This window comes from Ovis aries, chromosome 23 (genome assembly GCF_016772045.2).
Source record: "Ovis aries strain OAR_USU_Benz2616 breed Rambouillet chromosome 23, ARS-UI_Ramb_v3.0, whole genome shotgun sequence".
Classification (NCBI taxonomy): Eukaryota; Metazoa; Chordata; class Mammalia; order Artiodactyla; family Bovidae; genus Ovis; species Ovis aries.
The window spans coordinates 56,148,935-56,221,023 of NC_056076.1; the positions used below are offsets into that span (position 1 = coordinate 56,148,935).

Genomic DNA, 72,089 nt, shown 5'->3' on the forward strand with positions numbered 1-72,089 from the left:
GCTCCTTGGTCTATGGAATTCTCCAGGCAAGAATACTGGAGTGGGTAGTCATTCCCTGCTCCAGGGGATCTTCCCGACCCAGGGATTAAGCTTGGATCTCCTGTCCTGCAGGCAGATTCTTTACTGTCTGAGCCACCACATTCATAGGCATTATATTAACACTTCCTGCTTGATCCTCTTATTTTGAAACTATACTACAGTCCTTTATCACACAGAAACCTTTTCTGAGATGCTCTGGCTCCGTGCCTGTCATCCCTGCATTGTCATTTGTTCAATCAACAAACATTGACGCACGCCAAGCATCAAGTGGAGAACTTAGGACTCGTGTCTGACAGTGTTGGGCCATGAAGTTTGTTCTTTTTCAACAACAACACAAATAGAAGTGATCTCAGTGTGAAGACATTATGGTCTTATTCTTACCCAAGAATTTCATCCCCAGTCCTGGGAAGGGAAACCAGAGTTGTTTTCTCAGCTCCCATGTTGAGAGAAGAATCATCAAGTGCAAAGCGTTCAGCGCAAATGCTAAACGGCAGGAGCATCACATTCCTTGCGCTGGCTACTCTTCCACTGGCTTAAAGGAAAAACAGGGAAGGAGAGAATCACCTTCCTTGTGATCTGGATCTTACGTAATCAGCAGCTCCGTTGGTAGAAAACTAGATCACTAGATTAGACAATTAATTTCTTTAAGCCCAGTAGAGATTCACTGCAAAGACTGAGCTTCTTAAAGGCCCAAAGGGTATTTCTTCCTCATTTTTGCATCCTCAGCACCTAGGATGGTACCCAACACACAGCAGGTACCCAATAAATGTGTATTTGAAAAAAAAAACCTGAAACCGGTATGTATTACAAGGCTTTTGTTACTATCATCATCATCGTTATATCTACCAGGAAAGCCCTTCATTATATCCAGGTAGACTGCACTCTGTACCTTTCATTTGTGATACTGTAAACAAACATGCATTCTCTAATAAAATATGGTATTCCGTTCTAGCTTTTAAGGTCTGAGCCACAAAAGCCTCACAAAATGTTTAAATGAAATCTTATTTTAAAGTTGCATTTTAAAAGCCCTGGAAGGAAAATCTAAGTTGGGATCTCAACCTTGTTGCAGAAGGGATCATTAGGTTCCTTTATGATATCCTCTAAAGTAAGAACATGGACAGGATGAGCCCGCATCGCTAGGTCCTCTTACAACACCCACGGGGAACTATTCCTGAGACAGAAACACCTGACTTTCTGATCAAGCATTGTATTTGTCAGAATAGATGATTGGGGTGGCACTGACAGAAATTTCTCACTTGTAACATTTGTTCATTTCACACTTCAAGCTCTCTCTTGATCGCAGAACTCATTTCATTGGCATTTGTCCTATCTCGGCCATCTTCTTTCCCCACTTTGTAGATGGTGGCTTTTTTAGGCGACTTTTTCTGAGCTGAGGATTTTTTTTTTCCTAGGATGCCAATCCAATCTGGTATTTCAAAATGCCAACACCATTGGCCCTGCTGGAAACCGATTAAACAATTTCTATGCCTAACAGCTCTTTTCAAGTTGCTGAGTTTTTGATTTTCATTTCTTAAGGCTAAATTTTCACACACACAAAAATTGCCCACTCTTTGCATGCAAATGAAGCAGTTTAGAAATGGAAATTCAAGCACAGTGAGCCCTGCATTAATTTACAAATCCATGGCATATTTAAAATATTTTTTCAAATTGCTTCACACGTTTTGGGTGTGTGACACATCGCCATTTAACTTAGTCAAAGTTATTTTGCTGATAAACTTTAGATAACTCTAAAGAAGGCATCTTTGTGAGAACTTTATTATCTATTCCATTTTTTCATTAAAATTAAACAGGATCAAATTGGGTGAATTCTTTGTAAAGGCAGGACTTTCTCACCCAGGTAGGTCTTTTAAAACTTGAGTGACTGGAAGGGTGACATGAATGAATGTCCTTGTGAGTAGAAGTTCCTAAAAGTACAAGTGTGTATGTTATCAACACTTTACGTTTCAGCCACTTGAGTTCTAGTTCCTGTAAGGAGAGAACCCAAATCTATCTTCACACCTCTGTTAAGATAAAAATAGGTAATCACCACTAGTCTTCAGCAAACTATATCCTAGCTTTCTGCTGTGTATTTGCAAAAAATTGTACATTTGCCTCAAATAGGGCTATTGAAGAAAAAGACTTTTTTTATCCTTTGATTTTCTTGCAATATTCAATGCCAGGACATTTTAGAACTGACATTTTTGAGATGTTTGAATTTAAAGGAAGTCTTCTATTTATCTATCAGCTCAGTCCTGGCCAATTCAGATTCCTACTGGATCTGAAAACTCTATGGTGCCCTACCAGACAAGAATGACTATAAACTCAGAGAAAAATAGACAGTGATATCGGTGCAGAGACAGTCTGTGGGACAGAACAAAGATGCACAAAATGACCCACATATACAAGGAAGAGGCGACATCAACAATAAGTGGGAAAGGGGGGATTTTTCAGTAAATGGTGCTGCACCAATGGGTTAGTAATATAGAATAAGGAAAAACAAGAGAGAAACCTAGATCGACTCCTCACGCCATTCACTAAAATCGATTTCAGACAGATCGATAACTTAGGAAGAACATACTCACACTTTTTAGGGAAAAGAAAAACATTTTTGTGACCTCACGATGGAAAGGACTCTGGAGCAAGTCATAAAAAGAACCAACTATAAAGAATAAATTGGGATTGGTTCAACCACATTAACCTCCATGCTTCAGCAGACATCATATAAGAGCAAAAAGATAAGGTACAGATGGAAAGAAGAGATCTTCAGTACGTACAGTTAACAAAGTCTTAATATCCAGGAAACAGCTTCTACATCAACAAGAAAAGACAAACCACCCAAAAAGGCACAAAAAATCCATAGTCAAAAGAGACAAAGAGACATTTCATAGATGAGGCAAGATGAATGCCCATTATGTATGGGAAAATGTTCCTTAATAATCAGGGACATGAATAATAAAACCGAAATGAGATACCATTCACTCCCATCTGGTGGGCAAAAATTTGTGAGTCTAAGAATATCAACTAATAGTAAGATGTGGAATAAAGATGGATTAGTGAACACCCCATACATTGTTAGTAGGACCAACTCCCCACTTTATCTTTCCCTTGGAATACAGCATACCATCGCACAGGAACACAACACGTTGGCCGACCCCACAACCCAGCCACTTCCCTCACAGATGTACAGATGTACGGCCAAGAGAAACTCGTGCACATGTTCACCAGGCAACATGGACAAGAATATTCAAAGCAGCACTGCTCTTCAAAGCAAAGCAACCCAAACATCTATGAAGAGGAGAATACGTGAATGAATTATGACCTAGTCACAAAATAGAACGCAATATCTCTCCATATGAACATGATTGAATCTAGTGTACATTTGTTGTTGAGCAACAAAAAGCAAGTTTTAGAAAAATACATACAATATGATTTTATTTACCTAAATTTCCAAAGCAGGCAAAAAAAAATAATATATTGTTTAGGAATACCTATACATCAGGAAAACCATCCTGAATTTTACGAGTAGTACAATTTGGAGATGTCACATACAAGGCTTCGAAAATATCAGTGCTATTTTTTTTCTTACTGGGTTCGTTTTGTCATTATTTTTTTAACTCTTGTAGTACAGCCATCAGTGCAACTTCTTTTAATTGAAGTATAGTCTGTGTCCAATATTATATAAATTAGAGGTGTACAATATAATGATTCACAATTTTTAAAGGTTATCCTCCATTTATAGTTATTATAAAATATTGGCTATATTCCTTGCATTGTACAGTATATCCTTGCAGCTTATTTCATACCTAATAGTTTGTAACTCTCATGCCCCTACCCTTGTACTGCTCCTCCCAGCTCCCCGTCCCCACTGGTAAAACTACTGGTTTATTCTCCATGTCTGTGAGTCTGCTTCTTTTTGCTATATTCAACAGTTTGTTGTATTTTTTTTAGATTCCACATATAAGTGAGATAAAATAGCATCTGTCCTTGTCTGACATTTCATTTAGTATAATGCCCTCCAAGTCTATCCATGTGCGGCAAATAGCAAAATTTTACTCTTTTTTTATGACTGAGTTCAGCTCAGTTCAGTTCAGTCGCTCAGTCGTGCCCTACTCTTTGCGACCCCATGAATCAGCATGCCAGGCCTCCCTGTCCATCACCAACTCCCGGAGTTCACTCAGACTCACGTCCATTGAGTCGGTGATGCCATCCAGCCATCTCATCCTCTGTTGTCCCCTTCTCCTCCTGCCCCCAATCCCTCCCAGCATCAGAGTCTTTTCCAGTGAGTCAACTCTTTGCATGAGGTGGCCAAAGTACTGGAGTTTCAGGTTAAGCATCATTCCTTCCAAAGAAATCCCAGGGCTGATCTCCTTCAGAATGGACTGGTTGGATCTCCTTGCAGTCCAAGGGACTCTCAAGAGTCTTCTCCAACACCACAGTTCAAAAGCATCAATTTTTTGGCGCTCAGCCTTCTTCACAGTCCAACTCTCACATCCATGCATGACTACTGGAAAAACCATAGCCTTGACTAGACGGACCTTAGTTGGCAAAGTAATGTCTCTGCTTTTCAATATGCTATCTAGGTTGGTCATAACTTTTCTTCCAAGGAGCTGCAGTCACCATCTGCAGTGATTTTGGAGCCCAAGAAGATAAAGTCTGACACTGTTTTCACTGTTTCCCGTCTATTTCCCATGAAGTGATGGGACCAGATATATATATATATATATATATATATATGTATATATATATATATACACCACATCTTCTTTACTTATCTGCTTACGGATACTCAGGTTGATTCCACATCTTGACAATTGTAAATAATGCTGCTATAATCTTGGGGTGCATATATCTTTTTAAATTATTGTTTTTCTTTTTCTTTTCAGATATATACCCAGGAGTAGAATTTCTGGGTGTTATGGTAGTTCTAGTTTTAATTTTTTCAGAAACCTCCATGCTGTTTTCCATAGTAGCCGTACCAATTCACATTGCCGCCGACAGTGTACAAAGGTTCCCTTTTCTCCACATCCTCGCCAACATTGGTTATTTGGTTATTTTTGATGAGAGCCATTCTGACAGGTGTGAGATGATCGCTCACTATGGTTTTGATTTGCATATCCCTGATGATTAGTAACGTTGAGCACCTTTTCAAGTACCTGGTGACCATCATTTAGTCATTATTCTTGAAATTGTACAGAGATGTTAAACACACTCTCTTGTCATTATTATTGTACTTAATATATCTTTTAAGTTTTTAAAAGAACTTTGATGTTCGAGGGCCAAATCAACAGTACAAACACACAGTATCGCCCTTCCACTCCCCCACCAGACTTTGCCTTAGATCGTAAATTACTTCTAAACCTGTTCTCCAAAGCCACGTGGACTCCTCCTCACCGCACTGCTGGGAGGCTAACCAAGCTGGTGCACAACAGCATCCAGAAAACAGGTAGAGCCCCACGGACTGTGTGCTTGTCACCACAGCTGGTGGTCGGACCTTTCTCTTGCCACTGTGATCTGTGTCACTTGTCTTTCTGGTATGTCCTGGGCTGGGAAAGACTGAAGGCGGACGGACAAGATACTGACAGGGGATGAGATGGTTGGATGTCATCACCGATTACAGGCATGAACTTGGGCAAACTCCGGAAGGTGGTGTAGGACAGGGAAGCCTGGCGTGCTGCAGTCCACGGGGTCACGAAGAGTCAGACACGACTTGGTGAATGTACTACAGCTGCTGCTGCTGCTGCTGCTAAGTCACTTCAGTCATGTCCGACTCTGTGCGACCCCATGGACTGCAGCCTACCAGGCTCCTCTGTCCATGGATTTTCCAGGCAAGAGCACTGAACAACAGCAACAGGCTGAAAAACACAGAAAGCTTTTGGCGGTTTCTTGACCTTATCCAGCAGCCCCATTTTAATACCTCCTTTGGTGGAGGACATTTGAAGAAAGACTCAACAAAGAATCTCGTCCTGAACTCTGGGTTGAGCACTTTGTGGAAACAAAGATAGTTTTAGCTGAGAAAGGATCTTTCCTTTGTATGGATTCATTTAGTTTATGCTTGTTAGATCCCAAATTTCCTTACGTGGCCCCCCAGAATGATGATTATGTATTTCCTCGAATCTTCCATGCAGTTTTTGTTATTGTAACATTGCTGAAATCAAGCTGCACTTGCAAACTAGAACACGATGTAGTTTGACAGTATTAGTGCTTTTTTCTTTCTTAGAACACAAAATAATGGATTGTCTTTAGATGGATAATTCCTTGGATTCTCCAACATATAACATCATGTTTCACTGAGAATTCCCATCAGTTGGGGGTGGGGGTGGTCAAAGGTCCCAGAACACAGAGAGATCAAATGTGACCACCCTCCCTAGGTATTAAAAAAACCCACACTTGAGTGTCATTCTTGTAGGTGGGAAAGCTGAAGATAAGCCAGGAAGGAAAAGATGGTTCCATTTGCACCAAAATACTGGTAAATGTTTGCTTCACTGTTTGTGTGTTCAACACATGCACACACACACACACAGAGAACTGCATTAAACCTCGATTATTGAGGATGCTCTGCAAGGACGCTGACATCAGAAAGCACCAAGCATAGCTCAAAAATGTTCAGCCAATCACTACCTCACACTGTACCTTCTCTTAGATGTTTGACTTGAGAATTGCCCAAAACAAATCTAATTTTTCAAAAGCCATTCTTCTGTACTTATCCAGTTAACATGTAAATTATATCTTGCCAAGGGTTGGAAATAAAGTTTTTGATTCTGTCTAGAAGAAAATGTCCAGTCAAGACATTTCTATGCAAACTTGAGGAACCGCACCCAAAAGTGAAGCTGAGCATCCGCTCCGGGACCCACATCTACAGACAGCGGGGACAGTGAGACCAAGAGCACGCCAGCCACTCTGAAGCTCTGAGGGCCAGTGTTTCCCTGCTGAGTGATCCCATTCTTAATTTAAAGACAGAGAATTAACAGCCACTGCTTTGCATTTCTCTTGCCTCTACCTGCATTCTCTCAGCCTCACTGTAAGTAGTTGATGGACTATAATCCAACTTGAACAAAAAAGAATCCAGTGTTCTTCAGCCCCTCGCACTATGTTCATTCAACACATGCCAATCATTTTGCAAACATCAGCACAAGAAAAGCTACTGGGTGCTTGGTTGCCAGAATCAAGGCAGAATAAGGCAACTTTGACTGAGCTTGAACTCAGAAAATAATGAGTAAGGGGCTGTCTTGCCATCCACAGTGTGAGAGCTGAGAAGACCCTCTTGATCAAATCTCTGGTCGCGTGGCCCAGATGGTCTTGAACAAGCGCTCTGATGTCCATAACGGAGTCTGTTTGAATAAACCAGCATCCCTTCATGAATCACCAGGACTTGTAAAATCTCCATGGTGCAAACAAATAAATAAATCTATGGGGCGGAGGGAGGGGAGACTCCCCCCGCACTAGCTAACCCTACCCTGGCTTAACTGTTTTATTTCAGCAACTTGGAATCTGACGTATCACGTTAGATGGCGGACTTACAAAATCAAGTGAGGGTATATTTTTTATACAGGGTTTCTTAAAGAGTTATTCATTTCTACAGATCCCTTGAGTGTTCAAGAGCTACTTGATAGGTTGCTCTTTGGGAACCAGTTGGTGTGGGGCTGGGCAGCAGTCTTTGGGACTTCAGGATGGGATGCTTTCTGTGTCCAGCAGGAATTAGCTAAACTGGGGGCAGAAGCTGTGGCAGCCCTCCATCTGCTTGTGGCAGCACCTCCCTGAATCAGGACTTACAGGAAGCGGGGGTGTTGTTCAATCTCTCAGTCGTGTGTGACTCCTGCGACCCCATGGGCTGCAGCACACCAGGTTTCCCTGTCCCTCACTACTTCCCAGAGCTTGCTCAAACTCATGTCCATTGAGTCAATGATGCCATCCTGCCATCTCATCCTCTGTCGTCCCCTTCTCCCCCTGCCTTCAATCTTCCCCAGCATCAGGGTCTTTTCCAATGAGTCAGCTCTTCACATCAGGTGGCCAAAGTGGTGGGGTGGGGGTGGGGGCTGGCAGGGCCATGCTTATCTGGTTTGTTGTGTTACAGGGAGAGGCAAGGCCCACACCATGAACACAGGGCACGTAGCAAGTACAGACTGCTCAGGGTTTCAGTGGGTTGAACCTGGGCAGAAAGGAAGAACAGAAATCGATCAGCACGTGTCCGACTTATTTTGAGGAAATGCCGTTGATCTGACCTAGCACAGGCCCCATTGATGTAGGCCAGCTTGTTCACACTCAAGGTCTGGGTAGCTGGTACCCCACGTCCCTGAGGGAAATCGGGGTAGAGATTCTGACAGTTCCCCTTACAGGAAAGGAAACAAACAGGGAAAGAACTGATGTAGCTAAAACACCAGGCTGGCAGCTGAGTAACTCCTAGCCACCTGGCCACTATGATACCCTGAGTTCCTGCCACCGTCATGCTTGCTTTCCACTCCATGGAAACAGATCCTCGGTAGCAGTTTGCCTCCACCGCCCTGCTCTGTGACAGTCCTCTACAGGACTTTTATTCCTATTTGGCACTTGAACTTCTAAATGACTCAGTGAGTCAGGCTTCGCTGCTGCACGTGATAATTACCTTGGCAGAGAAGGATGTCTTTGTTCTTGCCCACTCACCTTTTGTGCGGAGTTTCCCACTCCCATTCCCTTATTTATGACTTGTTGACAGTCATCTATATTTAGCAAGTGTTTTGCTAATATCCAAGGAGTCATCAAAGATGCAGCTGCTGCGTCCCTACAGGAAGCCCCACTTTAGGGGGCGAGCGCTACCCTACATGGATCTGTTCCCGAACATTCCTCTGCATGAAGATGAAAAATGCACTTCTTGATTTTTAAATTAGCTGGCTAATGCCTCTATCTCTTCTCCCCTTTTGGAGCTCGATGAACTCATATGTTATTCTTGGTTGGTTGTCAAACGAGCGAGGATGTTTTTCTGATCATCTTTATGTGGAGTTATATTTGGCTGTTTTTTCCTCCCTTTTCAGAGACTCCTTTCTTCATGGTGGGACACGTGACCTTGTTTTTATGCTTTCTGGGTCCCAGGCTAGGAAACTTGTGATAGTCCTTTCCTGTTCCTTCTTGAGTCACTGATTTGTGTTCCCAATGCATGGCTCACTTCCTCCAAGACCTTAGAAAGGGGTTTCTCAAAAACAACCTCTCTGCCATTGCGTGGACACAGCAGCAGAGGCCATGACAAGCTCCAACCTTCTCCAATACCATTGCAATCTGGTTAATGAACAATGTACTCTGATGCTCTGCTTTAAAGGGATCTCATCTTTTGGTGGCTTAGACGGTAAAGAATCTGCCCTCAATGAGGGAGACACCATGATTCAGTCCCTGGGTCAGGAAGACCCCCTGGAGAAGGGAATAGCTACCCACTCCAGTGATCTTGCCTGCAAAATTTCATGGGCAGAGGAGCCTGGCGGGCTACAGTCCGTGGGGTCACAAAGAGTCTGAGCAAAGGAGTCTGAGTCAAGTCAGTTGAGTCTGAGTCAACTGAGCAACTAACACACACACACACACACACACACACACACACACACACACCACACCATAAGACAAGGCCTCTATAAAGTTCTCACCATTCCCTGAGCTCCTCTTTACAGGAAAAGAGGACACCCAACGACAACTCCCCATAAGGCTTCATGGGTCAATCCGCCAACCCATTTCTATTCATCCTTAGAAACAGAAAACATTATTCTCCATTGGTCCAAGCTTTCAAACACCAGGAGAAACAAAAATTACCCTTTTCATAAATCTTAAATAAGTAAAGAAGAGAAGTCTGTAACAGACTTCACAGGTTCTTCTGAAACTGGTACAAATCTATGAAAGGAGGAAAAGTGAATGGAAGAAACTGGAACGGGGAGAGAAAGCAGGGCGTTTGCAATGGGATGGTCTGCTTCACTGTTCCCTTGCCCCTGGCATCCCCTAGCTCTTGTCAGAGAGCCAGAAGAAGGACAGGGAAACAGCATCCCCAGGCAGACTGCTCCACGCAGCACTCCAACACACCTTCTGGAACACCATGCGGCACAGGTGTTGAGAACACAGGCTACAGAGCCGGGTTCGGATCCTGCCTTCCCCTGTCCAAGCTTTCAGCCTTTAGCCAGTTACACTCATCTCTCAGTGCCTCAGTTTCCTCATCTGTAAAATGGGCATCACGATGGTATCTCTCCCACTGAGTTATGAGGAATAAATCGGTTGATATTAAACAGTGCCTGACAGGCAATAACTATAATATAAGCATTTGATGAGCTTAAATATCAACTTAAGTTAAAAAATAAATCCATCTGATCCTCGTAATGCCCTGAGCTAGATATTTGTCACAAATCCCATTGGTTGCTGGCTCAGAAGACACCCTTCCCTGCCCTGTGGGAGGGGCTTACAGGGGCTGCAGAGGCCCTGTGTGGCTTTCCCACACAGCTGAGGAGGGAATGTGAAGCCAAACCCTGGTCAGTGGAGACTGGGGACACGTTGGCTCCTATCTTTCGGAAAGATTTTCCTCCCTACCAAAAAACAGACAATAAGAGGTCCACTCCCAGGGTCCCCGTCTGCTGATACCATTCTATAGCCAGCATCTTGCGATCATGAGGAGGAAGCCCAGAAAAGCCAACCCGGTTTCATGAACCACTCACGAGCCCCCGAGTCAGGGCTGCTTGTCAAGTGCGGTGTCCACTTGACAATAACGGACACTTTATTGGCCACTATAGAATGGTCAGTAATGGCCACATCCCAACAAAGAAATGAAGAATCTCCAAGCCACCTCGGTCCAGCGGTTTCATTTATCTGTAGTCAAAAAGTGAAAGTGAAGTCGCTCAGTCGTGTCCAACTCTTTGCAACCCCATGGACTGTAGCCTACCAGGATCCTCAGTCCATGGATTTTTCCAGGCAAGAGTACTGGAGTGGGTTGCCATTTCCTCCTCCAGGGGATCTTCCCAACCCAGGGATTGAACCCAGGTCTCCCGCGTTGCAGGCAAATGCTTTACCATCTGAGCCACCAAGGAAGCCCATTTGTAGTCAAAAGCATCTGAAATAACACAAGGTTATGCTATATGAGGAAGTTAGAGAGTTAAAAAGGTTAAATGGCCCCACTAGCCAGACAGACAGTAGAAAAATGAAAGTGTTAGTCGTTCAGTCGTGTCCAACCCTTTGGGACCACATGGACTGTAGCCCGCCAGGCTCCTTCATGGAGGAGAATCCATGGAATTCTCCAGGCAAGAATACTGGAGTGAGTTGCCATTTCCTTCTCCAGAGGATCTTCCCTACCCAGGGATCGAACCTGGGTCTCCTGCATTGCAGGCAGAATCTTTATCGTCTGAGCCCCTAGGGAAGCCCACAGGTGGTGGAACTGGAATTCCAACTCAGTCTCGCTCCAGAGCTTAAGCTCACGCTGCTGCATCAGAAGCTGCCACAACCGACAGCGCTCACCGCCTGGATGGTACCAGTCAGGACTCAGAGCACTGAGGGACGGCTGTGGTCAGGGAGGACTGGGCAGAGTGAAAAGCAACAAATGACTCCTAACGCATGATTGCTCTCATTGTGTGTGCATCACTGTCACCTCAAGAAATGTAGAACTGGAAGGGAGCTCACAGGCCTTCTGGTCCACAGAACAAAACTGAGATAACCAAAGTCACACTCATCAGTAACAAAGTCAGCTGACAACTGAAGTCATGACCCCATTTTACAGATGGAAAAACTGAGGCACCAGGAGATATATATATATATCTATCTCATCCAAGATTGCAAAGCTAGTAAGTGGTTAAACTGGAATGTAAACTCGGGTGGCCTGGCTCCAAATTCCTCCATCACTGGGACATACATTCTCAAGCACACTGCTTCTGCATCTTGGCCTTAGCTTATAGAGATGCATGAGTGCTAAGTTGCTTCAGTTGTGTCCAACTCTTTGGGACCCCATGGACCATAACCCACGAGACTCCTCTGTTCATGAGATTCTCCAGGCAAGCATAACAGAGTAAGTTGCCATGTCCTCCTCCGGGGGGATAGGGGATCCTCCCGACCCAGGGATCAAACCTGTGTCTCTTATGTGTCTCCTGCATCGGCAGATGGGTTCTCTAGCACTGGTGACACCTGGGAAGCTTATAGAGATAGGGCTGTTATAATTTGGGTGCTTAGTCACTCAGTCATGTTAGACTCTCTGCGACCACATGGACTGTAACCTGTCAGGCACCTCTGTCCATGGGATTCTCCAGGCAAGAATACTGGAGTGGGTTGCCATGCCCTCCTCCAGGGGATCTTTCCAACCCCAGGATCGAACCCAGGTCTCCTGCATTGCCAGCCGATTCTTTACTGTCTGAGCCACCAGGGAAGCTATAATTTGGAAAAGGATTGTAACAAAAATGCAATCAGTATCCTAAATGCCAAGTGGTCAGCTTAGAGATTTTAAGCCCTTGATCCTGGCTGGCTGGTACCACCATCTGCCTATCACTGCTGACGTGAAGAGCTGGCTTGACCAAAGTTCACACTAACTCATGCAAAGAGCACCAGAGAATTAGGGGCAACCTGAAAAGGATAAAAGTTCAACTTGGAAGAATTTACCCAGAATTTTATAATTGAAAAATCTGACAAGATGCACTTTCAGTTTCAGCATGAAGGTAAGTTTTTTACTTGATGGTTTTGGATTGCCACCCCAGCTGTGACCCCAAGTGTGATGGAGCAGAGAAGAGTCTTCCTGAGTTTCTGACTCACAAAACCCATGAGTGGAAGTGTTGGGGCAGTTTGCTCTACAAGAAAAAATAATCAAGCGCTATCTCTTCGGAGGAATCAGCAGTTTGGCCAAATTGGGCTAGTTTGTTAAACAATTGCTTCAGAGCCTCAAGTCCATCTCCCAGTCACCTGTTTGGAGGTGTCCAGGCCACCTGCACTTCCGACCAACGGGCTACGAGTTCAGAGCATCCCACAAACCTCCTTAGGTTTGACAATTTGCTCGAATGGTTCTCAGAACTCAGGAAAGTGCTATAGTTAAAATTGCAGTTTTATTATAGAGGATACGGGCTTTCCTGGTGGCTCAGATGGTAAAGAATCTGCCTGCAACACAGGAGACCCAGGTTCAGTCCCTGGCTCAGGAAGATCCCCTAGAGGAGGGAATGGCTACCCACTCCAGTATTCTTGCCTGGAGAGTTCCATGGGCAGAGGAGCCTGGAAGGCTACAGTCCATGGGGTCACAAAGGGTCAGACACGACAGAGCGACTAACACTCCTACCACTATAGAAGATACAGATCAGGACCAGCCAAATAGATACACAGGGGGAGGTCTGAGTGGGTCCAAGACACAGAGCTCCTGTGCGCTTCCCCTGTGGAATCAACCCATCTCTCCTCCTGACGTGTTCACAGCCAGAAGGGTCCTTGGAGCTCTGGGGTCCAGCTTTCACTGGGATTTCCGTCTGTAGACCTGGCTGATGAAATCATTGGCCCCAAGACTGGATTCAGCATTCGGCCCCGCTGTTTCTCCCCGGAGGCTGGAGGCTGGGCTGTCTCAAGGTACTAACCCATTAATCATGTGGTTGGTCTTCTCGGTGAGCAGTCCACATCTGAATCATCTTGATAGCATAACTACAGGTGTGACCCAAGGGGTTTATGAGTAACCAAGATACTCTTAGGACTTAGGAAATTCCAAGAATTTAGAATCTTCCTCCCAAGAGCCAGAGAAAAAGGCCAGTCAAATTCTTCATTATACAACAGGCCCCTCACCTCCAGCCTCATATTTTGCTTCCCAATGTTGGGGCTGGGATTTTGCAAGACATTTTCCTTGGCCAGTTGGGTCCCTGCTAGACTTTGGCAGAGGGACGCTAGAGGAAGACTGAAGGGTGGGAAAAGGGAATCAGGCTTTACTCCTGTGTATCTGCCTCCTGTTTTCTGCCTGTTTCTTTCCTCTTTCTGTGAACATGACCCCTGCTGTAATTCCAGTTTTCCAAACTCCAAGAATCAGCCTTATCGTGCCCACTTGGAGACAACAGAACAAGCCAGCCATCAAGAACTCCCTCTCCTACTGAAGGTGTGGGTCCCAGCCCCACGGACCTCCCCCTGCACCCACCCGGCTCCCGGCTTTCAGAGGCACCAGGACCTGCTGAGCTGCATCCCTTTCTCAGGAGTCTGTGTTCCCATCCCTAGAACTGTCCTTCCAAGTTCAGAGCAGTTAATTAACCAGTGTAGATTTTTATCTCCAGACTAATGCTCAGATGGTCAAAGATGATTCCTCGCCAGAATCAGATATTGTTCTGTCATCTCTGGAGATCACCTTGATCCCCTGGACTTAACACATCATCATCATAGTAGCTCTAAACCACCACCGCTCAGTAGAACCTTCCATGATCATGGAAATGGCACACATCAGTACTGTCCAAGATGGTGGTCAGTAGCCACAAGTGACTGTTGAGGACCTAACTTTGACTGGTGCAACTAATTCCATTTGATTTTAACTAACTTTACTTTAAATTGCCACATTTAGCTAGTGGCTGTCGTGTTGATGCCACAGCTATATAACCTTACTACAAGCTCTCCCACTTACTGGAAATTATTATTCTGTTTTTCCATAGTACCTTGTTCTGTGAAATACTCTTCATATTCTATCTGAATTATTTACACGGTAATCTTGCTTTCTGATGATAAACTCCTTGAAGGGCCGTCTGATGGTCTCAGTACCTGGGTACATGGCAGGAAAGCACACTCAAAAATGATTCACAAATTGACTGTGGTGTCTAAGTAGGATATAGCCATAGACAGACTGTGACTCCATGTCAGGGAGGGAGGAGAGAGCCTGGGGTGGTTGGATGAGGCTACTAGGACAGAATCCTTCTCTGTGTTCCCCTTTCCTCGTCTGTAAAATAAGCTTTATAGAGTAAGTTGAGGTTGGTGATGGTGATTGAAGAGCCCTACCAGGCTCCTCGGTCCATAGGATTTCCCAGGCAAGAATACTGGAGTGGGTAGCCATTTCTTTTTCCAGGGGATCTTTCCAACCCAGGAATCAAAATCACAACTTCTGTATTGCAGGCGGATTCTTTACTGACTGAGCCACCAGATAAGCAAGTTGAGATTATCAGGAATTAAAACATCACTTACAAAGTTGGTCTGGAAGCTAAAGATTCATCTTGGCTTTAACTTTGACATTTTATCTCGCAAAACTGGGCTCAATGCCTTCTCCTCCTACCCATGTTCCAGAGCAACTAGGTCTTTAGGTTAAGAAAAACAACTGTCTTTTAAGGAGACAACACAGAGAAAAAGTTCAGGAAGCTTTTCCCAATGTCTGTGCACAAAGGGAAGAACGAAAGACTCCACTTCCTTCTGTCATCCACTTATCTAAATGATCACTCAATAGTCAGGAGAGGAGTAAATTAGGAGTTCGGGATTAACATATTCACTGCTATATATAAAATAGATAATCAACAAGGACCTACTCTATAGCACAAGGAACTCTACTCATTTTCTGTGATAACCTACATGGGAAAAAAATCTGAATAAGGGGGACTTCCCAGGCTGTCCAGTAGCTGAGACTTCTCCTTCCAGTGCAGGGGCCATGGTTTTGATCCCTGGTCGGAGAGCTAAGATCCCATGTGCCTCGTGGCCAAAAGCACAAAACAGAAAACAGAAACAAACTTGTAACAAATTTAATAAAGACTTTAAAAATGGTCCACATTAAAAAAATATATATGTTTAAGAAAAAATATGAAAAAGAATAGATACCTGTATGTGTGTGCTCAGTCAGTCATATTAGACTCTCTGTAGCCCCATGGACTGTAGCCCGCCAGACTCCTCTGTCCATGGAATTTTCCAGGCAAGAATACTGGAGTGGACTACCATTCTCTATTCCAAGATATGTGTATAGGTAGAGCTAAATTGCTTTGCTGTACACCTGAAACTTACACAACATTGTAAATAAATAATACCCCAGTATAAAATTTAAAACAGGGTCATTCAACAAATAATTATTCCATAAAAGTCAAGTACCAAGAACTACAGTTCCAAAGCTGTTTTTTTGAAATTATGTAAGTTAAATCTCTACTAATCTCTCTCATGGCATCTTGTATTTCTCTTTGTATGCTGTAATCAAATATTCTATAAATTATATAATTATATTTGTTGTACGTTCATCAATCAGACGGTAAGCTAAAACAGGGTGGAAATCATACCTGTCTTTTCATACCTGCAATCTCAGCAGAATAGCAATATAGTATGTAATCACTAGATCATTCTTTAATAAATGAATAAATAGAAAAAGAATAGCATACATAGTATTTTGAAAATTAGTCACCAATGCCATAGTCTGATAAGAATTCATAATTGCAATTAATAAGTTTTCTTAAGAAAATTGTTGACCAAGTATTGAAAATCCTGAAACCCCAAAATGAATGTGGCAGGATCAAATAGGAAGCTAATACCTGAGCTTTCTTTTTCCTGAAATTCTCTCATTGCCCCACAGTCCTTGAATCAGCAGCATTCAGTGAATCAGCCAAACACAAAAATTTCAGTCAAGGACATAAATAGGTGTTTAAAATTTCAAAAAGGAAACTAGCGTCTTAAAAATTGAGTCTCTTCATTGTAAGAGCGAGACTTTCTAAAGAAGAAAAAGAGCTTTGATCTCCAAAAAGTTAATGGTCTGAGGAACTCAAGGTGTAGGGACGATCCTTAAACCAGGGATGAGAGGAGAATGCCTGAGGATGTGACCACAGACCTCTGGTTCAAAAAGAAATGGACGTCGATCCGCCAGGAGGAAGACGAGGATGTGAGACAGAGCCCCAGAAGGGTTCAGATGCTGCTAGATTTACACGGGATGCCTCTTCCTTCTGGACCGAGCCCTGGGGTAGGGAAGAAGTTCTAGAAACTGAAGTCTAGAACCCCAAATAGGTTTAGGGAGGGGATGTCCTCCAACAAGAGGTTGGTGCTTGGGTAACCAGTGAGCAGTCTCAGGAAGAAGACCCACACTCCACCTTAGCTTTGCAACAGACAAGGAGAAATGGTGGTAGGTTATGTTTGCAGAGAGGACCTGGAAAAGCCTGAGTCTTCCATGGCGCTGGAGAGGCAGGAAAGGCGTCTGAATTTCCTGGGCCCATAGAAAAGGATTTCTCATGAAGCTTAGGGTGCTTCAGCTTCAGGGCTAAGCTTCAGGGTCCTCATTTACCTGCCCCTTATAAAGTCCCAGGAAAGGTATGTTCACCTAGTCCCATATTTTGTAAAATTTGCAACAGTAAAAAGCTTGAACCGCAATGAATTAAGCCCATTGTCTCTTTCCATTCTAACTTTCCTCCCATGTCAGACGATGTTGGGGTAACCATCAGTGTATTGGGGCTGCAGCTCAGAGGAAGCTGAGATGAGGATATACTTATATTTTGAGGAGTTTTTTTTTTCCAGTTTAACTCCATGCAATTTCTTTAGGGCAGAGGGTAGGATTATTTGCTTAGACTTAGAGTAGTGTTTCTGAAGGACCTATGTTTTTAAACTTTTATTTTATCTTGGGTGTAGCTGATTGACAATGTTGATAGTTTCAGGTGAACAGCGAAGGGGACTCAGCCAGACATACGCACGTATTTCTTCTCCCCCACGCTTCCCTCCACTCCAGGCTGTCCCGTAACATTGAGCAGAGTTCCGTGTGCCATAGAGCATTTCCTTTTTGATCATCCATTTTAAATATAGCAGCAAGAACACACTTATGTTTGAGTTTAGTCAGATGTATTCATATTATCCCCAGGCACTTCTGTGTATAGTTGTTTGGCTAGCCATCCAAGGATACCAACGGATACCAAAAAGCCTCCTAGAGTCCCCTGTGCCAACACCCAGAGTCATGGCACAAAGTTGCAGGGCCAGAAGATGCTATCTAACATGAATACGTCCCACAGCACCAAGAACCAGAAAGTCATGGAGAGAAAGGGTTTCCAATGCATGGAACCAGGCACCAGCCCGTAGAAAGTTCTTCTAGTCACAAGAAGTGTGAAATTACAAGGAGCACCTTCAGCTTGCACTGATGCCCAGTCAAAATGGAGGCTCTTCCCAGCCAAGAAATATACTCAATAATCCTTCCCACGTGGCACGGTGGTAAAGCACCCACCTGCCAATGCAGGAGATGCGGGTTTGATCCCCAGGTGGAGAAGATCCCCTGGAAGAGGAAACGGCTATTCTTGCTTGGAAAGTTCTATGGACAGTAGAGCCTGGCGGGCTACATACAGTCCATGGGATCACAAAGAGTCGGACACAACCAAGCACGCATGCACGCACACAATATACTTAACCCCACTAAGTGAAAAATTCACATTCTGTTTCTCAAAGGGGGCTCCAAAAATTAATTAAATCTCTCCCTATAAAATCTGGATTCTCCCCTTGCTGCACCCAAGGAGAGTGGAATGTTGGTGAACCTGCAGAGAGATCTTACAATACAGGGGAACAAGGACACAGAGGAACCTACAAGGACAGAAAGAAGAAGGGCCCATAAGGTCCTTCAGCCAAGAGGGCAGAGAGGAGGGACCAAATGCCTTCCACTGATGCCGGAACACCTAACCCCCAGAGCTCTAATCAAGACTCAGGGAGAAGAGAGAAAGAAGGGAAGCACTAGCTCTGATTGAAAAAAAGTTTAAATATTCAAGTGACCGGTATCCTAAAGTGCCTAAGTTAACATGGAAGTAAACTACTATTTCAGTCCCAGCATCAGTGGAAAGGGAGGACTCAGATCTTAGTTAAATTTTAGTTACACGCCTAAGATGTGTGACTGTAAAACTAAGACCCAGTAAACAGATGAAGGTAAATTCTCTAAAGAGGTTGAGTCAACTCAACTCACCACGCTGCTGGCGCCAGTGTTGAATTTGACCTGAGTCCTGTGCTCCAGGAAAACGGCCATGGTTGTGAAACTCCGCTACATTTTCATGTTTCTGGAAACAGCTAACGGCAACAAACCCCCTTTCTCTCCCATAGTCCAGATAAGACAAGTCTGTATCCTTCTGAATGGCTCCCAAGAGACTCACGAATGACTTCCTTGTTTACCGGCCTCAATAAAACCCCACACAGCTTCCTTTTTTTTCCCTCTGAGACATTCTTCATTAATAAGCTTCTCTCTATTGCAAAAGCCCCAATAAATCATCTCCTTCATTGTCTGGTACATCTTGTCCTTGATGCTGGCATGGTCTCCCTAAATGGTAACCCGGAAGCTACTTGAGAAGTAGTTAGAGTCACAAAACCAAGCACAATGGCTAGGGCATAAAAAGGTTCTGAATGATCCTTTCAGTGGAGAGAACTTAGCAGAAGTTAAAAAATATTTTTCAGAGAAATAGAATAAAATTTCAGACTTCCAAATAATAACAGTACATACACATACACATACTTAACACACATACACACGCATATACCCACACGATGCACACACATGCACACACATACAGACACATGCACACACAGACACACACACACACATGCACACACGCATATATACACTAACACATACCACCTCATCCCTGCCTCCACACTCAGTACCCCACACTCTAGACCACACACTCTGGTGACCATCATCCTTTTAGAAGAAAGAAGAGAAAGGTTTCTTCTGGTTAAGGTCAGAGCCCCCTCTTTCGGGGACCCTCCAGGGGAAAGAAAAGAGAGCAGGAGGAGGGAGCCTGGCAGAGGTGAATCAGAGCTGCACTCCATTTCCTGACTTCATCCATCCTTAACAACCCAGAGTCCAGTCTAAGACTTGGCTAGACAACAGAGAAGGAATATCTAAATGCTTGAGAATACAGAAAACATATTTGTAGCTATTTCCACGTTGATGTTAAGATATGCCGAGGGAGCCTTACAAATGTCACAAGTGGTATGAGGGGATTCGTGTACTGGTCATATTTATAGCAAATACACTTTTATCCTCCCAAAAAATTACCTTGGAAAATGTACACAGATTTTTGCAGGCTTCTATGGAAATATAATTAATATTCACTTAGTAACCAGTCAAAATGTAGAAAACCAGCTTTCATGCTATATGCAATACAGAGTCATCCCAAGAGCAATGTCTGTGACACAAACAACCCAAAGTGGGATTGTTCATCACCCTTGCACCAGCACCATCCCATCTTTAGCCGGGATTTTCTCTAAGATCCAAAGCTGCAAGGGCTTCCTGGGTGGCACAGCAGTAAAGAATCCATCGACCGATGTATGAGGCGCAGGAGACATAGGTTTGACCTCTGGGTTGGGAAGATCCCCCGGGGGAGGAAATGGCAACCCACTTCAGGATTCTTGCCTGGAAGATCCCACGCACAGAGGAGCCTGAGGGGTTACAGTCCAAGGGGCTGCAAATGAGCCAGACACGAATGAGCACACACTCCCTAACGTTGCAAAAGAGCATCAAGACATTGTCCACTTTTAAAAACACTAGTCCAATATCTTCACATCACTCTTAGCTCTCAAGATTCATCTCTCAATGGAGGAAATGGGATTTTGAGGGTATGGGTTTTGAAGCAATTCTGATAATTTTATATCTCCATGTCTGAGTTTAATTTCCTTCCCCAAGATCAAAGCATACATGACGGCGATGGGTGTGGACAGGGCTGAAAGCCAGGAGGTGAACATGTCCCGTGTGCACACTGGTGATTTATGTTAGATACGGAAATGAATTGTGAGTGTATGGCAGGGAGTGGTTTCCCTTCTGTTTAGTATGTAGGCCATGTCTCCCCTGGCGGCCTAGCCCATTATCTTTCTCCTCCTTCTTCACACTTTCCATAAGCCTTCTGGTTTCACAGCGGACACGTTGTAAATCTTCTCCTTCTAAGTGTCCCACATATGTTTCATTAAAAGTGTTTGTTTCTTTGATCAGCTTGACGTTTCTAATGTGAAAAAAAAAATATTAACTTGGTCGCCTGGCACTTGGAAATGTATAGGGCCCAAGTGAGAAGCTGCAGAGCTGACAGTTAGCCTTGGGGTCTTGGTGCCCCCCGTTCAGGCTGCCCTGGGAGTGGGCCCGCTGCCCCAGGGCCCGGGTGAGCACGGATGGGATGAGACAGGAAACACTGTGGATTAAACTGCCAAGGCTGCCATAACAAGATTCTACGGATGGAGTGGCTTCAAGCCACAGAATACACTTCATAGTTATGAAGCCTGAAAGCCCCAAATCAAGGCATCCTCAGGGTTGGTTTCTCCTGAGGCCTCTTTCCTTAGCTTGGAGATGGGCACCTTCCCCCTGGGCCTCACAAGGTCTTTCCTCTGTACGGGCGCGTGTCCTCCGTATGGGCACGTGTCTTCCGTACAGGCGCATGTCCTCTGTACAGGTGAGTGTCCTCTGTACAGGCACGTGTCTTCTGTACGGGCGCATGTCCTCTGTACGGGCGCGTGTCCTCCGTATGGGCGCGTGTCCTCCGTACGGGCGTGTGTCCCCTGTTCAAGCACGTGTCTGCAACCTCATTTTCCTTTCTTATAAGGACACCAGGTCTATTAGATTGTGTGTACTCAAGTCATCCAGTCGTGTCTCAATCTTTGGGATCCCATGAACTGTAGCCTGCCAGGCTTCTCTGTCCATGGGATTCTCCAGGCAAGAATACTGGAGTGGGCTGCCATTTCCTTCTCCAGGAGATCTTCCTGACCCAGGGATCGAACCTGTGTCTCTTGCACCTCCTGCCTTGGCAGGTGGATTCTTTACCACTGGGTTTTTGAACCCGTCCTAATTACCACATTTTACCTTTTCTTTTTCTTTTCTGGTTGTGCCACACAGTATGTTGGGATCTTAGTTCCCTGACCAGGAATCGAACTCCTGCCCCTGGATTGTAATCGCAAATTCTTAACCACTGGACCACCAGGGAAGTCCAATCTCATTTTAACTTAATCCGTTCTTTGCAGACTCTATCTCCAAACAGAGTCACATTCAGAAGTACTGGGGATTATGATCCCAGCATATGAATTTGGGGGTGGAGGTGACACAGCTCAGCCCACAGCACCTGCTGTGTTTGGCAAAGTACAGGAAGAACAGGGAGGGGAGAGGGTAGCCAGGGAGAGGCGCCCTGCATGGATTTCTTAGCAGGTTGAGTGGACTTTTTAAAAAAATTCTGTTTCTTCAGAGCAGTTGGGCTAGCAACAAAATGAAGAGAAAAGCACAAAGATTTCCTGCACCTGCTGCCCCGACACGTGCATAGCCTCCCCCATGATCTACATCCCACCATACATGGTGCCTTCATTACAACTGATGAACTGACATTGACTCAGCAATTGTCACCCAGAGTCCACGGTTTATCTTAGGTTCATCCTCAGTCTTGTACATTCTGTCGGTCTAGACAAATGTATAACAACAAGTGGTCTTCCCTGGTAGCTCAGACAGTAAAGAATCTGCCTGCAATGCAGGAGACCTGGGTTTGATCCCTGGGTCAGGAAGATCCCCTGAAGAAGGGAATGGCTACCTACTCCAGTATTCTAGCCTGGAGAATTCCATGGACAGAAGAACCTGGCGGGCTACAGTCCATGGGGTCGCAAAGAGTTGGACATGACCGAGCGACTAACACACTCACACACACACACATAACAGCATATATCCACCATTATGATATCGTACAGAGTATTTTTACTGCCCTAGAGTGGACTTTTCAGGGGCTTCAGACTCCATCTATTAAGGGGCACAGAGTAGGTAGGGCACCAACACTTGAGCAGGCAAATTAAGCCATCATAGCAAGGGCCGGGCGAGCGCTGAGTCAGGGATGAAGCTCTATTTGGGACTTCTTGTCCTCTGAGGATGCCCACTCCCCAGCAGGAGGGCAGTGGTGCCGTGCAGGAGGAGACTGATCATTTCCCCTCCTTCTCCGCCTCCTGCACGCTATCATCTCCAGGGGTGATCACAGAATATGCCACGTGCACTTGTAACCTTTGTCCCCAGGCGTCCAAGTGACTAAACTTCCACCACGGCTCCCGAAGCATAATTTTTACTCACAAAAGAGCATGCCGTGAAAGCCCTCTGTCCCCCGGGAAGTGATTTCACTGCCAGCCAACCCACTCCCAAGGTGACTTTCTTCACAGGGTTATGAGAATGTAGCCCACCTCGGGATTCCTGAGTTCCAGTCTGAGCCCCCTGATCTTCTCAACACTGTGTTACTTCCAGCTATATGGGCTTCCCCTGGGTTCAATCCCTGGGTTGGGAAGATCCCCTGGAGAAGGGAAAGGCTACCCACTCCAGTATTCTGGCCTGGAGAATGCCACGGACTGTATAGTCCACAGGGGGGCAAAGAGTCGAACATGACTGAGCAACTTTCACTTTTTTTCAGGTTTATAGAAAAGGCTATTTTATAGCACTTAGTGTATGCAAGACACTGTGCTAAGTGTTTCAATCATCAATACGTTTAATTCTTCTACCCTAGCCAGTGCTGCTATCCAAATATGCATGCTTATAATATAAGCATGGTGCTTCCCAGGTGGCGCTAGTGGTAAAGAATCCACCTGCCAATGCAGGAGACGCAAGAGACATGGGTTTGAAAGATCTGCTAAAGGAGGGCATGGCAACCTGCTTCAGTATTTTTGCCTGGACAGTTTCAGGGACAGAGGAACCTGGTGGGCTACAGTCCATGGGGTGGCAAAGAGATGGACACAGACAATACTGAAACGACTTAGCATGCACAATATAAGCATAATATAAGTTAAGGAAGAATGTAAAAGAAGAAAGGACATTTTGATTAGAACCCTCACAGCTCCCAGCCGCAACCTCACCACCTTATCAGTTCAGTTCAGTACAGTCGCTCAGTTGTGTCCGACTTTTTGCGACCCCATGAATTGCAGCACACCAGGCCTCCCTGTCCATCACCAACTCCTGGAGTTCACCCAAACTCATGTCCACCTAGTCGGTGATGCTATCCAGCCATCTCATCCTCTGTCACCCTTCTCCTCCTGCCCCTAATCCCTCCCAGCATCAGAGTCTTTTCCAATGAGTTAACTCTTCGCATGAGGTGGCCAAAGTATTGGAATTTCAACTTTAGCATCAGTCCTTCCAAAGAACACCCAGGACTGATCTCCTTTAGAATGGACTGGTAGGATCTCCTTGCAGTCAAGGGACTCTCAAGAGTCTTCTCCAACATCACAGTTCAAAAGCATCAATTCTTTGGTGCTCAGCTTTCTTCACAGTCCAACTCTCACATCCATACATGACCACTGGAAAACCATAGCCTTGACTAGACGGACCTTTGTTGGCAAAGTTATGTCTCTGCTTTTGAATTTGCTATCTAGGTTGGTCATAACTTTCCTTCCAAAGAGTAAGCGTCTTTTAATTTCATGGCTGCAGTCACCATCTGCAGTGATTTTGAAGCCCCCAAAAGTAAAGTCTGACACTGTTTCCACTGTAGATGGATGTTTGCCATCTATTTGCCATGAAGTGATGGGACCGGATGCCATGATCTTTGTTTTCTGAATGTTGAGCTTTAAGCCAACTTTTCACTCTCCACTTTCACTTTCATCAAGAGCCTTTTTAGTTCCTCTTTACTTTCTGCCATAAGGGTGGTGTCATCTGCATATCTGAGGTTATTGATATTTCCCCCAGCAATCTTGATTCCAGCTTGTGCTTCTTCCAGCCTAGTGTTTCTCATGATGTACTCTGCATAGAAGTTAAATAAGCAGGGTGACAATACACAGCCTTGATGTACTCCTTTTCCTATTTGGAACCAGTCTGTTGTTCCACGTCCAGTTCTAACTGTTGCTTCCTGACCTGCATATAGGTTTCTCAAGAGGCGGGTCAGGTGGTCTGGTATTCCTATCTCTCAGAATTTTCCAGTTTATTGTGATCCACACAGTCAAAGGCTTTGGCATAGTCAATAAAGCAGAAATAGATGTTTTTCTGGAACTCTCTTGCCTTTTCTACGATCCAGCAGATGTTGACAATTTGATCTCTGGTTCCTCTGCCTTTTCTCAAACCAGCTTGAACATCTGGAAGTTCACAGTTCATGTATTGCTGAAGCCTGGCCTGGAGAATTTTGAGCATGACTTACTTAGCGTGTGGGATGCGTGCAGTTGTGTGGTCATTAGAGTTTATAGTCTACGGTATATACACTGTTGCCCTCACCTTTGCTGACCTGAGTGGAAACCACTTAGGGATTGGAGAAAGGCCGATATGGAGCCAGATGCCATTCTTGCTATTTTACATTTCACAGCTCTGTTCATCCAACACTGTCTAGTGAAGACACACTTCACTCCTTCACTCTATACACATAATTATCATAATTTAAAATATTACTAATTCAACCCTTTTCCCATTAAGTTAAATCACTGAAAACAAAGGGGGAAAAGTTTTATTGCAAGCCACCTTACATATGGTGCATGTGCAGCCAGATGGGGAGCTACTAGGACTCAATCTCACCAGAGCCACACAGAAGAGGAGAGGAGGGCTCCCCAAAGGCAGGGAGGCTGTGCAGACAGAAACCGCGTCAACCCAGCACAGGGCAATGGCCTCTAGGGCAGGAATAGTAGAGCCACATGGTATATGATCATTTCCTGCAAACGAAAAAGAAAATTTTGTTTATGGGGCAGTGAGTTCTGGTCTGGATGCTACTAGTAATTAGCTATAAAACCTTAATAATCCTCTTTCTCTCTAGGCTTGTTTCTTTATCTGGAAAATGAGGGTATTAAACTACATCATCTCCAGACAATTTGCAGGACTCAGAGGATCTCTTTACATTACTGAAAGGTAGGAGAGTTAGCCCTAATGTCAAATAGCATCATGAACAAGGGAAAATCAAATATCCTCTCTAAGCCACATTTATAAATCAGGAACAGTAATTTGCCAAACAAGATTGCATATGAAAAATAATATGAAAGATCAAGAATACTAATAGCTACCATTTATTGAGCATCTTCTATGTATTCAATATGCCCTAAATACTTCCTTGTGGCTGTATCATAGTTCTCTATTCTGTTTACCTAATTCTGCCTAACAAAGACCCATCTTTCGCTCTTTTTAACCCAATTTCTTTTTTTCCCAATACTCTACAATTTGTTCTGATGTCTGAATAGACAGAGATAGTAGAATATTTACAAATGAGTAGTCACAGAAACTTAATGGATTTTACTATCAAGAATACGCTTAAAGACGGGGTCATGTAATAAGAACAAAAAAAAAATCATGAGAGAAGAAATAAAGGAAGGAAGGAAGGGAAAGGAAGGCGATTGAGACAGGAAGGAAGAAAGAAAGGGAAAGAAACCCAAACTGAGATGACAAGAAATTAGGGCACGATAAAATCGAATACAAGTAAGGACAACTGCAAGGAAAAATGCAAGATCAAAATAGAAATATGCACTGAAACTAGTAAAGACCAGGTTTAAAACTACAAAAAAAGTGAGCGAATAGTGTGGAGGACATAACTGATACATTCTCTGGGATATAGGAGAGGAAATATTACAAAGATGAAATTTATGAGAAAAATATTGAGTTTGACTTTTAGTCTCAAGTCTTTCAGAGCAAAAGATCCTTGAATAAAATCTTTTAATTAAGCCTCTTGAAACTGAAGAAATAAATGAATGCAGAATTAATTTCTTGAACCTGAGAAAAGAGAAACGTTGAAGAGTGTCACTATGTTACAAGCAAAGTCATGAATAAACAACCATATTTAGACTTATAGTTGTGTTTTTTTTATTATAAGGATGAAGAAAATCCTATAAAAATCTGAGCTGAAAACAATTAGCTATAAAAATTAAAATTATTTGTTTGTAATGCTTCCCAGGTGGCTCCAGTGGTAAAGAATGTGCCTGCCAATGCAGGAGATGCAAGAGACATAGGTTCAGCCCCTGGGTCAGGAAGATTTCCTGGAGGAGGGAATGCCATACACCAACGCTCAATGCAAGATGGCCACGGAGCAACGTCTGGAGAGTTGTGAGGTTGAAAGTCAGTGAACACGAATTTTTATACCCAACCAAATTATTATTTTTGTATAATAGGAATTACTAAAGAAGGTATCTGCTGCTGCTGCTGCTGCTGCTGCTGCTGCTGCAGCTAAGTCGCCTCAGTCATGTCAGACTCTGTGCGACCCCAGAGACGGCAGCCCACCAGGCTCCCCCGTCCCTGGGATTCTCCAGGCAAGAACACTGGAGTGGGTTGCCATTTCCTTCTCCGATGCATGAAAGTGAAAAGTGAAAGTGAAGTCGCTCAGTCGTGTCCGACTCCTAGCGACCCCATAGACTACAGCCTACCAGGCTTCTCTGTCCATGGGATTTTCCAGGCAAGAGTACTGGAGTGGGGTGCCATTGCCTTCGCCAAAGAAGGTATCAGATACGTAAAACTCAGGAAAATATAATCCCTGTCTTCCCACTAGGAAAGGCAAACTACAATTGATCAACTGACTAAGAGAAGAACCAAAATTAAAAACTCACAAAGTGAAAACTAATGATATAAAAACTAGCTTTTTGTTTTCCGGTTATCAAGGACTGCCACGCATAACCCTGATGAGACAATAGGATGGAATGTAGCATTTTCAAACTAGTCCCTTGAGTTCTGGGAGCCACAGACTCAGAGACGCCAAGAAAGTTGTGCTAAAAAAGTTCTGAAAGATCCCCCCATTTCCTTTCAACCACAGTAACACCATGTTTATCTCCTTTATATATCATAGTCCTGCAAAATTCAGTTTGGAAAAGCAGGGAAAGGGGACTAAAACCCATTCGTATCAATAGAAAGAACACAAACAGGAAAATCTAGGTTTGGACCCCCACTCTTTCACCCCCTAATTATGTGATATTGGACTAACCATTCATCTCTCTGACTTTGAGGTTATAAACTCATATCATCTCCATAAAAAGGTTCTTGTCAGAACAGATCAAGATGAAAAAAGAATTCTTACTGTGCTATTATTACCCACCTGGAGATCCGTACATTTCTAGCAGAAACCGCAGAACTCACATCATTTATTTGGAGTAGGGGCTGACTCAGTGGTATTTGTTCAAGCTCCTACTGTGAGCAGGGGTTTGATAGGTGAGACAGCTTGTCACGTGGACTGGGCTTCTCCACCACTTTCACCTTTTGACAAACACAGAGATTGTTACTTGGAGTAGAAAGAGAAATCTGCTTGTGACCCAGGGACTCTAGCCACTCAAGCCTCACCCAGATACCCAGAAGGACTAGGAAATAAACATCTCAGCCCATGGTAACCCAGTCATGACACAACAGTAAGGAAGTTCTGATGTCAAGATCCTCATTTCTGTCTCAACGTGTTGTGTTCTAGATCTAGTTACTTTGCAAACATCTCTTAGAAAGCTTCAAGTCTTTTGAATTGTTGGTCAGTTCTTCCAGAATCTAGAACTTCCAGGATTAATTTCCACTCACCAATCTAAGCTTATCATTATCTTTCTGAACCTTCACCTAAATCTACACCTGCCTTACATAGGCTGTGCTACGTTCCATAGATTGGCACCATTGTTTACCCTATATCTGTGAGTATCTCCAATTCTACTTTGGTATCTCTGGGGGAAAATTACATTTTTCAAGGGTTTGTAGAGTTCCTTGGAAAATGTTTATGTTAAAAATGTTAAATAAAGGTATATAAATTGTATATGGATTGTAATCTCAATTTGTAAAGACTATGCAGGGTCTTCTCCAGCACCACAGTTCAAACGTATCAATTCTTCAGCGCTCAGCTTTCTTCACAGTCCAACTCTCACATCCATACATGACCACTGGAAACACCATAGCCTTGACAAGATGGACCTTTGTTGGCAAAGTAATGTCTCTGCTTTTCAATATGCTGTCTAGGTTGGTCATAACTTTTCTTCCAAGGAGTAAATGTCTTTTAATTTCATGGCTGCAATCACCATCTGCAATGATTTTGGAACCCCCAAAAATAAAGTCTGACACTGTTTCCACTGTTTCCCATCTATTTCCCATGAAGTGATGGGACCAGATGCCATGATCTTTGTTTTCTGAACGTTGAGCTTTAAGCCAACTTTTTCACTCTCCACTTTCACTTTCATCAAGAGCCTTTTTAGTTCCTCTTCACTTTCTGCCATAAGGGTGGTGTCATCTGCATATCTGAGGTTATTGATATTTCTCCCGGCAATCTTGATTCCAGCTTGTGCTTCTTCCAGCCCAGCGTTTCTCATGATGTACTCTGCATATAAGACTCTTTTGATGCATTGAAAAAACACTCATTACTCAGCTGTAGAATGAAGAAAATACTGCCATTTGTAGCAATATGGATGCACATAAAGATTATCATATTAACTGAGGTAAATCAGACAAAGACAAATAGAAGATATCACTAATATGTGGAATCTTATAAAATAAATTTATTCTTAAAAAAGAGGAATTTATTACTAAAACAAAATTGACTCAAGGTCATAGAAAACAAACTTATTGTTACCAAAAGGGAAAGAAGGGAGAGGGATAAATTAGGAACTTGGGATTAGCAGACACGCACTTCTATATATAAAATATGTAAACAGCAAGAGCTTACTGTATAGCCCAGGGAGCTCTATTAATATCTTGTAATAACCCATAATGGAAAAGAATCTGAAAAAGAATACATATACACACATATGTATAATTGAACCACTCTGCTGTACACCTGAAACATTGTAAATCAACTATACTTCAATTTTAAAAAAGCAGAAAATACTGAAATAGTCCACTAGGTCAGCAATGGTTTTCTATGAGCAATAAATGATTTTTTCTTTCTACCTTTATGTATTTTAAAACTATCTTATAACGAGCAGCATTGCTTATGTTTAATGAGTTCTAACTTAAATAATGTACACAAATCTCCAGCACACAGCTTGATGGATATTTACATTTGTGTACATACAGGTGGCCCTTAACCAAATCTATTCCATCTCCCAACAAGAAGCTCCTCATCCCCCTTCTCAGCCACTGATGCCCTCAAAGGTACTCATTATCTTGACCTCAGTCATCATGGATTGATCTCGTCTGTCCATGAAATTTTCCAGGCAAGAATACTGGAGTGGATAGCCATTCCCTCTCCTAGGGTATCTTCCCAACCCAGGGCTCGAACCTGGGTCTCCTACATTGCAGGCAGATTCTTTACTGTCTGAGCCGCCAGGGAAGCCTATGGAGCAGGCAGTACTTTTACAATGGAATAAATAATAAACTTAATTTTTTATTATAAAAAATGTGAAAGATATAAATAACAGAATGTAAATATCTTATTTTAACATAGACACATGCTCTTACTTAAAGGGTTGACTGATATTCATGACTATTTCATTCTTGCAAAATAGATCTTCCAGAAAGTGGCCACCATGAGAGAGAAACTCTCACCCACATGAGTTGAAAGTGAACCTTGAGGGCTCTGCAGGTTCGGTTCAGAAGAGCAAGCTTCGTCCTTATTGTTACACACACAAAAATTAATATTCATATGAACTTGCAGAGAGACCCTGCATGAACAGACTCCCCTTTGGGATTTCTGATAATTATCAATTCTCAATCAGCGGAACTGCTGACTCCGAGTACCTTTTTTCTAAACATAGTTGAATAGGTTTGCACCTTCACAACCTGGCCAAAATTTAAAAAAGTAAAAAAAGAGGGATTATTAAAACTTTCCTATAGAGCCCAAGTGAGCTGAAAATATTTCTTGTTTGAAGTGCAATCATGTTCTCCATAGAATGAGTTTCCACCATTTACCTTCAGGTCGAAACACCATCATTGAGAGCGGCCTCCTTCTTTTAGAGCGGCCTCCTTCTTTTGTGTGATCAGATTCAACATAAGATGAGGTTTGGCCCTTTCTCTCTGGCATCTCCCTAATGGCCATAGCCAATTCCGTCAGCAAGCTTTATTTCATAAACTGTCATATACCCAAAAACAGTTGTCAGCATTTCCCCTCTGATGTCTCTTATTAAGTTTAAATAACGTATTCTGCTACATTTCCACATGGAAGTGATTTTGTATAACTTCAAACATTTTAGGCCCTCCATTGCCGTCTAGAGCCTCCATATGTGGGGAGGTGTGGATGGGTGTTGCAGTGGGAATCTGAGCAGCGCTCAGACAGAAAGGAGGATGGTTCCCATTTATGGTGGATCCAACCAGCTCGAGCACTCTCTCAGTTACAGGGCTTTGCTCGCTGACCCTCACCATGCTGCCAGACCCCTTCAGCCCTGCACTAAACCCCACTGGCTTTTCTTGATGTGTTATTTCTGGACTCTCAACATCCTGCCTCCAAACCCTGTCAGGTTCCCTGAGAGGCTCCTCTTCCTTCCCCCTTTTCACCTAGAAGCTCCCTTTACCTAAACACATTTTGGCCAATATTTTTGTTCTTCTGTTTTTCAAATCTGGCTCCCTGACCCATTTCGATGCCTCAACCACGCCCACCTCTGATCACTGAGAGATCTTCCAAGCTGTGTCCTTACCACACAGAGCAGAGCGCTCTCTCCAAGCAAATCTTCACCGTACCCAAAATCTAGCTCTCTGTTAGCTTCTCAGTGATGGCTCCCCCCATGTGCTTAGTATCCTGAATGCCTCTTCAACCCAGAGTCAGTGGGCTGTTTTCCAGAAACACACACACAAAAGATGAGTAATCAGGATTTTCTTCATTCCCCTTTAGATGTCCAGCCTGGTCCCCATGTAATATTCTAGCCGCTTAGCAGCCCCCTGCCCCATTTAACGCAGCTGCTGCTCAGTCACCTCAGGCATGTCTGACCCCGTGGACTGCAGCCCTCCAGGCGCCTCTGTCCGTGGGATTCTCCAGGCAAGAATACTTGGGTGGGTTGCCATGCCCTCCTCCAGGGGATCTTCCCTACCCAGGGAGCAAACCTGGGTCTCCTGCATTGCTGGCAGATTCTTTACCACTGCGCCATCAAGGGAGCCCTTTCTAATAGGTTGCCACAATATATTCAAAGACTTCGTGATAATCTGGCACTGAGGGCAAAACCTGAGCTTGGAAGGCAAACAGGCTTGAGTTCCAGTGTTGTCAACGCCCCAGACTCTCAGGGTCCTTAATATGAGCGAAGGATATGAAAGTTACTTTACAGAACATTGGGTGGGCAAAATCAGGAAACATACTCTCCTATGTACCCATAGAGTGTTCACTTCTAGGAGGAGGCATTTTTAATTTGCTCTGTGACCATTCCTTCCCCTGCTTTTCTTTAAAAACAAAACGTGGGGGAGGAGGATAAATTAGAAGTTTGGGATTACCATATTTATATTGCTATATATAACCAACAAGGACCTACTGTACAGCACAGCAAACTCTAGTCAATATCTTGGGATAACCTCTAAGGGAAAATAATCTGGAAAAGAATATGTATATATATATACATATGTGTGTGTGTGTGTGACTGAATCATTTTGCTATACACCTGAAATTAGAATAACATTGTAAATCAACTATGCTTCAATTTTTTAAATTTCATATAAATTGAAACATAAATACATGAAAACACTGGCATGCGTGTGTGTGCATCTATGCACACACTGGTATTAACCTAAACTCCCTAAACTAATCCCAAATTAAGTTGTCTCTCCCCTTGGCCACAAACCCTATCTCTTACTCCTTCCCGTAAGGCCACCGTCGGTCCTGACCCTCTCGCCCCACACTCGCAGCAGTGGCGGTCTCCGCAGCCACGCTTGCTCCTGAGCTCTCCATTTGCAGAACCTCCCTCTCCACTCCCACCGAGAAGACCCCCCAGCGTGTTTTGCTCACCTTTTGACTTGACAAACGTAGCTGTTGTCCAGAAGGCCTGTTGTCCCTACGTGCTTCTCGAGTCTGGTAAATATTAGCGGCTGCTGCCAAGATTACCTCTCCCTCTGGTCCTTGTGAACCTAGTTCAAATTCTTCCTGGCACTTTTATTATCTTTTTTTTTTCCCACAAAATTCAATGTATCTACACTCAGAAGTGAAAGCTAAGTGCCCTCTCAAGTATGTCAGGTTACTTCTTTGGGTCTTCTGCTTTTTGACTTCTTTAGGTTGCTTCTACTTCTTCCGTTTTTTGGGGTTTTGCTCATTCTTCACCTGCCACCTGGACTTTTCCCATTGATGTCATTGTTTCCATTCCTCATTCAAAGGTGCTCCTAAAACACCATTTAAGAAGCTAATGAGACCTCAGTTATGATACCATCTATTCAATGGATACTGTGAGGACTTTAAAAGAGTGAAGTAGTTATTTTGGGATACAGGAATTTCCCAAAAATACTATTTAGTTGCAGGGGATGGATATGGACAAGTCTGTATAGTTTGATCCCTTTACCATAAATATATATATATACATCTGTTGTATGTTCACACAGAGAGTCATGGCTGCACGTTTTTCTACAAGGATACACAAGAAATTTTTTTAATGTTTACCTTTGAGAAAAGAGTTCTCTGAATTTTCTAGCTTAGGTGTCTTAATGACTTTTTTTTCTAATATCCTCAGAAGATACCTGGGCACCAGGATTATGGCAATTATTGCTGTTTTCTTATATTATGTGACACATTACTATCTCAGAAATGTTACATTTATAAAAGAAAAGTATGTATGCCCCCACTCTAGAGGCTCGAGCCTTCTTCCCCTCATTGCTGAGCCCTGGATTCTTCATCTTTCATTGGTTTCCTTAACCATATTCTTGCCTATGTTGGATTATCCCCTTATTCAACTCTCCTCAACTACCCCTTAAGTATGTCATCTGTTTGCTGCCAAGACGAACCCATCTCAGCTCCCCAGCCTTCTCCTGGATAAGGGACTATACCGGAAGTCCAACAAAGACAAGTCAGCCCAAAGAAACAGCCTCATAACAAAGTCCTCTACTGGAATCCACTGGAATAAGTTCCCCTGTGTACTGTTGGTGGGAATATAAGATGATACAGTCACTATGGAAAACAGTATGATATTTGCTCAAAAAAATAAACACTTTGCTCCAAAAAATTAAAAAGAACTAAATATCTAGCAGTTCCATTTCTAGCTATATACCCAAAAGGATTGAAAGCAGTGACTCAAACAGGTATTTGAACAGACAAATTCACGCAGCACTTTTCACAGTAGCCAAAGGTGGGAGCAACCCAAGCATCTATCAACAGATTAACGGGTAAATAAAATGTGGAATATACATACAATAGTATATTATTCGGTCTTACAAGGAAATTCCAACATATGCTAGAATAAGGATGAACTTAGAGGATGTTAGGCAAAGTGAAATGTCACTCACAAAAACACAAATATTGTATGAATCCACATATGTTAGGTACCTGGAATTGTCAGGAGAATCGTGGTTGCCAGGAGCTGGGGAAGGAGGGAATGGGGAGTTATTGTGTAATAGGTATGAAATTTCACCTGTGCAAAATGCAAAGAGTTCTAGAGATGGAGACTGGGGATGGTTGCACAAAAGTGTGAACGCACTTAATACCACTGAGGCATATCATTTAAAATAACTGTAAGACAGTAAATTTTATATGTATTTTACCACAATTAAAAATAATTTTAAAAATCCCCTGCACCCTGATAAATATACTTTTTCCCCCATGAGGGCAAGCATCAAGCTTGCTTAATCCAAACAACTCCACTGGATCAAGTGAAGTAGGAAGTGAACAGTGATGCCCCCAGACAAGTTTTCACCAGGGCTGGGACCCCCAGCTGGACCAAAACATGTCATTTTGCAGAAACCAGAAACCTACACCATATGGATCGCCTGGAAACTGGACTTGCCTGTCCATGCACAGGGCTGTATCCTAGGAAGGAACGCCTCTCTCAGGAGACAGAAATAAAGCTCCTGGTTCCACAGTCTCCTGCAGCCTGGTTTTGAGCTTGAGCCTCCATCCTGAATCCAAAGACCCTTCACTTCCCCCTCCACCTGGGTGGAGACATCAGAATCAGGACACTGGCTTTAAAGTTAGAAGAAATTTAAAAAAAAAAAACAAAATGAGCTCCTGGGGAACTTCCCTGGGAGTCCAGTGTTTAAGAATCTGCCTTCCAGTGTAGGGAACACAGGTTCGATCCCTTGTCTGGGAACTAAGATCCCACAAAGACCCAGGACAACAAAGCCCACACCCCCCATTAGAGAAGCCTGTGCAAGGAATCGAAGAACCCATACAGCTAAATTTTAAAAAGTAATTAAGTTTTAAAAATTAGTTCCCGTAGCCACTCTGGCTAACCCTCCAGTTCCTAGAATCCACGGCATCGATGTTTTTCTTCTGAAGCCCAGGATCCAGTCACAAGTGAAACACATGGAGCCTAATATTCTGTATCTCAGGATATAATAGGCACACAAGGTCTGCACTGAAGGAGCACGTGGTCCTACCTCCAGGGTAAGGCAGGGCTGGGGAAGCCCAACTATAGCTATTGAGAGAAACTTCCATCAGGCTGACGGTGTAAAGACAAATTATAATCGAAACCAGTGGTTCTCAAGGAATGAGCCCTGAATCAGAATCAGCATCACTTGTGAGCTTATTAGAAATGCAGCTTCAGAGGCACTGCCCCAGCTCTGAGTCAGACGTTCTGGGGGCTTCTGGGGCTGGGACTCAGAAGCCTATGTTGTAATAATCCCTATCCAGGTGACCCCGATGCCCACTCAACCCTGCGAGCCACTGGTCCTCACCTGTTGAGTCCCAGTGTGTGTGCTTGTAAGTAAAGCAAATTCCCATGCCCTATTCCAATAGTCTGACTCACATCAGAGGCATGGCCTGAAAGCAAGTTACAGACTAGCCACGTGTATATAAGAAATCTAGCAACAGAAGATGCTGCTAGACTGGCACTGAGCGAGCAATCAAAGGACAGATCTTACTCTGTGAACAGTAGATCCCTGAGTCAGGAAGATCCCCTGGAGGAGGAAACAGAACCCGCCCGCCCCCCCAGTATATTTGTCTGGGAAATCCCACGGACAGAGGAGTTTGGTGAGCTACAGTCCACGGGGTCGCAAAGAGTTGAATGTGACTTAAAGACTAAACCACCACGGAAAAGTTAGCAGAGTTCTGGTCCTAGCATGGATTCTGGAGGCAAAACTCTTGCCCGAAGGAAATGGGGGAGTGGGGGAAATGGAAATAGAAAATGGAAAAGGTAAGGAAGGCTTAGAAAAGGCATTTAGCCCTGGGGAAGAAGAGGGAGACTCAACCGTCAAAACTGGAAACACAGCCCTTCCCCCCCATTTAGTCTTAAGAAGATCTACTCATCAGCCCAAGAGCAGAAAAGCTGAGGCAAGACTCTCCGATGATGACTTCAGATTCCACCTGATGAGCTCAGCTGGCCCCCAGAGCACTGTGGTTGGGGGAGCGAGGGGGCAGGCTGGGTCCTCAGGTGGGTTACCTGGGAGGAGGGAGGAGGTGTGGATGAGAAGCCAGCACACCCAGAAGGAGCTGGGCACTGGGAGCCTCCTGGGGAGCGTTGCAGTGTCTTCTCAGTCTGAACTAAAACATGAATTCAGTTATGTTCATTTAAGGCATATTTGGGGCTTGCCTGATAGCTCAGTTGGTAAAAAAAAAAAAAAAAAAAAAAAACCCGCCTGTAATGTGGGAGACCTGGGTTCGATCCCTTGGTTGGGAAGATCCTCTGGAGAAGGGACAGGCTACCCACTCCTGTATTTTGACCTGGAGAATTCCGTGGAATCACAAAGAGTTAGACACAACTGACTGACTTTCACTCTTCACTAAGGAATATTTACCAGGCACACAACTGAGGTAGTTATCACACCCTTAATAAACAAGGTTAAGTTATCATGCCTACACACTACAATATATGCCCCTTGCACAGACCCAAACTGAGTTTGTAATCGTATGAACAGATATCCGACCTCCCACGGGGAACACTGTTTCAGACACAACAGTGCTTTTTAATTCTCTGTTTTCTCGGGTCACTATATTTCAAGTCTCCACAGAAAATGCCATGGTGGGAGGTCATCCTTCTCAAGTGAGCTCTCCTTCACACAGACAGACCTTCGCTTCTCTCCCAGGGGTGGGTCTCACTCCCACATTCCTTCAGGTCCCTGCGTATTAGAATGACCTTTGTTCCAGCATGAGTCAATTTTGTAGATAACACAGGGTTTTCAGCGTCATTCGATAGAACTCCATTTTCATGATTTCTCTTTAGGATTAGTAAGTAATAGTAATGTTGCAATAGCTCACCTATTATTATATTACACACACAGGCACCCCACAGGCTCCCAAGTGAGCCTCATTATAAAGGAGACGGCTCCTGAAGTTGTGATGTCTTAACTCAAAGGGTCAGAGTTCCAATGGCAGGAAGAGTCAGTACCTTGTCAGCCTAGTTGGCTAGAGAGTGGGGACACAGAGGGCCTGAAGCACTCTTCAGATTACATAGAAAAGGAAACTGCTTTCTTCTCCAATGACCTCACCAACCCTGAGCTCTTGAATTTCAGAGGAGCTCCATGATGGGGGTCCCAGGCTCTTCTAGGAAGACTGTTGAGTATTCACCACTTCCCACACAGACTGTCTCCCTCTGAGTCACCACAGAGAGAGCAGAGGCTGTAACCCAGTGTCTTCATCAGACAAATGGCTCTTCATCTTCAAGAAGAAGAGAAAATGCTTGCCCCTGAAGAGTTTCATCAAGCTGATAGATAAATAATGTTGCAGTGCTTCCAAAACAGTGGCATTCATTTCTACCCATAAAAAAAAAAAATCACTCTCCAAATTTTCCCAAATACAGCATCACCACTGAAAGCATTTCCTCAGAGGTGGCTAAACTCCTGGAAAGTCCACAATGTCTAGACTGACGAGGCCACATTAAGAGACTTGCCCACGCCTGCCATGGCCAGTCATCCGCCTGGAGCAGCCGTGAGGGGCTGACAGCCACCAAGCCCAATCGCCCCACGACCTGCACGCCAGCGTGATCTTCACACGGCATCTGTGCCTTCCTGCCAAGAAGCGCGGATGATGAACGACCAAGGAGACCATCTAATGGCTGCATTTTTAGCCGTATTTTTAAACTGAAGTATAGTTAACTTACGGCATTTCAGGTGAACAGCCAAGTGAGGTGGTTATCCATGTATACATGCACATACATATTCTTATTCAGATTCTCTTCCATTATAGGTTATTACAATATCTTGAATATAGTTCCCTGGGCTATACATTAGGACTTTGTTGCCTATTTTATGTAGAGCCGTTAATACCGAATTCCTAATGAATCCCACCGCCGCCCCATTTTCCCATTTGGTAACCATTAGTTTGTGTTCTATATCTGTGAGTCTGTTTTCATTTTGTAAATAAATTCATTTGCATCATATTTTAGATCTCACGTATAGGTGATATTACATGATATTTGACTTCACTTAGTATGATAATCTCTAGGTCCATCCATGTTGCAAATGGCATTATTTCACTTTTTATGGATGAGTAATATTCCATTGAATGTGTTTACAAACAATCCATATATATATATATATACACAAACAACCCATATGTGTGAGTGTGTGTTGGGTACAAACAACCCAAGTGGCCATCAGGAATATATATGTGTGTGTGTGTGTGTGCGTGTGCCAAGTCGCTCAGTTGTGTCCGACTCTGTATGACCCTATGGACTGTAGGCTACAAGGATCCTTTGTCCATAGCATTTTCCAGGCAAGAATGCTAGAGTGGGTTACCATGCCCTCCTCCAGGGGGATCTTCCCGACCCAGGGATCAAACCTGTGTCTCTTATATCTCCTGCATTGGCAGGCAGGTTCTTTACCACTAGCACCTATATGCAAAGAGCCAACTCATTGGAAAAGACCCTGGTGCTGGGAAAGATTGAGGGTAGGAGGAGAAGGGGACGACAGAGGATGAGATGATTGGATGGCATCACCAACTCAATGGACATAATTTGAGCAAACTCTGGGAAATGGTGAAGGACAGGGAAACCTGGCATGCTGTAGTCCATTGGGCAACAAAGAGTCAGACATGACTGAGCGGCTGAACAACACATTTATATATATAGTATGTATATATACATATACACACACATACATAGCACACCTTCTTAAGCCAATCGTCAGTCAATGGGTCGATGAGCACTTGGGTTGTTTGTTTCCATGTCATGGGGTTTAACATGTTTTTTTGTTTGTTTGTTTGTTTTTGTTTTTGCCTCACCTTGAGGCATGCAGGATCTTACTTCCCAGATCAGAGACTGATCCCATGCCCCCCGCAGTGGAGGCACAGAGTCTTAACCACTGGACTCCCAGGGAAGCCCCCAAATGTGTCTTGAATAGATGGAGAAAACAGAGGACCTTCAGAGTTATGGACAGAATTGAAACTACAGCATAGATCACAGCCTGGGCCTGGAAGAGCAAGACCAGCCCATCCATAGTGGAGGACAAAGGTTGGGATGTAGTAAGAAAAAGAACGGGTAGAGAGGGTTGCCATCAGTTTGCAAAGGGCCTTTGGAAGCTCAGCTGGGCAACCTAGGTTTGACTAAACGCACAAGGGTTTCTTCTCCAGCGGCCCTCTTGGAAGCTGGATAAACACACTTGTAGGTCCCCTTCTCTCTCCCTCTCCTTTCACTCTGATCCTTCCAGGTCTGATGCCCCACCTGGACTGTTGCCTCTCACCTGCACCCCCGTCCACTCCCATCCACCCCACACCAGCTGTCAGGTTCACCTCCCTAAAACTCAGCCCCCATCAAAAGCCTGTTTGGCGGCTCCACACTTCCAGTCAAGCAAAATCGCAACTCCTCACTCTTGAACTCAAGGCAACCCGGGCTCCACCCTCATGGCTTCCTTTCCCACCTTTGACCTATTTCTTCCTCCTGCAGTTAAGACAGACAGGGACACATGTCCACTTCCACCTGCCTGACCCTGAGTGGTCCTCTCCCTGGAATGGGTTTCCTAGCTGTAAAACCAAGCAGGAGAAAAAGCATCCAGAGACCGTGTAGGTAAGAATGGTCCATGTAGGTAGTGGGGCTAAGGAGGACCTCAGGAAGTGCCAAGGAGGCAGGGCTCTGTGTGTGTGTGTGTGTGTGTGTGTGTGTGTACACACACGTGCAGAAAGAGACTGCAGCCTAGCGGTGATGGACTCTGACAAGTCAAGCAAACTGAACTCGCACCCTGTATCCAGCATCTCTTCTTATCCTGAGACCTCGGATTAGTTCCTTAACCGTTCCAGGCTTCAGTTTCCCCATCTAAAATCTTAGACTACTAATAAAAAACACGTTCCTCTTCGGGTTACTATGAGTTAAATGAGATGATATAGCTATAGCATAGTCCCAGGCAAATAGCAAATGCTAACTAAGTGCAGGCCTTGCTTTAGGCAGAGCTCAGTGAAAGAGAGTGGACTCAGGTTCATGTTTATTTCCAAATGTCTCCATATTGATCATTCTTCTCTTTCAGCTTCCCGAAGCCCCTCCCAGTTCTTCTAGGGGTCATCTCCTTCCCTTGCATCGTCAACCTTTACTTTCCATGAAAAAGCCCCTTTTCACCTGCAAACGTCTCACATCCCTGACCCAGTACCTGGCAATGTGCAGACTAAATGAGAGGATGTGGTCAAAAGCTGGCGTTTGGAGGGGAAGGCAGAGTGGGAGGTGTGGATATGGAAGATGTTCGCAAAAAAAGAGACATCATTCAAACTAATGAGCTCTCTGAAAAGAGAAAACAGAGAGAGAGAGAGGAGGAAAACCCTGGAATGGAACCATTAGAGATGAGTATCAGGAATCCGGGTACCTGCGAGGGAGGTCAGGCTGCTTCCAGGGATGTCCTGGAGCCTCCCTTCCCTTACACGGATGGCTCATGACTAAGGTGCTGTTCCTGACCCTCCTCTTTTCCAGATTCTTCTGTCACGTCAACACAGATGGCACGCACAGGTCTCCCTTGCTCTGCTACCACACCCAATGTTCAACTTTACCCTGAAGGCCCTTACCTAGAAGTCCAACAGATCTACGGAACTCATCCTCCATATATCTTGAACTGCAAGGAAAGTAGAGAGAGTTGATCAATAATCAAATGTGTCCAATTCAAATTGTCTTTTCAGAAAACCTACAGAGCAAAATGACAGCAACTCTATTTTTCTGTAGACTTACTCTATCTCCTAATGCAGTGAACATCCAACATAATTCCGAATACAATCTTTGGAGGGTGGACTGGATTAGGTTTGTATCTTTCCTTTCATCTTCTGTAAGTTGAACTCCTAGCAACCTGAAAGGAAGGGAAGAGGCAGCAGTCACCCACCATGGCTGTAGGGCATGGGCCGAAGAACCAAGCCCAGTACAGCAACCTCACCAGGGAGCCAGCTCTCGGATCTTACAGCCCAATCTTTGCAACTTATACTTTTATACTGAGGCTCTGTATGTATATTTATAGTAAAGGACACTCATCTTAAGGATATAAATTGATTCATTTTTGCATATGCATACACACCTGGTTGCAGACTTCCCAGGTGTCTCAGGGATGAAGAATCCACCTGCAATGCAGGAGACCCTGGGTTGAGAAGATCCCTTGCAGAAGGAAAAGGCAACCCACTCTAGAATTCTTGCCTGGGAAATCCCTTGGACAGAGGAGCCTCGTGGGCTACAGTCCATGGGGTCGCAAAGAGTCACATATGACCTAGCAACAGAGCGTGCATGCACGCATACCTGCTTGACCACCACACAAATCAAGATCTAGAATAATTCCGACCCCCCAGCAGTTTCCCGCATGCCCCTTTCCAGTCATTACTGCTCTCCCCCCAAGATAAACACCACTCTGACTTCTCTCATTTTTAATTTCTTTTGCCTATTTGTGATCGCCTAAAGTGAGCCATACAGTAGGAATTCATTGGCTTGAATTATTTTTGCTCAAAATAATGCCGGATTCATTTGTGCTGCTGTGTGTATCTGTGGTCTGTTCCGATTGCTATGCATTATTTCTTTATATAAAAACCACAATCTATTCATCCATTCTCCAGTGGATATTTGGTTTGTTTTCATGTTTTTGTTATTTTGTTAGAAAGCTACTAAAATATTCTTAGACATGTCTTTTGTTGGTATGTACTTGTTTCTCTTGAATTTGTGTGTGTGTGTGTGCTCATGTGTGTATGAAATTTCTAGATCATAGGGTATATACACATTCAACAGTTTAGGATACTGCCCAACAGGATTCCAAAGCAGTTCTATCATTTTATTATCCCACCAGTTGGAGGATTCTGGTCATTCATATCCCCATCACAGACCAGTCTTGACCCAACTGTAACTTCATTTATAACAAAAGGAGCTCTAAGCTTTCTTGCCCTGAAATTTTCAGAATTGGGTTTTCTTTCGAGTATCATCTATCTTCTAGAAGAAGAATATGAAGATTTTATTTCGTCCACCAAAGAGAAGAAAGTTAGTTTTTTCACCGTTGCATTCTGCAAAGGATTTGAGCTATCTAAGGAAAAGGCAGGCACATACACAGAAAAATAAAGAAAAGAATGAAGACTGGGGAGGGGCCAGGCTCACACAACTCCTGACTTAGGAAAGAGTTATACTTTGATACGCACCACTTGGGACACCCACATACCCGCTTCAGCCCAATAACACCATTTGGTGAAGGAAGCAATTGTCTCAGAAGACATCATCCCTAAAAGAAGAATAGACTTGTAGCCAATGGGCCGGAGGAAACTCTAGAAGGCTACTTTCAGTCTGTACCATAAGTTAGTCACTCTCACATGGATTTTGGCATAATCGGGCTTTTCGTTGTCATTAGAAGTTTTCCTCCCCCTGGCTGTTCAGAAGTTTCAGATGAAATCTTTCTGATGTTTTTAATGAAAGATGATATTTGCTTACCCGTCATAGAAGATATTTCCTCTGCAGGAATACTGCTGAACACGTTGCATTCACAACATGACCCAAAGTCTAAAAAGCACAGAGAGACTAATTACTGGAGGAAAATGACACCGAAGGACCTACCTCCTCATGATGAGAATGACAGCCTGGTGCCCCATTACCTGGCCCGATCGGGCAAAGAGCCTGTGCAGCACAGCTCTCTGGCTTCGCGTTACAAGCCACAGCGGAGGAAAGAGGCCTTCGGTCCTGCAGCCAGCTTGGTGAGAAATCAAGGTAAGCTGTCAGTCAAGTGAGGTCTAGTTATAAGTCTCAATTCCAGTATTTATGAATGTGACAGAGAGTAAGCTGCATCTATGGATGGGGCCACGTGAGCAGATCCTCTGAATTATCATCTCGACGCCTTGACACTTAGTGCTGAAGGCCAGGGCCTGCCCTCAGCCAAAGCTGTGAAGTGAGGACCACCCCTCTTCATCACTCTGCTTTGCTTCTTCTCATCAGCTGCCCAGTACCAAAAGGGTCTGTTCCTTTCCCTATCAGAAACCTCTTTATAAGAGACAGAAAGCCATCTTTTCTTCCTTAATATGAATTTAAATCACCTCAACTCACTTCTCTTTGCAGTCACAAAAGATCCCGTGTTGTACGATTCCGTTTATCTGAAATGTCCAGAATAGGCAAATCTATAGCAAGTAGATTAGTGGTGGTGGGAGAGGTTGGAGGGAAATAGGGAGGGAATGCTAACAGATATGGGGTTTCTTTGGGGATGATCAAGATGTTCTAGAATGTATCTGGTAATGATATCTGTGAATACACTGAAAATCATTAAATTGCACTAGCCACTGGGCCACCTGAAAGTCCCTGTACACTTTAAATTAAATGGGTGAGTTGTGTGGTATGTAGATTATATTTCAATAAAGCTTCTTTTTTTAAAATCACTTTTTAAAAACTCTGGTCTTTTTCCCAAATGTATGAAACTTCAAACATCCAAGATCAAATGCGGAAGTTTAAGAGTGAAGAGTAGCTAAGGAGGAGATGGAGTCATTTCTGTTCCCCTGAAATCACTCTTATAAATTCAGTCTTGGTCATTATATTAGAAAAGGGGAAACTTGCTTGATTTTAATCAGGGATGCTCAAATTGTTTAACCCATAACCATTGTCAATAAACCTAAGTGTGTTATGACTTCCTTTGAGCAATTTGAAATGTTAAAATAAATATCATGATTACAGGCAAATCCAAGCAATTATATCACAGCTTCTCAAAGCTGATGCTACAGTCTTTGTTTAGGATCGTGATATAGAGAGAGGATTATATTTTGTTTCTAAAGCTGCCTTTAACTTTCTTTTCATATCATACCATCACTGGGATGGACTTTAAGAAGCTCCCTTTATTTTTTAATTTTTTAATTAATTAATTTTTTTAATTTTACTTTATTTTATTTTACAATACTGTATTGGTTTAATTAATTTATTTTTAATCGAAGGATAATTGCTTTGCAATATTGGTTTTATTTGTGCCATACATCAACATGAATTGGTGTACATATGTCCCCTCCCCCTGAACCTCCTCCCACCCCTCTAGGTTGTTACAGAGGCCAGCTTTGAGTTCTCTGAGTTATGCAGCAAATTTCCACTGGCTATCGATTTTACTTATGGTAGTGCGTTTATCTCCATCTACTCTCTGCATTTGTCTCTCCCTCTCCTTCCTCCCCTCCCTCCGCCTGAATCCATAAGTCTGTTCTCCGTGTCTGCATCTCCATTTTTGAAGACACGGATCAGCCAGACAGGCGCCAGCACCTAGGCCTCCGAGAAGACAAGAAGACGAGACAGTGCTTGAGAAGGGTCGGGAAGTACCAAGTAAAGAGGTGCAGCAACAGCTGTCGACGGGAAGAGCAGGCGCTGTGGGCATTGCTGATAGAAAGTAAATTTGAGCAGAGAGGGGTTTACAAGTAAAGGGGGGAATTCAAGTTCAGATCAGACCCCAGGATGTCATTCATTGGGAATATTTCACTCAAGCAACCCCCTGCCCTGACTGTGATGGCTTGGAATTTAATGTCGCCTAAGTAGTTGATAGGATTAAACATTGTTACTCATATTAGTTTTTATGACTATGATTGTGCCAGTGTGGTTATGCACTTTTAAAAAGCTCTTATCTTCTTGAAATTCATACTGAAACATTTGTAAATAAAATTATAAAATATATGGGACTTGCATCAAATAAATTCCAGTCATCTCCCTGGAGGCAAAGCAAGAGGGTATATACATGAAAAAAGCTTGAGCGTGAGTGGATAACTTGACAGTGGGTGATGGGTATATAGGGTTCCGTTATATTATTATATTTATATGTATGTTTGAAATTTTTCCATAATAAAAAAATTGTTAAGAAACACAGTGTTTTCAACCACATGGAATAACAAAGACTGGGTTTATTCTCCTGCTTTAGAAAACTTAGAAAACCACTATACATATATATATATATATATACAGAGAGAGAGAAAGATGTACTTATATGTGACAGTTGTTTTCCGACATTGAATTACAGGCAATGCATGAAGGGAAACAAAGTAAGTCAGCCCTATAATTGCTCCAGCTTGTCACCTGGGGTCAGTTTCCAAGCTGTTACATGGGAAGGAGGAACCCAGCTGAAGGCCAGCAGTCTCACTGGAAAGGAAGAGACAAATATTGACGTTCAGCAAGACCAAAACTTGTAGAATATACAGGGCAGAGTACCAGAGAAGACAGTGTCGGAAACCAAGGGGGAGAACGAGAGAGAGCTCCAGAATCTGTAATGTCGTCTTCTTGGCTGTCTATGCTGGAGAGGAAACTGCCCAAGGTCAGTGCAAACAGCGCTGGAAAGCAGCAGGTTGAATAATTCCATAAACTAGAACAGAAAGGCTGAGTAATACACAGAGTTCTCAGAAGAGCTTTTCCTTAGTAACGGAACTAAATTAACCCCAGACTAAAGATTTGGACTGACCTCACAGATCTTCAAAACAATCCTTGAAAGAATCAAACAGATGCCAAATAATTTAACTGCGTGCCAGAACAAAGTTCAACAGATTTAAGGAGATACAAGGAAACCAAGAAGACAACAAAGCAAAACTCACAATGTCCATCAGCCAGGCAAAAAAAGCACCAGGCATGCAAAGGAACAGGAAAACATGATGCAGGCCCAGGAGGAGTCAATCAATAGAAACTTGCTTCTTGAAAAGTCAGTCAAGAAATGACAGAGACGGTATAATTAAGAAATTAACACATTAAAATAGGTATCATAAATGTGCTCTGAATTGTTCAAGAAGGTATAAGAAAATGTGAGCATAATGAGGAGAGGAATGGAAGATATGAAAAGAATTAAATGGAATATACGAAAACTACATATCAGAACGGCGTTAATGCATAGATTGGGAAGCACTGAGGAAATAACCAGTGAACTGAAAACAAAGCCAGAGAAACCATCCAAAATGAAGCATGGAGGGGAAACAAAAAAGGCCAAAAAAAAAAACAAAAAAGAATCATGTTGACCTGTGAGAAAATAGCAGAAGTCCAATATACTTGGAGTTCCAGGAAAAAAGAGGAAGTGACAAAAAATATCTGAAGAAATAAGGCCAGCGTTTTTTCTAATTTTGATGAAAACTATAGACTCAGAGATCTGACATGCTCAACAAACAGCCCTGAGAAGCTCAAGGAGGATGAACACAGAGAACACCACTCCAAGGCTCATCAAAAAGACAAAAAATAACAGAAAAGCAGGGCTAAAAAGAAAACACTAAAACCAACCAAATAAAAAGGACACGTTAAATACATTCCATACACAGGAACACAAACAAGAATTCCCCTGTGAACATCTACACAAGCCAGAAGGCAATAGAGAGACACATTTAAAGTACTGAAAGAAAAGAAGTCAATACCCCCAAAATATATTTCAGCAGTAAAGGTGAAATAAGACTCTTTCACATGGACTAAAGCTGAATGAATTTATTACAAATATACCTGCATTACGGGCTTCTCTGGTGGCTCAGTGGTAAAGAATCCACCAGAAATGCAGGAGACAGGGGTTCAGTCCCTGGGTTGGGAAGATCCCCTGGAGAAGGAAATGACGACTCCCACCAGTTGTCAGGATTCCTGCCTGGAGAATCTCATGGACAGAGGAGCCTGGTCAGCTACAGTCCATGGGGTCACAAAAGAGTCGGTTACAATGTAGTAAATGAACAACAACGATGCTTGCACTCTATAGATGCTAAAGAAAATTCTTTAGGCAGAGTAAGAATGAGGCCCAATAGATATGAGATGGAAATTCGGATCCACGTGAATGAAAAGCACCCGGGATGTTTGTGGTTTTCTCCTGAACCTCTCCTGCCTCTTCGTCTCCTCATGACTTGCTCCCTCTGTCTGTCTTGGGTCCTGGAAAACTCATTATCTCCAAATGGCTTCAGCGGGAGCTTCTCCCCAGAGCCTTTCTAACCACCCACCCTCTCATCTTCCTCCAGGCCCTTCTATTGAGCTCCACAGATGCCTACACATCCCTCAGACCTTCTCTTTGGCCCACTTAGGATTTCTCAGCGGGCCCCCACCTCAGACTGTGGCGACAGATGGCAGGACTCCATCTTATCTTTGTGAGAAGCTCAGTGGCTATGAATGAATGCAAGTTGGCTGGACAAGAACCAGTTGGAACATTTGCAAGAACACTGAGCAAGTCTCTGTCCATATGCGTTCTTCAGATACTGACTCACTCATTCATTTATTCATCTATGGAATGACTTCAAATTCATCAAGGAAGGAGAAAGCTGATCTATAGTCCACCCAAGAAAAACAAGCGGTCATCTGCAGCAGTTCTCCAGTGAGAGAAACCATAAACTCAAGTCCATCCTGTCTATTATTCTGTGCAGAACTCTGAACTAGTAAGACTTTCTGAGAAGCCAGTGAGGTTAGTGGTGAGAAAGGAGCCAAAGTGAGCATAATCTGTCCCTTTACTGGAGTCAAATTGGTTAAAACACACACATTGTTTTTTCATATAATACAAAGTTGACTACTTTCAACTCCCTACCTTACTTTATCTACCTTATGTGTTCAGTAATATCAGAGGTAAATCGTTTTTCCTGCTAATCTTGTGCTTTAATCTAAAATAAAGAAACAAATACTAGAAGACAGAAAAGCATAAAGTTCAAATAATGTCTCTACTCTATTTATAAACTTGTTTCTGATTTCTTTTGCTCTCCTTTCCACTTAAAATAATTGCTTGAGTAATCAATACCCTATTTATTTAAGTATTCAATAGCTACAAATAGCTTTGAATAGCTCACATGTGTCTCAGAAATAAAAACTGCTAGTCACACTAACGGAGAAGGCAATGACAACTCACTCCAGTACTTTTGCCTGGCAAATCCCACAGACGGAGGAGCCTGGTAGGCTGCAATCGATGGGGTCGCTAGGAGTTGGACTCGGCTGAGCGACTTCACTTTCACTTTTCACTTTCATGCATTGGAGAAGGAAATGGCAACCCACTCCAGCGTTCTTGCCTGGAGAATCCCAGGGACGGGGGGAGCCTGGTGGGCTGCCATCTATGGGGTCACACAGAGTCGGACACAACAGAAGCGAGTTAGCAGCAGTCACACTGAAGAGAATGTTTGACTTCCAGATGTTTCCCCCAAAAAACTGGATATTTTAACCTAGTTAAGAGGTTGGTGGTAAGGTTATTGAAGTAGATTTTTCAATTATTTTTACGAGTGTCTTACCTGCAACACCCATCCATTTCTAAGCCGCTTCCTCTTTAAAAGCAGAAAGCCAAACTTTACCTTTAAATCTGTCTTTTTCTTTTTATAGATTAAACAGTATTTTCCCTACAATATCTCAAAGAAATGCTTTGCTATTTCTAACAGCAGTTTTTCTAATTAATTTCCTGATTATTCAATGTTTCAATAATTTAAAAGTAATTTATGGTCTTTTTTTCCCCATAATATCTCAGTGAAATGCTTTGCTATTTCTAACAGCAGTTTTTCTAATTAATTTCCTGATTATTCGATGTTTCAATAATTTAAAAGTAATTTATGGTCTTTTTTTCTGATTGTTAAATGCTATAATAATGTCCTTGGATTTTAGAGTGAAAACCTCCATGGGGCGAGGATTTTTATCTGCTTTTGTTGTGGTTGCTGTTCTTCATGAATTTCTAGAGCCTAGACAAAAGTCTGTCAGAGATTAAGAGTATAATTCCCTCCATAAACGGTAGAATGGATGAATGGGTTGTGTTCAGCCTGGGGCAGCCTCAGTTTTCCTTGGGCACCTCTCACAGCCTTTGGAGTTGCTCTGCTTGGAAGTGAACTCTGGCCATCTGTTCTGTCTCATCCTGTCCACCTGATCTTTCTGTTTACAGTATTTTAATATATTTGATGACATTATCTAGCTTTGACTAACCATTTACAAATAGACCCCAGTGATCATGAAAGAGGGGAAGGGGAACCACACTGCAGTCTCACATTTTACAAAGAGGCTTCCTTTAATCCACTGGGCTTTCAGCAGAGTGCCGTGTCTCACACCACCAGGGATCCTGAACTCAAATGCTTTCTTCATTTTCCAGTACTGCTTTTCAAGTGTTCTCAGAGGGTTTCATCTTGAGAGTAACCCAAAGCCAGATTATATTCCCAACTAAAACATCCCATGGAAAACCTAAACCCAGCCTAAACCCTGAAAAGAGACAGGGGGAACCCAGGCACCAAAATCCACTTGCTCTTTTAAACAATCTAGCTGACCGGTTAATTGGCCAGGATCAGAGAAATACCAGGAGCCAGGGTAAAAGCCTAATTAACTTTAAAATGGACTAATCTATAAAAAGAAAAATGAAAGAAATTAATTTGTAGCAACATGGAGGGACCCAGAGATTATCATGCTAAGTGAAGTTAGACGGGGAAAGATAAATACTCTACGAGATCACTTACATGTGGAATCTAAAGTATGACACGAATGACCTTATCTGTGAGACAGAAACAGACTCACAGACAGAGAACAGACTTGTGATTGCCAAGGGTGGAGGGAGGGGTGAATTAGGAGTGTGGGGTTAGCGGATGCGGGCCATTACATATAGAATGGATAAGCAACAGAGTCCTACTGTGTAGCACAGTATCCTGTGATACCGCACAACGGAAAAGAAAATGAAAAAGAATATATATATATACATACATACACACACATATGTATAACTGAGTCACTGCTTTACAGTAGAAGTTAACACAACATTGTAAATCAACTTACTTCAACAAAATAATTTTTTCAAAAAATGGACTGATCTTGTGTGGTGTGTCCACAACCTCCACAAGTTTTCTGATGCAAGTCTTTCCAAGGTTTGAACTGCAGAGAGTCAAGAGGGATCAACTACCAGATTTCTCCATATTGAGGCTTATTCAGGATACATTGTGAAGTATCCAGACTTCGTTATGATAGAAGAGATGTGCTCATTGCCTATAAGGCAAGGATTTTGAAGATCCAAATGGGTGTGAGTGAATCAGCACCTTTCTAAACGTCTGTCATGCAGATTACCAACAATGGAATGCTTTTCAAAGCTGACAACCTGACATTTTAGTTGGTGGTTAAGAGGTTAATGTACTAAATATCATTGCAAACACTATGCCTATTCATTTTTTTTTTTTAAGCGAGATCATGAAACCCACAAGGTACATTTATTGCAGCAATGTTGTTCGGTTCAAAGGAGTCATAAAGACTTCTAGTTGAAGAAGATCACTTTTTGCTATGATTGCTGAAAAATCCCCACCCATTTTCATCAGAAGATAGTTCCAACTTATAAGTCAAACAAACTATTTCAAAGGACACTTGAGGCACCTATGTTTAGTAGCCTCCCATCCTTGCAATGCATTCCTCAGAGGAAAGGGGAGCATGGTTATTTTAGGATCTTATAAGCACTGGTCACAGAGCCCTGTGGCGTTTTAGGGCAAAAGGCTTATCTCTCACTCAGTGTTAAACATCTTTGATCATTTTCCTGTGTCAGTTGTATAATCCCATATTTTTACAAGCTTCCTTTGAAAGACAACAAACTGCATGTATTGCGTATTTATGTATTACACATTTCACACTGCACATTCTTTCATTTTTAAAAGTCTACAATGGATTTAAGCTAAGTGAATATAAGAAGAAAGTCACAGGAATTTATCCAAAACAATAACTATTTTATTCTATAATTTACTTGCCTAAATTGTTTCAGAATGATGCTTCCTTTAATAACAAAATTCCCACAAAAAGTGAGTGATATAGGGATCTAAATGCACTTCCTAGACTTGCTCCCCCTGTAATATCTGTAATAGAACAATCCTGAATTAGCTGCTACTTTCCATAATTCTTGTCAGCAAAATCTATCAGTAGTTCTAACTCTGATTATACACGCTGGTAATGTAATTAAACATGTTTTAAGCCTATCTCTGATGTCACAGTTTCAAATATAGCCACATAAATTTTAGCTATGAGTATTTCATACATAATTTATATATACAAATGTGTTTGCATGTGTACCTGGATTAAGGATAATAAATGTAAATTATATAATTTATATCTATATATGTTTAACTGTGTTTAGTTTCAATCAGACAATGGTTTGATATATATTTTTTAATGAGGGAAAATCCTACTGCAATATTAAGATTTTGTGTTCTGCAGACTTCATTTCTTAGTATTTTTTTAATTAAAAAGACAAATACATTTCAATGTTCTTTTTAGTAAATGTTATGCTTCTTGTTCCAAAACAACCTTAAGTTTATAAATAAGAGTTAATGAATCCAAGAACCATGTTATTCCATGAGCTTGTGAACAAACAGTTTAAAGTCAAACTCGAATTCTTTCCAAGTAGGATTTTCACATGATGCCATTTATAAACACATTTTGAGGGATAGAGGGAGTGGTTTTGTCTTGTTTTGTTTTTCTATATTTTTAATAGACAAAATTACAGTTTTGCCTTGGAAATGACTTAGAGATTAACTGGATTTCTAAACCCATCACAAAAATGAACTTGTGCTAAGTCGGGGATTTCTCAGGAATCTCCACCCTGTACTGGTTTTTTGTTGTTTCCCCCCCCCCACCCCGAGAACATTCTAGACAGAAGCATGAATGGTTCTGAAACAGTTTGCAGAATCACATGACATCCTGTTTGTTGAAGATCAAGGGCGCTTGCGTGGCATCCATTCCTGAAACGTGGATCAGAACAAGACCCTGAGAGAAGTAACGCTAACCTTGGCCTCCAGCATGCCGCCACTTGTCCCTTTTCTGATTATGATAGACACTCCCCCACGTACGCTTTCCACTCCCATGATCACTCCATCCCTCCTCTCTGCGCTGCCAAAGACAGTGGAGTTCCCAGAGTTTTGACGCCTTGTAAAGACATTCCAGTGGATTCTAGCACACCCAGACAGATGGTGTGAAAGGAATACAGGGGAAGAAAATACAGGCCTCTGCCAGATTCTCATGTATTCTAGGTAACATCGTGTTCCAGGGGAAGAAAAAAAAAATAAAAAGGAACTGATATCATTGTTACCGCCTGCTTCCTAAGCCAAGCCACCGCGCTTCTGCCAAAGATAACAACGTCTTTAAGATGGCTACAAAACTCCTGACATCATATGAGGCAAAAGAACTGGGCCTACCAAGGGGTATAAAACAATAATCTGTATTATTGTTATACTGTGTTACACTGACACTTACATGAAACAGAATTTTTCCCCCCTTTGAGCAAGGAATAACATCCAGCTCCAAATAACACCTCTGCTTCTTTCCCTTGTCCAGAGTGCAAATCTCTACTGAGTTTCTTCTCTGAAAGTTAGTGACATGAGAACAAAGTCTATATGAGGTAGACATTAAAGAACAACTAAATACTTTTCCTCCCAGGTGTTTAAATAAATACAGACACAAATAAACAAATAAGCACAAGAAAAGATGTTTAACATCATTAGCCATCGGGCAAATGCACATTAAATCCACAGCGAGATACTATTATACACCTATCAGAATGTCTAAAATAAAAGAGTGACACCACCAAATCCTGGCAAGAATATGAAGAAACTGGATCGCTCCTACAGTGCTAGAGGGAATGTAAAATGGAAACAGTTTAGAACTTTGGAAAACGGTTTGGCAGTCTCTCTAAAAGCTAGACTAGCAACTACTATACAACCCAGCAATTATACTCTTAGGCATTTCTCCCAGAGAAATGAAAACTTATGTTCACACGAAAAACCTGTACACGGATGTTTATAGCAGTTTTATTAATAATAACCCAAACCTAGAAACAACCAGATGTCCGAACTGTGCAAACTGTGGTTGGTTAACCAAACGGTGGTATACCCATGCTGTGAAAGAGGGGTGGGCTTGGCTATCGAAGGGTATCATGAGGGAGCCTTGTGTGGTGGAAATGCTGTGTGTCTTGACTGAGTCAGCATCAGCATCCTGGGTCACACATTTCCAGTGTTAACAGACGGTACCAGTGGGGGGAACCGGGCAAGAGGTGTATGCAATCTCCCTGCGCTTTCTTACAACGGCACAGGAATCTATAAGGCTCTCCAAATAAAAAGTTCAATGAAAAAACATAACTCCTACTCACAGACATAGAAAACAAACTCATGAGTATCAAAGGAGAAAGAGGGGAGAGGGATAAACTGGCAATTTGGGATTAACAGATACGCATGACTGTAGACAAAATAGATAACAAGAATCCAATTTTAAGAATGTATATAGCATATACACATTACTATATAGAAAACAGATAGCTAGCAAGAACCTGCTGTGCAGCACAGAGGACTCTACTGAGAACTCCATCATGACCTATGTGGAAATAAAATCTAGAAACAGAGCAGATATACAGATATGTATATGTGACTCACTTTGCTGTACATCAGAAACTAACACAACATTGAAAATCAACTCTATTCCAACAAAAAGTTAAACAAGTATATACATATATATGTATACATTAAATAAGTAAAAAAAAAAAATATATATATATATATATATATATATTGGGGTTTGATCTCTGGTTAGGGAACTAAGATCCCATACACTGCACAGCATGGCCAAAAACAAAACAAAACAAAACTCCTGTTTCAATAAAAATTTAATCTATGTAAAGACACAAAGGAAAATACCTTTTAAACTGATTAATTTGAAGATTATAGTGATCCAAACAGAATGCTTTTAAGTCTCCATATTATAATAGATTAAGAAACACGTGTGTGTGCGTGCGTGTGTGTGTGTGTAGAAAACAACAAATTAAGTAGTTTTCATGACAGAAGGGGCTACTACCCTGTCCATGTCTTCATCAACTTACTAAAAAGCTCTAGATCAGAGAAAGAAAACTGAGTATTCTACCAAGGATCTGATGGAAAAGATACAAACATTAAGGCAGCAATATGCTCTCTGGGCGTGCAGAGATGAAGTTATTAAAGCACCATTCTCTGGTTATAAATTTGGTTTGTCTAGAGGCCATGTATACTCTCTCATCCTTGTCCCTGGGGCCCAATGACATGAATTATTGAATGACTAACCAACATTAAGGTACAGAGTCTCACTTAGAACTGGCTTGTAACCCACACAAGCAGAAAACTCATGACCCTGGCTTCCTCGCTTTTCCTGCCTGTCGGTCCACACCCATATTTCTTCGTGAGACACTAAACAGTCGCATCATAGAAGGAGGAAAAGCCACAGTGCTGCAGGCTCCATTGGCTCTTGAGATGCTCACCCACATTCTCATGGGTGTCTCGTTAGCTGTCTGCTTTTTCTCCAGCTCTAGCCCTTCCTGGTCTGTTATGTGTCTTTCTTCTGATGTGTTCTTTCCCTGCTTCTCCCTCAGCCCAAAGCCTGCCACCGCTGGCCTCCTTCTTCCTCTCTCCTCAAACTGGCCTTGCCTCTGCTCCAGCTCAATCCACCCCACTCAGCTAATGGTTCCTCTTTCTTGCACTTGAATCTCCCTACCTCACAGTTATACAACCCAAAAGTCAATCATATATGGGCCAACTAAAAAGAAAACTATTTTGTTCTTAAATAAATCCTTTCGACCTTACAAAATCCCTTAGATAAAACCGTTTGGGGCTTTTGTTCATTTGCTTGTGGTTATTGTTTACTTACACATGACCTCCCCTCAGCTGTGCAGAACACCTTTCTACAATGGGGCTTTGACCCACAGGGTGGATGAGGACACGCATCTTTCCAACTGCCCACCCTACATCTGGTGGCTCACAGTAAAGAATCCACCGGCAGTGCAGGAGACGATCCTTGGGTCAGGAAGATCCCCTGGAGAAGTGAGTGACAACCCACTCCAGTATTCTTGTCTGGAGAACTCCATGGACAGAGGAGCTTAGCAGGCTACAGTCCGGGGTTGCAAAAAGCTGGACGTGGCCGAGCGGCTAACACCGACACTGCACTTTTTCACCCTGCATCTGTCTCCCTTCTCCCTTCAATAAACGACTCCTTCCTCTTTCTGTCTTACCCAGAACTTGCTTGTGTAAAACTACGGCTTTATGTTTCTTACACAAGTATGATACCACACACACACACGTATATAATACATAAACACACACATACACACACCCCAACAACAGCAACTTTATTTTCAGGTAAAACCAATTAACGATGATCATTTTGTGCTACAATTGCTCTAAACTCTGCCCCAACACATAGTCTTCTGTGTTCTTTGCACTGAAAAACCTATAGAACTTGATGGGTGGGTCAGGGGTGGAGGAGGTTATGTCGGAGCTACACACACATAAATCACACCATACCCACGAGGAAAAGCTACTCATGGATGATTTTATTGCTGCCTCTAGCCATCAGCACGAGGCCTTTAGCCTAATCACTGGTGGGCAGAACCAGGCCAAATGAAAAAAAAAAAAAGAGCAATCTCTGGCTGTTAGCACTACCTCGTAGGCATGCAATGCCCACTGAGTTATTGCTTCCATTGTTTGACTTTGCTTTGTTTTTCATTCAGCCATTTTATAGTCACTGTGGTGACGTACTCCAAACAGGATCTTTTAGAAAACAAAATAACCAATACATTATTGGAAATTTTTTAAAATGCAAACTAGACTACCCCCTTACAGTGAAGCCATTTGTGCTTTTCACTGTGGATCACCTATCGTGGGGGTGGGGGTGGGGACATGCACCATGTATCTGAAGTAAGGGAAAGGCAATGAATTAATGATTTACATGATTACCATAAAGTTGAAAGTCACACTGACTCAATCTTTCCAGTCCTAGAATCTCTTCAGAAAGGTCAGGCAGTCCTCAAGCGAATGCTTGGACACAGATGGTTCTCATCGGTCAACTGGTGATATATGTGTTTTCTGCGTGATTCTGAGAACTCAGCGTGGAAGCAATAAATTATATTAAACAAGAAGTAGTGATGAAATCGCTCAAAATTAAGAAATAACTTCAGGATTTTGAGTTGCATGTGGGAAAGCTAAGATTTTGCCTATAAAATGCCTGAGGAAGAATGTTTCAGTAATTTATTGTTATATAACAAGCCTAACAGCTTAAAACAGCAACTCATTATTTCTCAGAAGTCTGTAGGCAGGCTGAGCTCAGCTGGGCAGTTCTTCTGCTGCTGGACACGTACTGCTAGAGGACCCACGTGGGGCCATCCAGCTGGAAGCTCAGCTGAAGCTAGACCATCCAAGATGCCTCTCATCTCCCAGAACCTCTGTCCTGTGGCTTCTCATTGACTAGCTGAGTCCAAGCTTCTTTCATTAGCAGCAAGAGCATGGAGAGGCACTGGAACCAAGGGGGAAGCTGACAGACTTCTTAAGAGTGAGGCCCATAACTGATCCACTGTCACTCTTGCCACAGTCTGTTGGTCAAACCCAGTCAAAGTCAGATGGGATCAGAAGGGAGAGGAAATAGATTCCACCTGTTGGTGGAGGAGCAGCACCCACGTCCACAGGTAGGAGCTTTCAGCTGCTGTCTTTGGAGACAATTCTACCACAGAAGAGCAGGAGGTACTAAATACAGACTCCTTTTCCTGCAATAACGATGCCACATTTAAAACAAGGATCTTGTTGGCATTTGAAAGTCAGTAAAAATAATAATGCTTGTGTTCTTGCAAAAAAATATTATCTATTTTTCCTAAGACTGCTAAAAAGAACCCCCTACTGGCCAGCCAATGGGTCTCCAAATTCCCAGCCTCAGAGTCATACCTTTGAGTTATATCATCTTCAGAAGTCCTGAATAAAAATGCAAGTACGTCTGGTAGGGTCAACCATGACTGCCTTTGGGTGAATCTAAGCTTAGCAGCTACGTTTGTGGGAGAACTCTGAGGTGGGATTCTTGATCCACAACCAGTGGTTGCACTTCGGGCATCTGGAAGACTTTGAAATCACTTTCAAAATGTTGTAGTTGTTACGTGCATTTTTCACCAGTTTCTCAAATGGGTCAGATACCAAAAAGGTTAAGACTCACTATTCTAAATGCATGATCACAAAAAGTCTCACTGGGGAAAAGGTAAAGCTAAGAGAATTCTCTTTGGTGAGTAATTCATGGTGTCCTCTAATTATTTATTATTCTAATTATTTAATATTCTTTACATTTGTGTGTGTGTGTGTGTGTAACAGACCACATCTCTACATGTGTAAGGAAGCATCTTCACTTTGCATTTGTATCCTCCACTGGGAAGAACCTTATAACATCCTCAGTGTGCATCTAGCCCAGTAATCAAATCATGTTCCTTGGTACCTTCCTGGAGCTAAATGAGGCCAAGTAAGGGATAATCACGGTGGTGTGATCACTCATCTAGAGCCAAACATCCTGGAATGTGAAGTCAGGTGGGCTTAGAAAGCATCACTACGAACAAAGCTAGTGGAGATGATGGAATTCCAGTGGAGCTATTTCAAATCTTAAAAGATGATGCTGTGAAAGTGCTGCACTCAATATGCCAGCAAATTTGGAAAACTCAGCAGTGGCCACAGGACTGGAAAAGGTCAGTTTTCATTCCAATTCCAAAGAAAGGCAATGCAAAAGAATGCTCAAACTACCACACAATTGCACTCATCTCACATGCTAGTAAAGTAATGCTCAAAATTCTCCAAGCCAGTCTTCAGCAATACGTGAACTATGAACTTCCTGATGTTCAAGCTAGTTTTAGAAAAGGCAGAGGAACCAGAGATCAAATTGCCAACATCTGCTGGATCATCCAAAGAGCAAGAGAGTTCCAGAAAAAACATCTATTTCTGCTTTATTGACTGTGCCAAAGCCTTTGACTGTGTGAATCACAATAAACTGTGGAAAATTCTGAAAGAGATGGGAATACCAGACCACCTGACCTGTCTCTTGAGAAATCTGTATGCAGGTCAGGAAGCAACAGTTAGAACTGGACACGGAACAACAGACTGGTTCCAAAGAGGAAAAGGAGTACGTCAAGGCTGTATATTGTCACCCTGCTTATTTAACTTATATGCAGAGTACATCATGAGAAACGCTGGGCTGGAAGAAGCATAAGCTGGAATCAAGATTGCTGGGAGAAATATCAATCACCTCAGATATGCAGATGACACCACCCTTATGGCAGAAAGTGAAGAGGAACTAAAAAGCCTCTTGATGAAAGTGAAAGAGGAGAATGAAAAAGTTGGCTTAAAGCTCAACATTCAGAAAACAAAGATCATGGCATCTGGTCCCATCACTTCATGGCAAATAAATGGGGAAACAATGGAAACAGTGTCAGACTTTATTTTGGGGGGCTCCAAAATCACTGCAGATGGTGACTGCAGCCATGAAATTAAGAGACGCTTACTCCTTGGAAGAAAAGTTATGACCAACCTAGATAGCATATTGAAAAGCAGAGACATTTCTTTGCCAACAAAGGTCCATCTAGTCAAGGCTATGGTTTTTCCTGTGGTCATGTATGGATGTGAGAGTTGGACTGTGAAGAAGGCTGAGCACCGAAGAACTGATGCTTTTGAACTGTGGTGTTGGAGAAGACTCTTGAGAGTCCCTTGGACTGCGAGGAGATCCAACCAGTCCATTCTAAAGGAGATCAGTCCTGGGTGTTCTTTGGAAGGAATGATGCTAAAGCTGATGGCCATCTCATGCGAAGAGTTGATTCATTGGAAAAGACTCTGATGCTGGGAGGGATTGGGGGCAGGAGGAGAAGGGGACGACAGAGGATGAGATGGCTGGATGGCATCACTGACTCAATGGACGTGAGTGTGAGTGAACTCCGGGAGTTGGTGATGGACAGGGAGGCCTGGCGTGCTGCGATTCATGGGGTCGCAAAGAGTCAGACACGACTTGAGTGACTGAAATGAACTGAACTGAACTGAACTAAGGGCATCCTCGCAGGGAAAGCTCAGGGGATGAGTACAGCTCAGACTTGCTCCATTCATACGGAGCAATTCTATCTTTGATTCTCTTTTATTGCTGCTGCTGCTGCTGCTGCTGCGTCACTTCCATCATGTCTGACTTTTTGTGACCCTATGGACTGTAGCCCACCAGGTTCCTCTGTCCATGGGGTTCTCCAGGCAAGAACACTGGAGTTGGTTGCCATGCCCTCCTCCAGGGCATCTTCCTGACCCAAGGATGGAACCTGTCTCTCTTACACCTCCTACACTGGCAGGCAGGTTCTTTACCACTAGCGCCACCTGGGAAGCCCTTACTCTTATTAAACATATGTAAATGTTTTCCTTTGAATAATGAGTCCTGAAGCTAAAAGAAGTTTGAGAATTAATAACAAGCCAATACCCCCATTTCCAAGTGATTTTTTAAAATGGTATTCAGTGGGTTTAAATATTTTTATCAAAGTCTCAAGTTGGCTGAACTAGCGATTTGTGTTTCCCAACTTTTAATACTGTTTTAACTTTTCTAGTCTACACCCTACCTCCCCACAAAGAACCAGCCTTACCACCTTCTCAGAAGACAGTATTCCTCATACCCCAATACATGTTTTCCTCTCTGGCCAAGAAAAAAAAAAGTGTCTACAATTAGGAATAGCCAGCTGATGTCAAAACCTTATCAGAATTTCAGGGGAAGAAAGCAGCCTGGACTGAACACCAGGCTGGGATACGGGAGGGAAGAAGGGTCCCAAAGAACTCAAGAAGGACTTCCCTTCCAGTGGCTAAGACTCCACAAGCCCAATACAGGGAGCCCGGGTTCCATCCCTGGTCAGGGAACTAGATCCTGTAAGCCAGAACTAGAAGTTTCCATGCAGCATGCATAAATACATAAATAGTTAAAAGAAAAAGAAAGAACCCAAGGAAGAGATCATTCCCAAGTTGAATTCATTATTAGATTGTGAACTGGCTCTGAATCTTCCCATAGCTCTTTTTCCACCAAAGAATAAATTTGAAGCAGCAGTCAACTGCATTCTTTTTTTCTTATGTAATGCAAAAAAAATCACACTGTCCCGACCGCTTAATTCCCAACAGCTAGAAAGTGCATTTCAAAGTCATCCACCATATTCTAAGCCTTCCAAAATGCCTAAAGGAAAGAAATGCTAGACGAACCCCAATAAAGATATGTGTATAGATTTCTATACTTGGAATGTTAATGGGCCTTGACTAAGACCACTGTGATTTTAATACATTGTATTGTTTTATTCCTACTGTATTTTTAAATAGAACATCTCAAAACAATTAGATTAATTAAATATCCACGGGGATGCAGGAAATGTTTTTCTTAGCACACTTGGGGACTTGACCAGCTCAGCTCCTTAGATTTTTTCAGAACCTCTTAATGAAGGATTCTCACTTCATCGGAGCCTTGACAACTATTTCAATCTGTCATGAAGGAGAACATTTCAGTACCTGGAAATTTTTAAGACTTCTTGAGACTTCAATTTGCCAAATGTGGCTGTTTAGGGGGAGCCATCCTTCTCCATGAGTGGCACACTTTCAAGCTCCTTGGCTTATTGTCTGAGAATGCAAAGTGGATCGTGGTCTTGGGGAGTAAAATACAGGTTAGAAAGGTTAGAAAAAGTCACCGCGCAATTTTTATTGTCTATGTTTCATCAAGACATGGAAAGTTGGAAATTTCACCCCATGCTAATAACACAGTATTAGTTACACTTGACTGCTTTATTGGAGCCAAACCAAAGTCACTTCTATTCTCTCAAGCCTAAATTTTGAGAGCGGCCAGCTTTTTAGGAAAACAAAAGCTGCCATAATCTCGAGGAGAGGCTGGTGTCAAACCACAGGAGTTCTAGCAAAGACCACATATTATCATGAGCTCCAAACATTAAAGAATTCTGTAGCATGACAAGCTCTAAGAAAGAAACTCTTAAAAGAGATTCATTTTTCTCCACGATGTCAACTGCAAGAATATGCCAGCAGTGAACAAGAGGTTAGGAGCTGGAAACGAAATGATGATGGGTTCCTTGGCTTCATGGCCAACTCATTTTAGGACCTTGGGACAGGCATTTCAGTCATCAGAGGTCTCTACACCGAGACTTCCTGTTTATTCTCCTTCAAGTGTGGAGTTTGCATAGCTGCATGAAAGATTCTTTTCCTTTTGTAGAATGACAGGGCTGTCAGCGTCCATGAAAGGCTACCTCTACTCTGCTGAAGCAACACAGCATGGTGGTTAAAAGCATAAACTCCGCCCAGGATGCGAGGGCTCCACACCCTGGCTCTCTCTTCTATATTAAATAACTCTGTGACCTTGGACAAACTATTCTAGCTTCTGTGTCTCTGTGTCTCCAGTAGGAAAATGACAACAGCATCAGTGCTACTGGCTAGGGCAGAAGGATTAAATGCATTAATGATTGAAACCACTTGGAACAGTGCCTAGCATATACTAAATGCTATAAAATAGGTTTACCGTTTGGACTTTACAACTTAAGTCAAATGCATCTGTGTATAAAAATGGGTAACTAATGAGACCCTACCGTGCGGCACAGGGAACTCTCTCTACTCGGGGCTCTATGATGACCTAAATGGGAAGGAAATCCAAAAGCGAGGGGATACACGTATTCATATTGCAGATGCACTTTGCTGTACGGCAGAAACTAACACAATATTGTAAAAGAACTATACTCCAATTAAAAAAAATTTTTAAGTAGACATTTTAAAAAACTCATCAAAATATTTCTCGTTTGTTTTTAAGCAGCCTCCTTCCTCACTTATGGAATTAGATTGCTTAAATAAATAGAAACTTATTTTCCCATAGAAACTGCTGGAAACTACAATGGATGATAGAATAGTGTTCATTCAAGACTTCAGATCAGACATGAATGACAGAGAAGAAAGACCTTCAATTTTTTCACAGTTTAGCTACCTAGAGACGGAACCTGAGTGATCCCACTGTATTGAAAAAGTTGAATCCAAGAATGACGAAAGAGTTCACAGTATTGAAAAGGTAAATAATGTTACTCATCTAGCCCAACACCTTAGTTGTATAGATGAGGAAATTGAGGCACAAAGAGGTAAATATCTGGTTGTTTTTATTTCAGTCACTCAGTCATGTCCAGCTCTTTGCAACTCCACAGACTGCCTCACGCCAGGCTTCCCTGTCCATCACCAACTCCTGGGGCCTACTCAAACTCATGTCCATCGCGTTGGTGATGCCATCCAACCATCTCATCCTCTGTTGTCCCCCTCTCCTCCCACCTTCAAACTTTCCCAGCATCAGGGTCTTTTCAAATGAGTTTTTTCTTCACATCAGGTGGCCAAAGTACTGCAGTTTCAGCTTCAGCATCAGTCCTTCCAATGAATATTCAGGAACGATTTCCTTTAGGATGGACTGGTTGGATCTCCCTGCAGTCCAAGGGACTCTCAAGAGTCTTCTCCAACACCACTGTTCAAAAGCATCAATTCTTCGGTGCTCAGCTTTACAGTGCAACTCTCACATCCATACATGACTACTGGAAAAACCATAGCTTTGACTAGACAGAACTTTGTTGGTAAAACAATGTCTCTGCATTTTAGTATGCTGTCTAGGTTGGTCATAGCTTTTCTTCCAAGGAACAAGCATCTTTTAATTTAATGGCTGCAGTCACCATCTGCAGTGATTTTCAAGCCTCAAAAAATAAAGTCTCTCATTGTTTCCCCATCTATTTCCCATGAAGTAATGGGACCAAATGCCATAATCTTAGTTTTCTGAATGTTGAGCTTTAAGCCAACTTTTTCATTCTCCTCTTTCACTTTCATCAAGAGGCTTGTTAGTTCTTCGCTTTCTGCCATAAGGGTGATGTCATCTGCATATCTAAGGTTACCGACATTTCTCCTGACAATCTTAATTCCAGCTTGTGCTTCTTCCAGCCTGGCATTTTGCATGATGTACTCTGCATATGTTAAATAAGCAGGGTGACAATATACAGCCTTGACGTACTCCTTTCCTGATTTGGAACCAGTCTGTTGTTCCATGTCCAGTTTTAACTATTGCTTCCTGACCTGCATACAGATTTCTCAAGAGGCATGTCAGGAGGTCTGGTATTCCCATCTCTTTAAGAATTTTCCAGAGTTTGTTGTGATCCACACAGTCAAAGACTTTGGCATAGTCCATAAAGCAGAAATAGATGTTTTTTTGGAACTTGCTTGCTTTTTTAATGATTCAACAGATGTTGGCAATTTGTTCTCTGGTTCCTGTGCCTTTTCTAAATCCAGCTTGAACATCTGCAAGTTCAAGGTTCATGTACTGTTGAAGCCTGGCTTGGAGAATATTCAGCATTACTTTGCTAGCGTGTGACATAAGTGTGATTGTGCGGTAGTTTGAGCATTCTTTGGCATTGCCTTTCTTTGGGACTGGAATGAAAACTGACCTTTTCCAGTCCTGTGGCCACTGCTGAGTTTTCCAGATTTGCTGGTATATTGAGTGCAGCACTTTCACAGCATCATCTTTTAAGATTTGAAATAGCTCAACTGGAATTCCATCACCTCCACTAGCTTTGTTTGTAGTGATGCTTCCTAAGGCCCACTTGACTATGCATTCCAGGATGTCTGGCTCTAGGTGAGTGATTACACCATCGTGATTACCTGGGTTGTGAAGATCTTTTTTGTACAGTTCTTCTCTGTATTCTTACCACCTCTTCTTAATATCTTCTGTTTCTGTTAGGTCCATACCATTTCTATTCCTGGTTGCTTTAATGTACTAGAATTATATTAATAACTAGTGGTTTCAAAAAATAATTAATAGTGTCAATATGTTTGCCCAAGACACTATAACTTATTCTAGTATTGCTGCTATTATTTGTATTGTGTTTGAAAATATATAACTTGCCACACTGGAAAATCATTTATACTTCAATCCTGGGCTTTTGACCCAAAATGGTATTGTCCAGCTTGACCACTCTCCTCTTAAACATATTTGTATCTCTATGATTTTTATCATTTCCAGAATCCAAATTTACCATTACATGACCAAAAATATAATCCTAACTTTTGCAAAATACACCAGACAAATTAAGGAGATGATTGTATTCAGCCTATTATAATAAAGAGAATGTTCATTAGTAGTGAGTATCTCAAAGAAAATAAAGAGGTCTAGAGTTTGCAGAGGCAGGTAAACAATGGAATTGTCGAGGAGTATTAAAAAGTTTCTTTTTTAAATTGAAATAGAGTTTATTGACAATGTTGTATTAATTTCTTCTCTAAGAGATTCATATGGAAGGATGGAAATGGATCTTATCTCATAATATACTGAGCAATGTTACTCTCTAAGGTTTGTCATTCCCAGGAACTCACAGGGTAGAGGGATTTCTAAATCATCCCACTGTTCTCTATGAGCACAGGTCTAAGGGAAAGCTCAGCTCTGCCACATCTTTGAGGGTAATTTTTAAAATACACCCAAGTCCTTAAGACAACTAACCACTCAGTCTCCTAAAGTGAGCCCCTTGACAAGACAGCTGCCATTTAGATATTGTATGACCTAGATGGGTTTTTTCCCAAAATAGTTTTAATATATTTTATCTGAAAGTGACATCATTTTTCCTGATGACACCTTTCCCCATATTTTATCTTAAAAAACGTTAATGAACACACCCACTTGAGCACATTCTCCCCGAGGCCATCTTACTTGTCATTAGCATTGGGAATAGAGAGTGAGATAAACTGAATTTCTGAAAGTCACTGGATTCTTGAACATAGAAGCAGTTGGTTCAATAGATAGGGATACTATTTCTAACATGGCATCTAATTTCCTGGTGAAAAGGCCTTTATAGAATGTGTGTGTGCATGTGCACAAGTGTGTGTGTGTGTGTGTGTGTGTCTGTGTGTGTGTGTCTGTGTGTGTGTGCAGGAAAAAATTGGGACAGGCTTTGAAATTTGTTGCTTTTCCTGACTAGTTTCTCTATGCAGGTGTTCCCTTTCAGTTGTTTTTGATTAGGCTACTTAACAATTTGGAAGAGACAGAAATTAATTTGTAGATAGCTAGTAGGAAATGGCAACCCACTCCAGTGTTCTTGCCTGGAGAATCCCAGGGACGGGGGAGCCTGGTGGGCTGCCGTCTATGGGGTCGCACAGAGTCGGACACGACTGAAGCGACTCAGCAGCAGCAGCAGCAGCAGCAGTAAGAATGTGCCTAATCCCTATCCACAGAAATGCAAAATTCTGTCCAGGGAAGGTTCTTGATATTCATCTCCTACGGTGGAAGAACTCACTTGTGCATCTATTTAAACAAATCAACTTGGGTACTCCTAATGACCGATAAATATGCCTGGTCTTTGGAGTCTATTTTCAATTAGTTATAACACTTTCCTGGTTCTCTCATTAATTAATGAGTTCAATAAAAATCTTTGATGTGTGCTCATTTTATATTTATATGAGTCATAGTTTTACCTTTTAAAAAATGTCCTTTAATATGTAGATGAATATACGAAAATCTCATTAAGAAAGAATACAAGTGTGTAAAGTCTCATTAAGAAAGAGAGTTAGTTGCTAGTCATGCCAGCTCTCTGCAACCCCATCTACTGTAGCCCGCCAGACTCCTCTGTCCATGGGATTCTCCAGGCAAGAATACTGGAGTAGGTTGCCATTTCCTCCTCCAGGGGATCTTCCTGCCCCAGGGATTGAACCCTGGTCTTCTTGCATTGCAGACAGAGTCTTTACTGTCTGAACTACCAAGAAAACTGATAAATTCAGACTTATTTTGGAAGGGAAAAAGTCTGAGTAAAGCACATTCAAAGAAATAAACTTTTATTATTTTCAGGTTTAGAACAAAAAGTATTATCTAACAGAGATCAATATTTAATAGTTTGTAATGAGGATATCATTTTTCTAAATAAATTAAGAGCATCTCTAAGAGCATCTCAACACAGCAGCCTATTTTAAATGTTTTTGTAATCTTCCTCTAATCTTACACTCTCTTTAAAAAGGAAAAAAATATGTGCTATGTAATGAAAGCCTTCAGCCCAATTATTCCAAATTACGAATTAGTGAAATCTCAGTTTAATGAAATTTTACATATGTAAATTGATAAGACACTGCCTCTTGGAATGCTTGCAATGGATGCAATTGAGACCTGAGACATCAGATAATACAAGGCAGAAATCCCTTCTCAATTGATCTTCCTGGGTTATCAGCCAGCCCCCACCTGAATATATGTATTAACAGGGAGCGTGCTATCTTTCCAAAACAGCTATTTCCTTGTTAAAAGCTTCTATGGTTGGAAAGTTTTTCTTATAATTAATCAAAATCTCCCTCCTTGAATCATCCACACTACAGTTCAATTTAAGTAGACACAAAATCTTTCTTTTATTTTCTTTTTCCTCTAGAGGCATAGCTTACCTGCCATTGGGGATTCTCTGGGGAGCCAAAATAGGTCAGTAAAAATCATCATAAGCAAGGTATGTCCTTTTATATATCCTCAAATAAAGTCGAGAGTTAACAAACAGCCCACAACGTTACTCTTTGCTTTGCTTTTTGTGGCTATTTCAGTAGATATTCCTTGAAATCCTGAAACTTTGGTTGAAAATTTCAAAACACCTCACCTCCAGAACACCTGATTCTTTCAAAACCAGGACAACTAACAGTAAGATAAGATGTTGCCCTATTGCACTCTGTTTTCCTATTCTTCTAAAATGTCAAGGAGCCTCTTTTTCTGTGGGTAGTGGAACCTTTTTATAGTTTGCTCAAAAAAACCCGCCAATATACCACTTCACATGACACCCGGGGCACCGAAATGGTCCAGCGGACTCCGGCTGAGACACCCTTTGTCTCAGGTGAACGCACAGTGAAAAAAATTCATAGTTTAAGCAGGAAGACATCCTAGTTTCCCATACAGCTGTCTCCTTTCATCCATCCCACTCCTTAAGAGCGGGGACCAGGCTGATAAGAAGACTAGAAATAGTCTCTAATGGAGGAGACACGCTGCGGAATGCAGGGTCTCTCACCCCCTTTGTGAAAAGAGAGAAGTTCCTGCCGCTTTCACAGATTATTTTGCTAGGGAATAAAGAAAACCTTGCCATTTTCCCTATGTCAGATGTAAAAATAAAAAGCATAGAAGAGAAGAATGGGGCCATAAACTTGATATAGCGTATTGCAAGGGAGTTTCATCAGATAAACCATGGAGACAGTTCCGATGATGCTCTTGTCAGAAAGCACATGGTATGATACACTGTGTATGCGCCAGAGAGCTTCTGCACTCTCAGAAATGTCATTTCTAAAAATGTCTATCCATTTGGAAAATAAGTATGAAATAAATCTGTAAATATTTATTATAAAAGCAATAAGAAAACAGTAAAGAATGAACGCCGCTTCTGACAACACTGCATAAACTGTTACCAACAGACCTTTGGAACCAACAATTCTGTTTCCAGATCAGGGGCCAGGTCCCAAACATGACAGTGACTGAGGCCGTAGCAGTACGTTCCACAGCCACCCTCCTGCCGTTGGAGGTCTACCTAATCGAGGTACCAGATGATGAGATGCTAAAACATACAGATCTTGTATTTCTGAATCCATATGTCTTGCTTGATCAATGAACCAAAATAGTTACTCTTTGGAATGGAAAAGCTGCAAGAACTTGCTGTTCTTTTTCGTTCTCAGTCCTACAGGAAAGGGCTGAGAGACAAGGAAAGGAAAAGAATCTCCCACAGAAGGATATTTGCACTTCAGGACTTGGATCACCCCAAGGCTGTCCTTTCAAAGCATCCTCTTCCTTTGCCAGTGGTCTCTCTGCTTTGTTTGGCAACTCAATTCTCTCCTCATTAACAAGTTAGGTGATGAAGGCCGGAGGTACCTCTGTTTATTCGAGAACACCAAATTAGTCCTTTCCTAAATAACTGTCTTCTGGACAACTTAGCTCAACACTTCTTGACTTAATCCACAGAATTACAACATCTGCTTTAAATTGAAGATGTACAGAGGGAATTATACCTACTCCATCTAGAGATTGTTTGCTTCTGATGTCATTCTTGATTAGATGATTTTGGAATTTTGATTGCTCCACATTAGATCATTATGATTTCAAAATGCAGCTTGTAAATGTATTCAGTTCATCAAGGGCTATAAATATCAACTAGAGGCCTTTCCTTTGCATGGGTCCTCTCAGAAGCTTGTAGGTTCATGGGAAACCAAAAGAAATACCTTCAAGAAAAGGTGAGAAACTCCGACATTAAAAATAATTTCTGAACATCTGGCCTTAGATTCAAGAGTTTGATAATTGTGTGCTTTCCCTGGTTTTAAATTTAAATTAATGACTACAGGGTAATGAAGGCTGACTCTTTGGAAAAACAGATGTAAAAAATTTGAGGACTACTTATGCTCTGTTCAGTAAAACAATTACATGATTAGGTAATAAAATTCCTCCAGATTTTTCTTCACGGTTTTGGATCCTATCTTCGACTTTCTGTTCTTAAAAGAAACTGTCAATTTTCTATTCACAATTCCTTTGCACTGAAGTGAGATTTGAATCTGACATGGTGAAATAGTGGTGGGGTGTGGGGAGGAGTATCTATTTATAGAAAAAAAAAAAGATTTCAAGTTCCTACATTAAAATCCAATTTCATGTATTTTAAAACCCAAATTCCCTGGAACTTGATGGCTTCTTTCTTTTAATCAGCTAAATATATTCTACAAATTTAAGATTCTCTGATTCTACACGTTTTATGTGCATTCTACAAGCAATCATGTCTAAGAACGATGAGAAAGGGATAATAAGATGCGCATCAGAAAGCTGGTGGGTCAGTTTGCAGGTGGAACAGGCAGCAGCATCATTTACTTCCTCCAGGTTGCAGTTCAGCAGGAAAACTAGCCTCCCTGACACGCAATTATGTGTCATGAGTTACAGCAGTAATTAAGTCTCTAGAACAGCGAGCTACCTCAAGAACCCCGCAGGATTTCAGGTGGCTGGCTCCCAACACTGAATCATCTAGTACCTCCCTGTGCCTCATCCATCTACATCACCCCTTTAGTTATCACCACGCTAAGCCAGGAGACTACGTCTAGCTCTAAGACACATTTCTGTTGTCTGCATAGCAAGTAACCTATCTCTCCATTTCCTAAATACTTTCTTTTTAAAAGGAGGCTCATTATCCCAGATGGGAGAAAACCAAGTGTCTTCATCATTCTCTTTTCTTTCTTTTCCAGAGCTTCTCACCCAAGGAGTGAGCAAGCTCTCCTACCTCAGGATACCACCTCAGTAAAGGTCAGTTACAGCCATTTATTTCTGGTCCTCCGGGCCCCTCCTGAAGCTGGATACACATCGGCAATGGTACTTTCCATTTATTCACTCAGCAAATATTTATTGATGCACCAACAGCTGAGGCATGTAGACTAATTATCAGCGAAGGGAGAGCGAGAAGGAGACAAATGAAGAAAATGAGAGCCATAAATCGAGAAGATGGGCTTTCACAGGAACACCCGGAAAGCCAGACTGTTTTCTAACTTCTTCATCGCTGTGTGGGTCCTCTTTGTTGGCAGCGAGACCCGCCCCCTGCTTAATGGGATCATATGTAAAGAGTTAAGCATCAGAGAGATGTCATGTTATAGAATGTATGGAGCTTTTATGTACTTGCGCAATGGGAATATTAAAAAGAAAAAAAGAAGAGGAGGCATTCTCACACCATACCCAGCACAGCCACATCTCAGAGCAGGATGGGAGGGAGCAATATCAGCCCAGGTTGTAGCCAATGGGCCAGTTATTTGTACCCTGGGCTCCATGAAATGATCCTCACAGCTTTGGGGAACTAACTTCTGTGACCAGGTGGCCGCCCAGAAGTGACTTCCCTGGGGAGAGAAGTCACAGCCCCCTTCCTTCCTGGCCATCCGTGGTGCGGCCCCCTTGCCTCACCCCACGGGTTGGAGGCAGGGTGGTAGTATCCATGCAGACTATGATTAAATGACTCATCTCCTTTGCGTGCCATGATTGTGAAGGTTACTCACCACGACAACAGCAGCAGGGCCCCAACTCCGCTGTGGGTACGTGTCAAAAATGAGTCAAGATAATAAGAGACCACGGAAGGAACGCCTACAGCTTGGGCAGGAGAGAAGCAGTGTTTGCGCCCAGAGGCGACACTCAACTGCACACTTTCCATCTGCCCTTCGGAGAAACTTGACCTTAACAACAGGATCAATTCTTGGTTTACCGCTAGTTACTCAGTTGAGACCACAGACTCGTCCTTACCCAGGACTTCGCTAATAGTAACGACGGCCACATCTTCAGTCCAGTCAATAGTGACCCCAGCCCTTGTTCTTCAGGTCCCCTTGGAGCTGCCAATTATAAGAAACAGTGAGACAGAAGCAGCCCCCGAACTCCAAGCCAAGTTCATCTTAACCCATTGCGAATCTCAAAATCATTGAGAAGAAACGAAATAAAATAAAAATGAGCCGAGTTCTTAGTTGTTGATTTGTATGTTAAGGAAGGCATATATTAAAAGAAAACAGAAGCAGGCTGTCACTATGTTTTGTTGCAAAAAAAAAAAAAAAAAAAAAAGACTGAGTCATTCAAATAGATAGAAAAAGAAGTAATGGGGAATTGTTTTTAGAGATTGCCTTTAAAGTTGCCATGAACAGAGAGTGGCACTAGAGGATCGTGGGGAATAATTTTTCCAGTAAATGGTTCAGAAACTCATAGTGGGAGAGGGTAGCTGACATTTGTTAAGTGCTAACTCATATCAGGCAGTATATGACGACACATATCATCCTACCTAATTTTTAAAAGCCTTCCTTGGTAAATAGTATTATTCCCAGTTCATAGGGAATATTGGAGCTCAATTTTTTTTAATGCATATCTTACAGTCTAAAAACTCTTAGAACAACGACATTTCTTTTTTACTTCCCTGCAGTATTCCAATACATGAAGGAAATCTTGATACGCAGTCAGTGGAGCTTTTTTAACATAACATGTTATATATCATATATGTGTATGAATATTTGGTTAGCATTCATCCTTTTTTGGGGCTTCCCTCGTGGCTCAGCTGGTAAAGAATCCTCTTGCAATGCAGGTAGACCCAGGTTTGATCCCTGGGTTGGGAAGACCCCTGGAGAATGGAGTGGCAATCCTCTCCAGTATCCTTTCCTGGAGAATTCCATGGACAGAGGAGCCTGGTGGGTTACAGCCCATGGGGTCACAAAGAGTCAGACACGATTGAGTGGCTAACACACACACACACACACATCCATTTTTGGCTCCCTAGCAACCAAACAGCTTTACTACTTGAAAGACCCTTCCCTGGGTTATTCGTGATGCTCCTGTGAATACAGCCATACAGAAGGAGCCAGAAACACTCTCTTCCTCCCACTGGTATACATGGCACAGGAGAACGGCAGGTCCCTCCAGCACCAGGACTTGCTCCATAAGTGTAAGACAGAGGAACAGAGGAGGCTAGAAACGACGCCCGGCAGTAGCAGCAGAGCGGAAAGCCTCCTTATAAGGCAGCCTTCAGAATCCAACGGCGGAAAGAGTAACTAACAACGCACGCGGTGGATGATTAAGTACAGGGAGGCCGCACAGATGATCCGCAGTGAGAATTCTCAGTTAGAACACAACAAATGGATCGGAATAGTCAGAGGAGCAGTGTTGGAGAGGCTCGGGCTTTGATCACACCTTGCAGTACACGCAGGATTTGGAGAAGGAGGGTCACCTGATCATCTACCAACAATCACAGCAAGCCCGAGTCTCTGGACTGTAAGACGAACCTGAAGCTCGTGAGTGCGCTCGGGCCCACAGAGGGAGCAGGGGGCTATGTTTTGGGGCTGTGCTGACTCCCTAAGGCAGAATCACTGAATTCTCACACCGCGTCAAATTGATCCCCTTTGATCTTTCCTATACTTAGTTAAGAATCTGCTTGCAATGAGAGAGATCTGGGTTCAATCCCTGGGTCAGGAAGATCCCCTGGAGAAGGCAGCGGCCACCCACTGCAGTATTTTTGCCTGCGGAATCCCATGGACGGTGGAGCCTGGCAGGCTACAGTCCAGGGGGAGTCACAAAGAATTGGACATAAGTGAGTGACTAACACTTTCACTTTTTTTCATACTCAGAAAACAAAGCAAAGTATTTCATGAAGCCTTCCCCCGATTCAGTCTGTAACCCTAGGAAAAACTATGAAGCAGAGGTTTTGGAATCTTTCTGCCACCCAAATCATTACTCTT

The 72,089-nt window shown here is 42.6% G+C and overlaps 1 long non-coding RNA gene across 1 annotated transcript; it reads right to left on the bottom strand.

Moving 5' to 3' along the window:
• Positions 1–25,268: 25,268 nt before the first annotated feature.
• On the bottom strand, positions 25,269–32,845 carry LOC121817711 (uncharacterized). Its single transcript, XR_006057738.1, has 3 exons — positions 32,628–32,845; positions 27,840–27,997; positions 25,269–25,485 (listed from the first exon to the last, which is right to left on the bottom strand). It is a non-coding gene; the product is annotated as an uncharacterized LOC121817711 (long non-coding RNA).
• Positions 32,846–72,089: the final 39,244 nt, after the last annotated feature.